Source organism: Triticum aestivum, chromosome 1A (genome assembly GCF_018294505.1).
Source record: "Triticum aestivum cultivar Chinese Spring chromosome 1A, IWGSC CS RefSeq v2.1, whole genome shotgun sequence".
In the NCBI taxonomy this organism is placed as follows: domain Eukaryota; kingdom Viridiplantae; phylum Streptophyta; class Magnoliopsida; order Poales; family Poaceae; genus Triticum; species Triticum aestivum.
Genome location: NC_057794.1, coordinates 383,564,224 through 383,636,312, shown reverse-complemented (window position 1 = coordinate 383,636,312; position 72,089 = coordinate 383,564,224). Strand labels below are relative to the sequence as shown.

General features: G+C 47.2%; 1 protein-coding gene across 1 annotated transcript; it reads right to left on the bottom strand.

The window, feature by feature from the left end:
- Positions 1–43,457: 43,457 nt before the first annotated feature.
- LOC123135403 (protein ALP1-like) lies at positions 43,458–46,912 on the bottom strand. The gene is made up of 5 exons (XM_044554503.1): positions 46,640–46,912; positions 45,821–46,333; positions 45,520–45,745; positions 45,086–45,448; positions 43,458–43,821 (listed from the first exon to the last, which is right to left on the bottom strand). Exons 2-5 carry the CDS (start codon positions 46,331–46,333, stop codon positions 43,793–43,795), a joined length of 1,131 nt encoding a protein of 376 aa, XP_044410438.1. The 5' UTR covers positions 46,640–46,912; the 3' UTR covers positions 43,458–43,792.
- Between the last annotated feature and the right edge of the window lie 25,177 nt (positions 46,913–72,089).

The window sequence follows — 72,089 nt, the reverse complement described above, 5'->3', positions numbered from 1 at the left end:
TCAAGATGGTCTAGCCAGAGCCACATATCAGTATGTAAAGGATGTACGGGTGAGTAAATCTGACGATTTATTGTATCAGTAGCCCCTGAGACTTGAAACAGTTAGCAGAACTGATTTAAGGATCATCTATAATGTGCAGGTTCTTACAGAGAAGAATACTAGGCTGTCCCAGGAGCTGGAGGAATGCAAGACCCAACTGGGGGCCACTCTTGCTACATTGCAGGAATAGAAAAAGCCTCCCGCAGGTAACATTTACTTTAAAGAATGGTGGTTACCATATAGTGTGCGGCGTGTCTGCAGATCTAACAATTGATTTTGCAGATGAGTCCGGAGAAAGTTCGGGGGACCAGCATGTTATGTGACAGCTAGAGGCTGGCAAACGCGTGCTGAGTAAGGTTGTGCTGGAGAAAAACAGTCTCCAAGATGCCAATGTTAAGCTGAACATTGAACTAAAAGACGTTCGGTGCCAGCTTGCGGACTCTGAGAAGGAGAATAAGCGGCTTTGGCGCGGCATTTTTAGTAAGTGCTTGAACGAATCCTACTAAAGGAGTTCGGCGAAGAAGTCGACTAACAACGTTATGTCTTTAGGTATGCTGACGGGTCGTCCCGCGGAGGAAATTCCCGGGTCTGCGGGTGATCTTCTGTCCGAGCTGTCACATCTGCACGAACAAGTTCGGCAGGTGATGCAAGGTGTTGCCCAGGCTTTGTGGCCATCTGCCTCCTTTCCAGAGGGCGCTGCAGAGCTTACGAAGAAGCTCAATGGAGCACGGCAACGCCTCTGATTATGGAAGATATCGGCCTGCCGACAGGGTGCCAGAGAGGCCTGGGCCATGGTGAAGACTCGATATACCAAGGCAGACCCAAATCACATGGCCGAGGTCGGACCTGTGGGGCCCGACGGAAAAGAGATCCCCGTTAGCTTAGTTTATGGGCAAGTAGAATTAGCCGCAAAGTATTCCCAACAGGATTGTAAGCTAGACCGCCTGTTGGATGGTATAGAAGAGGAGTTTAGTCAGTCTGCATGACTATGTAATTAAAGTGACATGTATAATGCCTTCTAGCCGGATTGTAGATCATTTGTCGTTGCGGACCTTTTCGCTTCAACCTCCAGGCCCGATAGTCCGGAGTGAATCCGAATACCCGCTCAGTTATATAAGAACTGGGGTATGCGTGGAGACCAGGCGTAGGGGTCATTAGTGCTTTATCATACAAGTGCCCAACTAGTTATGTTATATTACATGGGTAGTAAGAAACATCTTCCAGGGAGAATAGTTCCGTTAAGGGTTCCTTTCCCTGGGTAAGCATGCCCTAAAGTGCATGTCTGGACTGCGATAAGAAACGCAGAAAAAACATCTGGGGGAAGATATGGATAATAAATAAAAGTAATCTTTTGTTCACCGACCGAATATTCCCTTAAGAACGCTAGCTTTCGGCTTCACCCAGTCCGAGGTACACATTTGGCTGACCTGGCAGTAACAATCGCAGACGTGCTCCCCTTATGCCCTAGCCGAATTAACGGGAACGTAGGGAATAAATACAAGAGCCAGGCAACCCAGCTTGGCCAAAACTTAAGTCATATCGATGCAAATAATGGTGAAAAAAGGTACATGCGGAAGTGTAACACATGTGTTGGGCGTGAGGCCCAGGTAAATAATTTAAGCTTCTATGAAAGAAGCCCCCAGGTATGGATAGTGCGGCTAGCGCATCTATAATGTACAGGTGAGGCGCAAGGTAACCCTTGAAGGCCTAGTGAAATGATAAGAGAAAGAAAGAAAGGGAAACAAGATAGATGATGCATATGCAGAGAATGGACAAAGGGAGGTGACTAACATAGAGTCCGGTGCTAGGCGTAGAATCTTGGGAGCCTGGCCGCATTCCATGGGTTCGGCTCGAGTCGACTAGTCGATGCATCCCGCAGTCGGTACGCTCCACCGGTCAAAACTTGGTCAATAACGAAGGGACCTTCCCATTTGGGCTCGAGATTGTTCTTTTTCTTATCCGGCAGGCGTAGAACTAGTTCGCCAATGTTATAAGTTTTGGCCCGTACTTCTCTGCTTTGGTATCTGCGAGCCTGTTGCTGGTAAAATGCGGAACGGGCTTTGGCTACGTCACGCTCCTCCTCCTCGGTGTCCAGATTGTCCTGCCGATCGAGCTCGGCTTCTCTTTTTTCGTACATGCGCACTCGAGGTGAGTCATGAATGATGTCACAGGGCAAGACTGCCTCTGCGCCGTACACCATAAAAAACGGTGTATATCTGGTACTACGATTCGGCGTGGTCCATAGCCCCCAGAGTACAGAGTCGAGCTCCTCTACCCAGTGCGTGTCAGACTCCGTTAAGGAACGTACTAATCTGGGTTTAATGCTGCTCATTATAAGACCGTTTGCTCGCTCGACTTGACCGTTGGTTTGTGGGTGATAGACTGAAGCATAATCGAGCTTGATGCCCATTTTGCTGCACCAGAGTTTTACCTCGTCGACCGTGAAGTTCGTGCCGTTATCAGTGATGATGCTGTGGGGGACGCCGTAACGGTGTACAACCCCGGATATGAAATCTATCACCGGTCCGGATTTGGCTGTTTTAACCGGTTTGGCCTCTATCCATTTGGTGAATTTGTCTACCATGACCAATAAGTATTTTTTCTTGTGGGTTGCCCCTTTGAGGGGTCCAACCATGTCAAGCCCCCAGACCACAAAGGGCCATGTAATGGGGATTGTTTGGAGGGCGGTGGGTGGCATGTGGCTTTGGTTTGCAAAGAGCTGGCAACCGGCGCAACGTTGGACCAAGTCCTGTGCATCTGCCCGGGCCGTTGGCCAATAGAATCCTGTACGGAAGGCCTTTCTTACAAGATCCTGGGCTGCGGCATGATGGTCGCCGAGTCCGGCGTGAATTTCTGCCAAAAGATTCCGCCCTTCCTCTTTGGAGATGCACCTTTGAAGGACTCAGGTGGTACTTTTCTTGTACAATTCTTCCTCATGGACCCTGTAGGCCTTGGATCGCCGCACTATGCAGCGTGCCTCATTTTGGTCCTCCGGAAGTTCTTGTCTAGCTAGGTAGGCCAGGAATGGTTCTGTCCACGGGGCAATAATGGCCATTATTTCGTGGGCTGAAGGTGTTATTTCGGTGGCGGAGCCTCCGATTGTGTCAGAGAGTTCGGTATCGGGTATTTTGGCCGGTTCCGGGCTGTTGTTACCGGTGTCCCCTTCCCATGCTACGGATGGCTTGAAGAGCCTTTCTAGAAATATGTTGGGGGGGACCGCGTCGCATTTTGCACCGATGCGGGCGAGGATATCCGCCGCCTGATTGTTTTCCCGAGCCACATGGTGAAATTCGAGTCCCTCGAACCGAGCTGACATTTTTAGGACGACATTTCGATAAGCCGCCATTTTCGTATCCTTGGCGTCAAAATCTCCGTATATTTGGGATATTGCGAGGTTTGAATCCCCACGCACCTCCAGGCGTTGAATGCCCATGGAGACTGCCATCCAAAGACCATGCAACAGAGCTTCGTATTTGGCTGCATTGTTGGAATCTAAATACAATATTTTCAGTATGTACCGAATAGTATCTCCGGTTGGGGACGTCAGGACGACGCCAGCCCCTAGACCGGCCAGCATTTTAGAACCGTCGAAGTGCATGATCCAATTGGAGTATGCGCCGTACTCTTTAGGGAGTTCGGCCTCCGTCCATTTGGCGACGAAGTCGGCCAGTACTTGCGATTTAATGGCTCGGCGAGGTTTGTATGTTATGTCGAATGGGAGGAGCTCAATGGCCCATTTGGCAATCCGGCCCGTAGCATCGCGGTTGTTGATAATATCATTAAGTGGCACTTCCGAGGCTACTGTAATCGAACACTCTGGAAAGTAGTGTCGCAGTTTCCGCGATGCCATGAATATCGCATATGCTATTTTTTGGTAATGCGGGTACCGTGATTTCATGGAGTGAGGACGGTGGATACATAATATACCGGCTTCTAAAGAGGGAATTTGTGTCCGTCCGCTTCCCGTTCGACAACGAGCACCGCGCTTACAACTTGATGAGTTGCCGCGATGTACAACATCATTGGTTCGCCGATGTTTGGTGCGGCCAGGATCGGGTTGGTTGCCAGAATGGCCTTTATTTCTTCCAATCCGGCTGTGGCCGCGTCCGTCCACTCGAAGTGTTAGGTGTGCCAAAGGAGGCGATAAAGGGGTAAAGCCTTTTCTCCTAAGCGGGAGATAAAGCGGCTTAGAGCCGCCACACATCCAGTTAGCTTCTGGATTTGTTTGAGGTCTGTTGGGGTAGCCAACTATGAGAACGCTCGGATTTTGGCCGGATTAGCTTCAATACCTCTACTGGAGACAATGAATCCCAGGAGCTTTCCGGCTGGCACGCCGAAAACGCATTTTTCCGGATTGAGCTTGATGTCATATGTTCGGAGGTTGTTGAATGTGAGCCTCCAGTCGTCTATCAAAGAGTCGACGTGTTTGGTTTTGACAACCACATCGTCTACGTATGCCTCTACTATTTTGCCAATTTGTTTCTCCAGACATGTCTGAATCATGCGCTGATATGTTGCGCCCGCGTTTTTGAGCCCAAAAGGCATTGTGTTAAAACAAAAGGGACCGTATGGTGTGATGAATGCCGTTGCGGCTTGGTCAGACTCCGCCATCTTGATTTGGTGGTAACCGGAGTATGTGTCGAGGAAACACAATGACTCGTGTCCTGCAGTAGCATCAATGATTTGATCGATGCGTGGGAGGGGGAAGGGATCCTTTGGGCAAGCTTTATTGAGGTCTTTGAAGTCGACACAAAGGCGTCAGGATTTGTCCTTCTTTGGTACCATCACCAGGTTTGCTAGCCAGTCCGGGTGTTTTATTTCTTTGATAAATCCGGCCTCTAATAACTTAGCTAGTTCCTCTCCCATGGCCTGTCTCTTAGGTTCGGAGAAACGCCGAACAGCTTGCTTGACCGGCTTGAATCCCTTTAGGATATTGAGGCTATGCTCGGCCAGCCTGCGAGGGATTCCTGGCATGTCTGAGGGATGCCAGGCGAATATGTCCCAGTTTTCGGGCAGGAACTCTCGTAGTGCGGCGTCCATAGCGGGGCTTAGATGTGCCCCGATAGAGGGTGTTTTTGTAGGGTCCATTGGGTGGACTTGGAATTTGACTATTTCGTCCGCTGGTTTAAAAGAGGTGGACTTGGATCTCTTATCGAGTATCACGTCATCCCTGTCCACTGTGGATCGCAGCGTACTCAATTCCTCGGCCGAGAGGGCTTCGGATAATGCCTCGAGGGCCAATGCGACTGTTTTGTTTTCGGCACGGAGTGTTGTGTCCGGATCGCTGGCGAGAGTGATGATTCCGTTGGGCCCGGGCATTTTGAGCTTCATGTACTCGTAATGGGGTACGGCTTGGAAGATTGTGAATGCCTCCCGTCCTAAAAGAGCGTGATAACCACTACTGAACGGGGCCACTTGGAATGTAATTTCTTCGGACCTGTAATTATCTGGCGTGCCAAATACCACATCTAGTGTGATTTTCCCAGCACAACGTGCTTCCCGACTGGGGATGATTCCTCTAAAGGTTGTGCTGCTTCGCTCAATGCGGTTCCAGTCTATTTCCATCTTTTGAAGAGTTTCCTCATAGATGAGGTTTAGTCTGCTGCCGCCGTCCATGAGTACTTTGGTGAGTCGAAAGCCGTCCACGACCAGTGCGGCTAGTGCTCGGGCTGTTCAGAATTTGGGTTCATCACTGGCATTGAAGGTAATAGCCGTGTCACTCCATGGATTTGTTGCTGCTACGTGGCAGATTTCGGCCATGCTGCGGAGTGTTCGCTTGCGCCTATTATTTGACACAAAGGTCTCGAACACCGTTAACACCGTATTTTTGTCCACGGGATGGTGCTCTGTGGTATTTGGGAGAAGTAGATCCTCACCACTTTTGGCCACCTGCCGGAGTATCCAACATGCTCTAAGGCTGTGTGTTGGTATTGTATCCATTGTACTATGAATTTTGCAGTGTCCGTTGAGTCGTCCCTCCAGTACGGTTCCTTGCCTCATAGAGGGTTTTTGCTTTTTGGTAGTTAACCCGGGTGTATTGTGATAATGCACCCTTTTATTTTGGACTGGGTTTGTATTCATGGCCGAATTATCCCAAAAGTTTACTTCGGTTTTCCAGGCACTTTCCATCGCATAGTATTTTCGTACTATGGACGCCAAGTCAGCGAAGCGTGTTATCTCACGGCGACTTATGGCGTTAAGGACTCCCTTGTCCGTGCAATTATTGCAGAAAAATAGGATTGCGTCTTCCTCGCGACAGTCCTTAACTTTGTTCATCGCAAGGAGGAATCTATCCCAATAGTGATGTACTGTTTCCTGGGGCTCTTGCCTGATGTGGGAAAGATCGCTTATGTTTGGGTGGGTGGGTGGAATTGGACCCGAACCCTCACCTGATCTGGGATCCAGGAGCCGAGGAATTTCCAATTTTGAAAGTTCCGGTTCCGGGGTGTGACCCGATAATCCTGGCCCGCTGCATGACTCTAAGTTCAGGGATTGGATGTTATACTCCCGCGAACGGGCATCCGGCTCGGAGAGCTTGGGAATCCGGACATATTTGGTCCTTAGGATAGAGGAAAGGTCGCCGCATTGTTCCTCCACCACTTCAATATGATGGGTGACCTGGGGAGAGTTGATCTCTCTCAAATCGGGTTTAGGCCCAATCTGATCGTAGTCTATAGCGACTGCCAGGGCGGCGATGCGATCCAAGAGCTCATTTAGGGAAGAAAGCTCCATTGGATCTAACTGCTCGGCGAGTTCCAAGTTGACGTGAAGATTGCTTTTGATGACCCGAGAAGTCATCGTCGGCGCAACGGCCGAACAGGCGGTCATAAGAAAACCACCTAGCCGGAGAGTTTGGCCGACAGCCAAAGCTCCCTTAGCAACAGTGCCGTCTTTAAAGATGGGATGAGGCATCCTTCCTGATGACGATGGCACAACAGAACTCTCAATGAAAGCACCAATGTCGGTGTCAAAACCGGCGGATCTCGGGTAGGGGGTCCCGAACTGTGCGTCTAAGGCGGATGGTAACAGGAGGCAGGGGACACGATGTTTTACCCGGGTTCGGGCCCTCGTGATGGAGATAAAACCCTACGTCCTGCTTGATTAATATTGATGATATGGGTAGTACAAGAGTAGATCTACCACGAGATCAGAGAGGCTAAACCCTAGAAGCTAGCCTATGGTATGATTGTATGTTGTCCTACGGACTAAAACCCTCCGATTTATATAGACATTGGAGAGGGCTAGGGTTACACAGGGTTGGTTACAAAGTAGGAGATATACATATCCGTATTGCCTAGCTTGCCTTCTACGCCAAGTAGAGTCCCATCCGGACACGAGACGAAGTCTTCAATCTTGTATCTTCATAGTCCAACAGTCCGACCAAAGGATATAGTCCGGCTGTCCGGAGACCCCTTAATCTAGGACTCCCTCAAAGACCTTCACCAAGTCTACCAAGGCTGAGGTGGCGTGTCGCCAATCCCCTTGCCTTGCTCAGGCCAAGGCTCCTTTCACCCAGGCCTACGGCCACGGAGGCGGAGTCCAGCCCTCGCTCCAGCTCGAGCTCATCGTAGAGCTCGTCTTCCTCGGAGCTCTTGATGTCACGGAAGGCACTGAAGCTACCGGGGAGTTTGGTTCCCCTGCCTCAAAAGAGAAAACGAGAGTCTCCACCTCCCATGGAGTTCAACTTGAACTCCATGCTCCTCGCGGAAGAGTAAGGAGGAATTTTCCTTTCATGGATAACTTGTGCATGTCCAATTACTTTTGTTGACTGACCTCTTGTTCTTTGTTTGTTGTTGCCGGTCAAGGAGGTGGAGGAGGACACGGAGACCCTCATCCATCATTCCCGGAAGAGGCTCCAATTCCTACGGTCGCTGGAGGGCGTGGAGAGCTCGGCTTTAGTGGGGATGGATGCAGAAGACCCCATGTCGAGCCCCCAGTCTAGCCCTCGGCCTGGGAGCGGAGACTTGGCCCCGCCCGCAGGAGATGATGGAGACGGCCTCTCCGCCCCCAAGCAGAGGAGGAGGCGAGACGACGCATGGCGAGCCCCTCCTTGAAGGGCATGCTTCCTCTACCGCTCAAGCCGAAGAAACCGTCGTGGAGCCTTTCGCGGCTGAAACTGCATGGAAGGCTGCCGAGTCTACCCCGGCAGAGGACGAGGCTCATGACCCGACAACAGTTGTTGCCAGGGAAACAGGGACCCCTGCAAGGCAGACCTCCCAAGGTATCTTTCTTAACAATTCCTCTTTTCTTTCATGCTCTGATCGCTTCCACTGGTTTCTCCATTCGCTTCGAGACTTCCATTCCTTCGTTATTCACTGGCCCTTTCGTAAGTAGCCCCTCAAACTGAAGAACTAGATTTGTTGGAGGTGGTGGCTGACATAGGGAGGGCTGCCGTGGATGAAGCCATGGAGCTCGTAGCTGCTGAGGGGCAGGATCTCACTACCAGGGATGTTCAGGATTCCTTGGCGGTGATGGAGCGTTCTCCAGAGGATGCCCCGATAGGGGAAGTGGCCATCGAGATGAAGATCCCACTCCAAACCATGGGCCCACTCCCCTCCTCCGGGACCGTTGCTGAGGCCCCACCGTCCTCCTCGGACATGCTCGCCATGGTGTTGTTGCCACCTAAAGCTGGAGCCCCCGGCCTGTCCCTCACCATGGATGCAGAGCTCGATGAAGAACTCCAACGCCTCCTGGCTTCGCTCTACCAGGGGGCGGAGAGGCCCATGACTTGGGTTGTATCACAATGGATTTGTCCTTCATGGAGTCCATGGCAGTAGGCATGAAGGAAATGCAGGACCGACATAGTCAGAAGTGCTAGGAGCTCAAGGAACGGCGTGAGTCCGCTGGCAAGGTGGACCAGAAGCTGAAAGACAAGTGCTTGGAGCTGCGCGAATGGCATGGCAAGAAATTCAAGCTCCTGAGGCATCAAGAGACGCTCCTGATGACGAGGGAGGACATCATGGCTCGGGAGGCACGCCTGGTGAACCACAAGGCATCTAGACACCAGAGAACGAGAGATCTCCCTTCGTTAGGAGAAACTCGAAGCCGCCCTCCGGGCCAAGGACGAAAGTTTAGAAGCTCTAGCGCGGCAACGCACCAAAGAACTGGAAGACAAGGACGGAGCCGCCTTGGACACCCTTGCTGCCGATTCTGCTTCTGAACTGAAGAAGCTTACGGAAGATTTGGTTGTCGTGTCTACTGCCAAGACTGACCTCGATAGGCACGTGGCCAAGCTGAACGAGGACCTTGCCGGGAATGTCAAAGAGGTGGAGAAGCTCAAGGAAGAAGGACGGCAGGCGAAGACCCTCCTGGCTGATGTGCAGTCGCAGCTCTCTTCCAAGACCCAGAGCCTGGATGCAGCCAACGCCACCATCATAGACCTGAAGGCTAGGATCGGCACCTTGGAGAGGGTGACAGAGTCCATCGAGTCCCGTCAGCAGCTGCTGTCCAAAGATCTGGACACCGCCAAACGTCTTCGGAAGGATGTAGAGGATAAGCTGAAGAACCAGGTCGACATGAGCAACCTCTGGATCAAGAGCCTGATCGACATCGCCAATTGCCTTGGCACTCAAGCGGTGATGATGGGCATGGACGGCCTAGTTTACTCAGCCAGCGAGCAGGAGGTCCCGAGTGTCAAGCCGGGGCTCTTCTTCAACGAGCTGATCGACAAGCTGAAGGTGCATGAAGAGGGGAGGGTTGAGCGCTTCGCGACCGAGTCCCGGAAGCTTGCTCGCAACACCCTCTTCATGGTCTTGAGCAATATTGCCTGCCACCACCCAGAGCTCGATCTTGTCGACGGATTCAAGAAGTCGCTAGCCGGTGCTGACGTCGCAGCCACCGAGAAGAAAGCCGCTCCCCCCGCCAACAGGGTTCTTCGCATTTAAGCTATTCCTTCTGGCCACCGGACCAAGTACCGGGCCACTGTCATTTCTACCGGGCCCTGTAATGGAACATGATAAATATTTCGTGTTTAGTTATTCTATCTCTACTATTCATGCGGAACAGATATTTTTAGTTGGATCTTTAAATGCGCGTTTATCCCTTTGAGCCCTATATGCTTGTGTTCGTATGATCAATTCCTGTGTATGCTCTGGATGCCTGCCAATATCATATTGCCGTGATTTTCATAAGGGTCCGACCCTTAACATTCATCTTGGTGTGGATGCGTCTTGGCAAGTTTTTCCTAGGTAGCCCTCGATGAGGCCTCGCGACCTGCGAGCATGGCTCTGGACAGGACGATGGTGCAATCAAAGAAACTAACCAAGGTTCCATCGAATGAGGGGTTTCACTATACAAATGCTCACTAGGGTTTAAGATATAAACGACTGCCAAGACTTGGAATGCGTCAATAAGAGGTGATAATGCAAACTTAGCTTTCGTTTCGAGCCCCCCCTTTTTTTCTACTGTCCCGCACTCCTAGGCACGCCCACGACACTTGGAGGAGCAGAAGCTAATCAGGTGTTCTCTTCGTTCCCGGCAGGGACCGACACGTATTCCTTGCGGCTGGCGGGCGTCGGGGCACAGCGCCGGGCTCCTCTAGTCCTCTTCCCCTTTCTCCCCTTTCCTTTTAAGTCAGTCCAGTGGCTGCCATTGCGTGTACCATGCCAATGGAGGCAACCTTGCCGAAATATTCTTACCGGGGTATCTATTGACGGACTCATACTAGTGCTTCGCCTAGGATTACCCCTAATAGGAGAAATACTGGCCCGAGTGTTGTGCGGTAATCGTCAACATCGATGATGCAGAGGCTAAAGCAATTCAACTGCTGACAAAGAAAAAGGATGGCGAGGAGGGAGCCCATGCTCGCACGCCTTGCGCCCCTTCTCCGAACGGCGCCCTAACAATGTGTACGTCGTACGGGTCGCCATGACAGGCGTATTGCCATCAGCAGCAATCTTTTCTGTAGTTGTCGCCACGACGAGGCTTGGAGAGCGATAAAATGGTGCAGGGGTGCCCCCCCCCGCTTTGCTTCTGCGTCTTCATGGGCGCCACGGTTGATGGCACCGTCGAAGACGAAGATGGTGAGGAAGATGACGCGCTACGCATGATTTCAGGTTCGCGCAAGTGACCCTCCTACCTGGCATGCCAATGATGTCACGGGATATCCGTGGCCACCTATGGGATCGGGAGGCCCCTTGCCAGTTCGGCAGGGGGACGTCGCGTTGCCCAAAGAGCAGACCAGCGCACGGCAGCATGACGGAGAGCACACAAGCAATTTACCCAGGTTTGGGCCGCCGCGAGGCGTAAAACCCTACTCCTGCTTTGGTGGATTGATGGTGGAATGGAGGTGGTGAAGTATAGTGCACTTGCCCGGCAGGTGTTGCCTATGGGCAGTTGCGACTACGCGCGTAGGGGGGTGTGGGTTCATCAACTTTCCAACCCTTTCTACGATTGTCATGGGCCTCCTTTTGTAGATCAAGGGGTCACCACAATGGCAAAGTAGTCATTATGCACTGATATAATAGTAAATAGTGCTATCATACCTAACTCTACGGGCTGATATGGCGCATTAAATGCGTCGCTTAGTGTCACATCACTGGTTGCTCGGAAAGGCTTGCCGAGCTATCTTGCCAGCTCCGCGCATGTTCTCTTGACACATGCAGGATGGGTGTCATCTGTGGGTTCCTTCTGTAGGAAATGGCTGCCATGTGGCGAATGACTGCCACTTAATCACCTTGTGACTTGACACCGCACTGATGGATGACGTGGGTCGTGCTGGAGTGGTTGGTGAGGCGGTTTTGCCTCTGCGAGCCTCGGCAAGGCCCTGCCGGGGTGTCTTGGTCGTCTGCTTCTAGGGGTGGACTTGCCCCTTGCCGGGTTCGCCTGTCCAGCAAGGGAGGCCCTTCTCTTGGCGATATTTTGCTTCTCTGGCTTGGCCTTAGTCTCTTTGAGCTGCATGCTGGTTTTTCGAATCTTTTGATTCCTTGCACTCTGGCCAGGTCTTGGCTTGTCCGTGCATGAGTCAGGGGAAAATGCATACCCCCGTGCATTTTCCCCGACACTCCCTCACTAGAGCCGGGAAAAACTTGTTGTGGTAGATAGTCGGGAAGTCATTGTGCCAATGCCCTATAGGACTAGCGCAGCTGAACAACAACCATCAGCAATGAAGAGAAGCCTAGATCGGAAGGATCTAACCTAAAGACACACGAAATGTAGATGAATGAAGACCGGATCCGAGCAGATCCACCAAAGTCCACCACCGATGCAATCCTTCAAGATCTTCTAGAGACACACTTCCACATGCCCTAAGTGAGCCAGCATGCTACTGAAGTTAGATATCTCCAAAGCATTCGGGAACATCTCCTCGCTCCCTATATATGGATCTGTGATCCAAATAACTATTCTAATCCCAGCATTAGAATAGTGTTATCCTATATATATATATATATAAACTTGGGGGCTTGCTACCCAGGTTAAAGGGACCAAAGAGAGTCTGTTGCAAAAGCACAACTCAAAGATAGGTGCCCATTAAGCACATGTCAAAAATATTGCTTGGGGGCTCTTTGTTCTAAAGGACAAGAGTTTTTATGACCCTTGTAATAGGCTTAAAAGCCAGGCTTGGAAGCCAGGTGTATTCACCTAAAACCCCGGGTTATCATGCCCTTTTAAGTCTGCCACTCCGCCCAGGTAATCCTGGAATGACCCGCCGTACTTTTGACAAGTCAATCTCATACAGACCTTGAACTTATCAAAGTTAAAACGATGATTGGTTATGTGAGGTCCGGTTTATAAGGTTTGTATAAAGGTTTAACTCGGTGGTTGTGCGTCCCGTGAAAGCACTTGAGATTTAGGCTCGGCAGCCTATGAAAGCCTTGTTTTCTCGTTTGGTTTTATTTCAACAGATTTTTTGAGGTTTATCTAATGATGCTTATAATGCTTTAGGATTACAATTCACCGGTGTTTATTAACCCGGCCTAGTTTTTGACTATAAGTCGACCAATATATGATAAGAAAATATCTGGTGTTTATTAATGCGGCCTGGCTTTGCACTATAAGTCGCCAGCACATCATGATGTTAAAATTCCTTAGAAACATTATGCTATAAGGTTTGGGATATTACCTCTTCCGGTTTATGATATTATAAGCCGACCATATATAACAATGGAGAAAGAACATTGCATGTTCAAATTTTTGGGTTATTACCCTTACTGCATTGGTATGATAAGCTGGCAGCATAATCAAATACCAAAGGTATGATATATTGTAAATTATATATGGTTATAATTAAGGCCAACCCTGGTTATAAACTATGTTAGTTTCCAGTGATTATATATTGGGCATTATGACCCGTCCTGCGGTAAACCGTCAGGACACTTGTGATTTGTTTGTATACAGGAACATATTCAAATTGCTGATATTATAAGCACAAGTGGCAGACCTTCAATTGGCAGATCAACAGTGTCATGCAAAGCAAAATACGCGCGATGGCATAGCAGATCAAGAGTTTAAGCTAGCCTACTACAAGGCATCTGATGGCCCAACCAGATTAAGTGGTCATCAAAGTTATCAATACAACAAATTCTTCTGATAAGTACACCGGCTTATGGCTGGTGGGTTGAAGGCTTGGGATCTTCTGGCACCTCTTCCTCATCTTCACCTCCTTGCTTATCCATCAGCTGGAAGTTAGGCGTAGCCTAGTTGATACTAGTCAACACTCTAAACACAACTTCATCATCAATAAGATTTGATGGGTCAATGTCAGGGGCAAAGGTGTGCTTACGAGTCGGATGAATAAGATCTGTTGGTTCATGAACCTGCGCACCAATCTTCTTGTTGTCAGCGTCATAAACCACCTGGTTTGGGGATAAACTGGTTTCATCAGCTAGCTTACTTGCTAATGGGCGCATAGCTCTTGCTATTTCTGTAAAGTCATCAACACTGAAATCAGATCCATCTTCCTTGACACTGGGGCAGCTGTTAGCCAAATCTTTCGGGTCAAGATCGGCTTGCCATGCTTTGGCCCGGCTTAAAGCAGTTAAAGCACCAGCCCTAGCAGCTCCCCGTTTTAAGTCATCAATCCTTCTAGGAAGCATTGATAGTTGATTCAGAGTGTATTGGATAAGTGTTGAAGGAGACTTCTTATGCATTGTCGCAGCAATGGTTCGTTGGGCACCAGTATATAGCTGCTCTACAAGAGTGTAGACAGCTTTAAGCCGGATGCGCATATCTGAGCCCAACTTCGTGCTCCGAGAACCTGCATAAATGATGTTATGAGTAAGCTGGCAGTAGCTTTTAATATGATTCTTACAAGTACAAGGGGAGTCTGTTCTTACCAAAGATGGCTGCTGACATAAGGTTAATCTGCTGCTTTAAACCGGATAACTCCTCAGTTACCGGCTTAAGCGTAGCCTCAGCATCCTCAGTTCTCTTCAGCAGGGCTGACCTATCTATATCCCAACCTGCTTCTTTATCCTTAAAGCTTTCCTTCAATTTTTCCATGGCTGCTAATGCATTGGTCAACTCCGCCTAAGTTGTCTCAGCATAGCCAGTCCCAAGCCCGGGTAAAGGAGGAGGGTCGTGATAGCTTGGTGAGCCAACGTAAAAACTCATCCACTCTTATGGAGATGAAACCCTCTTAGCGACGCGCCACATCGGAACCCAGGTGTGGTGGAAAGTGGGCAAGGGCCGGGCCGTCACCCCCCAAGTGGCGCGCCGTATCTTGATCCGGATACGGTGGCAAGTGAGCGAGGATTGGGTCGTCGCATCCTTAGTGGCGCGCTACATCGGCGCCCGGGTGTAGTGGAAAATGAGCAAGGGTCTTCGCATTTGACTCGATGGGTGCGAAGGGTAAGGAAGCTAGCCGAGCCTAGGAGGATTCGCTTAGGTAGCTGGAACGTAGGGTCTCTGACAGGGAAGCTTCGGGAGCTAGTTGATGCAGCGGTGAGGAGAGGTGTTGATATCCTTTGCGTCTAAGAAACCAAATGGAGAGGACAGAAGGCGAAGGAGGTGGAGGATACCGGCTTCGAGCTGTGGTACACGGGGACGGCTGCAAACAGAAATGGCATAGGCATCTTGATCAACAAGAGCCTCAAGTATGGAGTGGTAGACGTCAAGAGACGTGGGGACCGGATTATCTTGGTCAAGCTGGTAGTTGAGGACTTGGTTCTCAATGTTATCAGCGCGTATGCCCCGCAAGTAGATCACAATGAGAACACCAAGAGGGAGTTCTGGGAAGGCCTGGAAGACATGGTTAGGAGTGTACCGATTGGTGAGAAGCTCTTCATAGGAGGAGACCTCAATGGCCACGTGGGTACATCTAACACAGGTTTTGAAGGGGCGCATGGGGGCTTTGGCCATGGCATCAGGAATCAAGAAGGAGAATATGCCTTAAGCTTTGCTCTAGCCTACAACATGATTGTAGCTAACACCCTCTTTAGAAAGAGAGAATCACATCTGGTGACTTTTAGTAGTGGCCAACACTCTAGCCAGATTGATTTCATCCTCTCGAGAAGAGAAGATAGGCGTGCGTGCCTAGACTGTAAGGTGATACCTGGGAGAGTGTTGTACCCCAGCATAAGCTGGTGGTTGCTGACTTCCGCTTTCGGATTCGTGTCCAGCGGGATAAGCGTGCCAAGGTCGCTAGAACGAAGTGGTGGAAGCTCAAGGGGGAGGTAGCTCAGGTGTTCAAGGAGAGGGTCATTTAAGGAGGGCCCTTGGGAGGAAGGAGGGGATGCGGACAATGTGTGGATGAAGATGGCGACTTGCATTCGTAAGGTGGCCTCGAAGGAGTTTGGAGTGTCCAGGGGAAGGAGAAGCGAAGATAAGGATACCTGGTGGTGGAATGATGATGTCCAGAAGGCGCTTAAAGAGAAGAAAGATTGCTTCAGACGCCTATACCTGGATAGGAGTGCAGACAACATAGAGAAGTACAAGATGGCGAAGAAGGCCGCAAAGCGAGCTGTTGGTGAAGCAAGGGGTCGGGCATATGAGGACCTCTACCAACGGTTAGGCACGAAGGAAGGTGAAAGGGACATCTATAAGATGGCTAAGATCCGGGAGAGGAAGACGAGGGATATTGGCCAAGTCAAATGCATCAAGGACGGAGCAGGCCAACTCTTGGTGAAGGACGAGGAGATTAAGCATAGATGGCGGGAGTACTTCGACAAGCTGTTCAATGGGGAGAATGAGAGTTCTACCATTGAACTGAATGACTCCTTTGATGAGACCAGCATGCGTTTTGTGCGGCGCATCCAGGAGTCTGAGGTGAAGGAGGCTTTAAAAAGGATGAAAGGAGGCAAGGCGATGGGCCCTGATTGTATCCCCATTGAGGTGTGGAAAGGTCTCGGGGACATAGCGATAGTATGGCTAACCAAGCTTTTCAACCTCATTTTTCGGGCAAACAAGATGCCAGAAGAATGGAGACGGAGTATATTAGTACCAATCTTCAAGAACAAGGGGGATGTTCAGAGTTGTACTAATTACCGTGGAATTAAGCTGATGAGCCATACAATGAAGCTATGGGAGAGAGTCATTGAGCACCGCTTAAGAAGAATGACAAGCGTGACCAAAAATCAGTTTGGTTTCATGCCTGGGAGGTCGACCATGGAAGCCATTTTCTTGGTACGACAACTTATGGAGAGATATAGGGAGCATAAGAAGGACTTGCATATGGTGTTCATTGACTTGGAGAAGGCCTATGATAAGATACCGCGGAATGTCATGTGGTGGGCCTTGGAGAAACACAAAGTCCCAGCAAAGTACATTACCCTCATCAAGGACATGTACAATAATGTTGTGACAAGTGTTCGAACAAGTGATGTCGACACCGATGACTTCCCGATTAAGATAGGACTGCATCAGGGGTCAGCTTTGAGCCCTTATCTTTTTGCATTGGTGATGGATGAGGTCACAAGGGGTATACAAGGAGATATCCCATGGTGTATGCTCTTTGCGGATGATGTGGTGCTAGTTGACGATAGTCGGACGGGGGTAAATAGGAAGTTAGAGTTATGGAGACAAACCTTGGAATCGAAAGGGTTTAGGCTTAGTAGAACTAAAACCGAGTACATGATGTGCGGTTTCAGTACTACTAGCTGTGAGGAGGAGGAGGTTAGCCTTGATGGCCAGGTGGTACCTCGGAAGGACACCTTTCGGTATTTGGGGTCAATGTTGCAGGAGGATGGGGGTATTGATGAAGATGTGAACCATCGAATCAAAGCCGGATGGATGAAGTGGCGCCAAGCTTCTGGCATTCTCTGTGACAAGAGAGTGCCACAAAAGCTAAAAGGCAAGTTCTACAGGACGGCGGTTCGACCCGCAATGTTGTATGGCGCGGAGTGTTGGCCGACTAAAAGGCGACATGTTCAACAGTTAGGTGTGGCGGAGATGCGTATGTTGAGATGGATGTGTGGCCACACGAGGAAGGATCGAGTCCGGAATGATGATATACGAGATAGAGTTGGGGTAGCACCAATTGAGGAGAAGCTTGTCCAACATCGTTTGAGATGGTTTGGGCATATTCAGCGCAGGCCTCCAGAAGCTCTAGTGCATAGCGGACGGCTAAAGCGTGCGGAGAATGTCAAGAGAGGGCGGGGTCGACCGATTTTGACATGGGAGGAGTCCGTTAAGAGAGACCTGAAGGATTGGAGTATCGACAAAGAGCTAGCTATGGACAGGGGTGCGTGGAAGCTTGCTATCCATGTGCCAGAGCCATGAGTTGGTTGCGAGATCTTATGGGTTTCACCTCTAGCCTACCCCAACTTGTTTGGGACTAAAGGCTTTGTTGTTGTTGTTGTTTGTTGTTGTTGTTGCTAATGCATTGGTCAGTTCATCTTTGGCTTTGGAGGTCTCTGCTTGTTGAGATTTGATATTTTCCCGAAGGTCAGTGACTTGGGATTCTTTACTGCTAAGATCAGCCTGCAAGAGGTAAACAATTTGTGAGAAAGCAATGAATTTGTACGAAGTCCCAAACATAATAACAAGTATTATACTTGGCACTTGGGGGCTAATGTCTATCACTTCTTCAAATACTACAAAGTCCCAAGCATAATACAAGTATTATCCTTGGCACTTGGGGGCTAATGCATATTGCTTTGTTTTCAGCCATATTTATGACCCGGATAAGTAATATCAGCCGGCCTATAAAGCTTGCAGATTGGGTTGTTGCTTTTCAACAAGCGATAAGTATTGACTTAACATAATTGTTAAGCCGACCCTTGGAGGCTACAGATGCAATGTTTATCTCTACTATTCAAAAGTCCCAGCTTAACATAATTGTTAAGTCGACCCTTGGGGGCTACATATGCAGAGTTAAAGTATTATAATCATCAGTTTGGCTATTGAGTTTATTTATACAACTATTAAAGTTTACCGCACATTCTGATCTGTCATGTCCAATAAACTTGGCGGCTGAGGGAAATATACTTATGTGAAAGGTATTGCAATGTTTAGCTCATAGCGCTCCTTCATTAAGTTTACTAAGCCGGCCTCGAAGTCATGGCTGGTATATAGGCGATTCAAATAGCTTGAATGGAGGTCCTAAGCATTGAAATGAGTATAGCTCTCCTATTGGAAATATGCCCTAGAGGCAATAATAAATTGGTTATTATTATATTTCCTTGTTCATGATAATCGTTTATTATCCATGCTAGAATTGTATTGATAGGAAACTCAGATACATGTGTGGATACATAGACAACACCATGTCCCTAGTAAGCCTCTAGTTGACTAGCTCGTTGATCAATAGATGGTTACGGTTTCCTGACCATGGACATTGGATGTCGTTGATAATGGGATCACATCATTGGGAGAATGATGTGATGGACAAGACCCAATCCTAAGCCTAGCACAAAGATCGTGTAGTTCGTATGCTAAAGCTTTTCTAATGTCAAGTATCATTTCCTTAGACCATGAGATTGTGCAACTCCCGGATACCATAGGAATACTTTGGGTGTGCCAAACGTCACAACGTAACTGGGTGGCTATAAAGGTACACTACAGGTATCTCCGAAAGTGTCTGTTGGGTTGGCACGAATCGAGACTGGGATTTGTCACTCCGTGTAAATGGAGAGGTATCTCTGGGCCCACTCGGTAGGACATCATCATAATGTGCACAATGTGATCAAGGAGTTGATCACGGGATGATGTGTTACGGTACGAGTAAAGAGACTTGCCGGTAACAAGATTGAACAAGATATCGGGATACCAATGATCGAATCTCGGGCAAGTATCATACCGCTAGACAAAGGGAATTGTATACGGGATTGATCGAATCCTCGACATCGTGGTTCATTCGATGAGATCATCGTGGAACATGTGGGAACCAACATGGATATCCAGATCCCTCTATTGGTTATTGATCGGAGAGTCATCTCGGTCATGTCTGCATGTCTCCCGAACCCGTAGGGTCTACACACTTAAGGTTCAGTGACGCTAGGGTTGTAGGGATATGTATATGCAGTAACCCGAATGTTGTTCGGAGTCCTGGATGAGATCCCAGACGTCACGAGGAGTTCCGGAATGGTCCGGAGGTAAAGAATTATATATAGGAAGTGCTATTTCGGCCATCGGGACAAGTTTCGGGGTCACCGGTATTGTACCGGGACCACCGGAAGGGTCCCGGGGGTCCACCGGGTGGGGCCACCTGTCCCAGGGGGCCACATGGGCTGTAGGGGTGTCCACCTTGGCCTACATGGGCCAAGGGCACCAGCCCCAAGAGGCCCATGCGCCTAGAGATAAGGAAGGAAGAGTCCTAAGAGGGGAAGGCACCTCCTAGGTGCCTTGGGGGGGAGGGACTCCTCCCTTGGCCGCCGCCCCCCTAGGAGATTGGATCTCCTAGGGCCGGCGCCCCCCTAGGCTCCCTATATATAGTGGGGAAAGGAGGGCCTCTCAACCTACGCCTTGGTGCCTCCCTCTCCCTCTCCAACACCTCCTCCTCCTCCTCCATAGAGCTTAGCGAAGCCCTGCCGGAGTACTGCAACTCCATCACCACCACGCCGTCGTGCTGCTGCTTGAGCCATCTCCATCAACCTCTCCTTCCCCCTTGCTGAATCAAGAAGGAGGAGACGTCGCTGCTCCGTACGTGTGTTGAACGCGGAGGTGCCGTCCGTTCGGCGCTAGGATCATCGGCGATTTGGATCACGACGAGTACGAATCCATCAACCCCGTTCTCTTGAACGCTTCCGCGCGCGATCTACAAGGGTATGTAGATCCACTCCTCCCTCGTTTCTAGATGACTCCATAGATAGATCTTGGTGACACGTAGGCAAATTTTGAATTTATGCTACGTTCCCCAAGAGTGGTATCAGAGCCAGGTTTATGCGTAGTTTCTATGCACGAGTAGAACACAAAGTAGTTGTGGGCGTTGATTTTGTTCAATATGCTTACCGTTACTAGTCCAATCTTGATTCGGTGGCATTGTGGGATGAAGCGGCCCGGACCGACCTTACACGTACTCTTACGTAAGACTGGTTCCATCGACTGACATGCACTAGTTGCATAAGGTGGCTAGCGGGTGTCTGTCTCTCCCACTTTAGTCGGATCGGATTCAATGAAAAGGGTCCTTATGAAGGGTAAATAGCAATTGGCATATCACGTTGTGGTTTTTGCGAAGGTAAGAAACGTTCTTGCTAGAAACCCATAGCAGCCACGTAAAACATGCAAACAACAATTAGAGGACGTCTAACTTGTTTTTGCAGGGTATGCTATGTGATGTGATATGGCCAAAAGGATGTGATGAATGATATATGTGATGTATGAGATTGATCATGTTCTTGTAATAGGAATCACGACTTGCATGTCGATGAGTATGACAACCGGCAGGAGCCATAGGAGTTGTCTTAATTTATTTATGACCTGCGTGTCAACATAAACGTCATGTAATTACTTTACTTTATTGCTAACCGTTAGTTGTAGTAGTAGAAGTAATAGTTGACGAGACAACTTCATGAAGACACGATGATAGAGATCATGATGATGGAGATCATGGTGTCATGCCGGTGACGATGATGATCATGTTGCCCCGAAGATGGAGATCAAGAGGAGCAAAGTGATGATGGCCATATCATGTCACTATTTGATTGCATGTGATGTTTATCATGTTTATGCATCTTGTTTACTTAGAACGACGGTAGTAAATAAGATGATCCCTCATTAAATTTCAAGAAAGTGTTCCCCCTAACTGTGCACCGTTGCGGAAGTTCGTTGTTTCGAAGCACCACGTGATGATCGGGTGTGATAGATTCTTGTGTTCGAATACAACGGGTGTTGATGAGCCTAGCATGTACAGACATGGCCTCGGAACACATGCAAACACTTAGGTTGACTTGACAAGCCTAGCATGTACAGACATGGCCTCGGAACACAGAAGACTAAAAGGTCGAACATGAGTCGTATAGAAGATACGATCAACATGAAGATGTTCACTGATGTTGACTAGTCCGTCTCACGTGATGATCGGACACGGCCTAGTTGACTCGGATCATGTAATCACTTAGATGACTAGAGGGATGTCTATCTGAGTGGGAGTTCATAAGATGAACTTAATTATCCTGAACATAGTCAAAAGGTCTTCGCAAATTATGTCGTAGCTCGCGCTTCAGTTCTACTGTTTAGTTATGTTCCTAGAGAAAATTTAGTTGAAAGTTGATAGTAGCAATTATGCAGACTAGGTCCGTAAACTGAGGATTGTCCTCATTGCTTCATAGAAGGCTTATGTCCTTAATGCACCGCTCAATGTGCTGAACCTCGAACATTGTCTGTGGATGTTGCGAACATCTGACATACACATTTTGATAACTACGTGATAGTTCAGTTAAATGGTTTAGAGTTGAGGCACCGAAGACGTTTTGAAACGTCGCGAAACATATGAGATGTTTCGAGGGCTGAAATTGGGATTTCAGGCTCGTGCCCACGTCAAGAGGTATAAGACCTCCGACGATTTTCTTAGCCTGCAGACTAAGGGAGAAAAGCTCAATTGTTGAGCTTGTGCTCAGATTGTCTGAGTACAACAATCATTTGAATCGAGTGGGAGTTGATCTTCCAGATGAGATAGTGATGTTTCTCCGAAGTCATCACCACCAAGCTGCTAGAGCTTCGTGATGAACTATAATATATCAGGGACATATATGATGATCCTTGAGATATTCGCGATGTTTGACACCACAAAAGTAGAAATCAAGAAGGAGCATCAATTGTTGATGGTTGGTGAAACCACTAGTTTCAAGAAGGGCAAGGGCATGAAGGGATACTTCATGAAACGGCAATTCAGTTGCTGCTCTAGTGAAGAAACCCAAGGTTGAACCCAAACCCGAGACTAAGTGCTTCTGTAATAAGGGGAACAGCCACTGGAGCAGAATTACCCTAGATACTTGGTAGATGAGAAGGCTGGCAAGGTCGATAGAAGTATATTGGATATACATTGTGTTGATGTGTACTTTACCAGTACTCCTAGTAGCACCAGGGTATTAGATACCGGTTCGGTTGCTAAGTGTTAGTAACTCGAAATAAAAGCTACGGAATAAACGGAGACTAGCTAAAGGTGAGCTGACGATATGTGTTGGAAGTGTTTCCAAGGTTGATATGATCAAGCATCGCACGCTCCCTCTACCATCGAGATTGGTATTAAAACCTAAATAATTGTTATTTGGTGTTTGCGTTGAGCATAGACATGATTGGATTATGTCTATCGTGATATAGTTATTCATTTAAGGAGAATAACGGTTACTCTGTTTATTTGAATAATACCTTCAATGGTCTTGCACCTAAAATGAATGGTTCATTGAATCTCGATCATAGTGATACACATGTTCATTTCAAAAGATATAAGATAGTAATGATAGTACCACCTACTTGTGGCACTGCCACGTAAGTCATATCGGTATAAAACGCATGAAGAAGCTCCATGTTGATGGATCTTTGGGCTCACTCATTTTTGAAAAGTTTGAGGCATGCGAACCATGTCTATTGGTATATATGCATGAAGAAACTCCATGCAAATGGACCGTTTGGACTCACTTGATTTTGAATCACTTGAGACATGCAAATCATACCACATGGGCAAGATGACTGAAAGCCTCGTTTTTTAAATGGAACTAGAAAGCAACTTGTTGGAAGTAATACATTTTGATGTGTGCAGTCCAATGAGTGCTGAGGCATGTAGTGGATATCGTTATGTTCTTGCTTCACAGATGATTTGAGTAGATGTTGAGTATATTTACTTGATGAATCATGAGTCTGAATTATTGAAAGGTTCAAGTAATTTCAGGGTGAAGTTGAAAGATCGTCGTGACAAGAGGATAAAATATCTATGATATGATCATAGAGATGAATATCTGAATTACGAGTTTGGCACAGAATTAAGACATTGTGGAAATTGTTTCACAACTAATACAGCCTGGAACACCATAGTGTGATGGTGTGTCCGAACATCATAACTGCACCCTATTGGATATGATGCATACCATGATGTCTCTTATCGAATTACCACGATAGTTTATGGGTTAGGCATTAGAGACAACCGCATTCACTTTAAATAGGGCACCACGTAATTCCGATGAGATGACACCGTATGAACTATGGTTTAGAGAAACCTAAGCTGTCATTTCTTAAAAGTTTGGGGCTGCGACGCTTATGTGAAAAAGTTTCAGGCTGATAAGCTCGAACCCAAAGCGGATAAATGCATCTTCATAGGACACCCAAAACAGTTGGGTATACCTCCTGTCTCAGATCCGAAAGCAATAAGGGATTGTTTCTAGAATCGGGTCCTTTCTCGAGGAAAAGTTTCTCTCGAAAGAATTGAGTGGGAGGATGGTGGAGACTTGATGAGGTTATTGAACCGTCTCTTCAACTAGTGTGTGACAGGGCACAGGGAGTTGTTCCTGTGGCACCTACACCATTTGAAGTGGAAGCTTATGATAGTGATCATGAAACTTCAGATCAAGTCACTACCAAACCTCGTGGGATGACAAGGATGCGTACTACTTCAGAGTGGTACGTAATCCTGTCTTGGAAGTCATGTTGCTAGACAACAATGAACCTACGAGCTATGGAGAAGCGATGGTGGGCCCGGATTCCGATAAATGGCTCGAGGCCATAAAATCCGAGAGAGGATCCATGTATGAAAACAAAGTGTAGACTTTGGCAGAACAGCTCGATGGTCGTAAGGCTGTTTAGTGCAGATGGATTTTAAAAGGAAGACGGACAATGATGGTAAATGTCACCATTAAGAAAGCTCGACTTGTCGTTAAGAAGTTTCCCGACAAGTTCAAGGAGTTGACTACGGTGAGACTTTCTCACTCGTAGCGATGCTAAGAGTCTGTTGGAATTATATTAGCGATTACTGCATTATTTATGAAATCTTGCAGATAGGATGTCAAAACATTGTTTCCTTGACGATTTTCTTGAGGAAAGGTTGTATGTGATACAACCGGAAGGTTTTGTCAATCCTGAAAGATGCTAATAAGTATGCAAAGCTCCAGCAATCCTTCTGAGGACTGGAGTAAGCATCTCGGAGTTGGAATGTATGCTTTGATGAGATGATCAAAGATTTTGGGTGTATACAAAGTTTATGAGAAACTTGTATTTCCAAAGAAGTGAGTGGGAGCACTATAGAATTTCTGATGAATATATGTTGTTGACATATTGTTGATCAGAAATGACGTAGAATTTCTGGAAAGCATATAGGGTTATTTGGAAAGTGTTTTTCAATGGAAAGCCTGGATTAAGCTACTTGAACATTGAGCATCAAGATCTATAAGGATAGATCAAAACGCTTAATGGTACTTTCAAATGAGCACATACCTTGACATGATCTTGAAGGTGTTCAAGATGGATCAGTCAAAGAAGGAGTTCTTGCCTGAGTTGTAAGGTATGAAGTTAAGACTTAAAGCTCGACCACGGCAGAAGAAAGAGGAAGGACGAAGGTCGTCCCCTATGCTTTGTCATAGGCTCTTACGGTATGCTATGCTGTGTACCGCACCTGAAATGTGCCTTGCCATGAGTCAGTCAAGGGGTACAAGAGTGATCCAAGAATGGATCACAGGACAACGGTCAAAGTTATCCTTAGTAACTAGTGGACTAAGGAATTTTCTCGATTATGGAGGTGGTAAAAGAGTTCGTCGTAAAGGGTTACGCCGATGCAAACTTTGACACTAATCCAGATTATTCTGAGTAGTAAACTGGATTCGTATAGTAGAACAGTTATTTGAATAGCTCCAAATGTAGCGTAGTAGTTGCATCTACAAGATGACATAGAAATTTGCGAAGTACATACGGATCTGAAAGATTCAGACCCGTTGACTATAACATCTCTCACAAGCATAACATGATCAAACCCAGAACTCATCGAGTGTTAATCACATGGTAATGTGAACTAGATTATTGACTCTAGTAAACTCTTTGGGTGTTAGTCACATGGGGATGTGACCTTGAGTGTTATCACATAGCGATGTGAACTGGATTATTGACTCTAGTGCAAGTGGGAGACTGTTGGAAATATGCCCTAGAGGCAATAATAAATTGGTTATTATTATATTTCCTTGTTCATGATAATCGTTTATTATCCATGCTAGAATTGTATTGATAGGAAACTCAGATACATGTGTGGATACATAGACAACACCATGTCCCTAGTAAGCCTCTAGTTGACTAGCTCGTTGATCAATAGATGGTTACGGTTTCCTGACCATGGACATTGGATGTCATTGATAACGGGATCACATCATTAGGAGAATGATGTGATGGACAAAGACCCAATCCTAAGCCTAGCACAAAGATCGTGTAGTTCGTATGCTAAAGCTTTTCTAATGTCAAGTATCATTTCCTTAGACCATGAGATTGTGCAACTCCCGGATACCGTAGGAATACTTTGGGTGTGCCAAACGTCACAACGTAACTGGGTGGCTATAAAGGTACACTACAGGTATCTCCGAAAGTGTCTATTGGGTTGGCACGAATCGAGACTGGGATTTGTCACTCCGTGTAAACGGAGAGGTATCTCTGGGCCCACTCGGTAGGACATCATCATAATGTGCACAATGTGATCAAGGAGTTGATCACGGGATGATGTGTTACGGAACGAGTAAAGAGACTTGCCGGTAACGAGATTGAACAAGGTATCGGGATACCGACGATCGAATCTCGGGCAAGTATCATACCGCTAGACAAAGGGAATTGTATACGGGATTGATTAAGTCCTTGACATCATGGTTCATCCGATGAGATCATCGTGGAACATGTGGGAGACAACATGGGTATCCAGATCCCGCTGTTGGTTATTGACCGGAGAGTCATCTCGGTCATGTCTGCATGTCTCCCGAACCCGTAGGGTCTACACACTTAAGGTTCGGTGACGCTAGGGTTGTAGGGATATGTATATGCAGTAACCCGAATGTTGTTCGGAGTCCCGGATGAGATCCCAGACGTCACGAGGAGTTCCAGAATGGTCCGGAGGTAAAGAATTATATATAGGAAGTGCTATTTCGGCCATCGGGACAAGTTTCGGGGTCACCGGTATTGTACCGGGACCATCGGAAGGGTCCCGGGGGTCCACCGGGTGGGGCCACCTGTCCCGGGGGGGCACATGGGCTGTAGGGGTGTGCACCTTGGCCTACATGGGCCAAGGGTACCAGCCCCAAGAGTCCCATGCGCCTAGAGATAAGGAAGGAAGAGTCCTAAGAGGGGAAGGCACCTCCTAGGTGCCTTGGGGGGGAGGGACTCCTCCCTTGGCCGCCGCCCCCCTAGGAGATTGGATCTCCTAGGGCCGGCGCCCCCCCTAGGCTCCCTATATATAGTGGGGAAAGGAGGGCCTCTCAACCTACGCCTTGGTGCCTCCCTCTCCCTCTCCAACACCTCCTCCTCCTCCATAGAGTTTAGCGAAGCCCTGTCGGAGTACTGCAACTCCATCACCACCACGCCGTCGTGCTGCTGCTGGAGCCATCTCCATCAACCTCTCCTTCCCCCTTGCTGGATCAAGAAGGAGGAGACGTTGATGCTCCGTACGTGTGTTAAACGCGGAGGTGCCGTCCGTTCGGTGCTAGGATCATCGGTGATTTGGATCACGACGAGTACGAATCCATCAACCCCATTCTCTTGAACGCTTCCGCGCGCGATCTACAAGGGTATGTAGATCCACTCCTCCCTCGTTGCTAGATGACTCCATAGATAGATCTTGGTGACACGTAGGAAAATTTTGAATTTATGCTACGTTCCCCAACATCTCCAAGTCTACTTTCCATTTGCCCTTATCTTCAGCGCTAAGTTCTTCCTTGGCATCATGCCCGGATAAGGTGGTAGGACGACCCGGAGTTGCGAAACCATGGCCAGCAATGATGACATCAGCATCTTTTTCTTCCACCAGTTTAACAGGACTGGATGTTTCAGCAGGACTTGGCGGGTTAGCCTCAGACGGGTTATCATTCATCAGGGTAATATTAGCATTATAATCCTGTGGCGGCAAATCATCAACAATGTTGTCAGAAATTGGTTGAGAAAGCTCTTGTTGTTGTTTCTCCGGCTCAGGTGGATTGGAGTCATCAACCGACTTATTTAACTTGGCCTTCTTGATGGGTTTAGCTTGGGCCCTGGAAAGTAAACAATGAATGAAAGTCAAGAGGGTGATCAAATAGGCAAGTTGGAATAGTTGGAAACAAACTTACCCAGGTACAGTTTTGAAAGCAGGAATCTGTGTTCCTATTGACTCGCCAGAAGAGGAACAGGAAGTCCCCTGATAGTTTGAATCAGACGGGTTAAGAGGTTGTCGAAAATAACCCGCCTTGGGGTAAAGTATGTGAGAAAGATATGAGACCTTTGGACGGCATTTGCGAGGCAGGACGTCTCGTAAGCCGGAAGAAGTGATCGCATTGCCACTATGCCGGGTCGTGCGGCAGATTTCATGTTGTTGTTTCTTCAAAAGAAAGTTTGGATCCAAGTAAGCTAGAGGGTGAGAAAATCTTACTTTCCAGCTTGCTTGACGGGCTTTCTGTGTTGGCAGAGATTCTGAGCCAAAAGAAAGAATAGTTACCTCAGCATCACCAGCCTGGCTAGCCTCTGCGTCCTCCTGATAATAGTTACTGTCAATAAGATGTATGAAAAAGGAGCCAAGTGAATCAAGTTCTACCTCTGACTCATGATTGTTATCATCATCATCAATGTTTAAATCGGCAGACTCGGTGGTTTTCTGTAAGTGCATCTAGTGCCACCCCTAGTTGGTTTTGGAGTATTGACGACAAACCTGGTTGAGGGACTAATGTGTTTGTGAGAATTACAGGATAACACAGGTAGTAGTCCCTCGTTGATTTGGTTTTCCTACCGGAGATGACCCCTAAAAATGTATGAAGACATTGAAGACAAAGGTGGTATGTGAAGATATTCACATTGAAGACTATGACAAGAGAAGACATCGCGTGAAGACTATGGAGCGCGAAGACTTAGTTGTTTCGTTGTTTCCTTTTCTTCTTTGTTGAGTCATAGGAACCACCGTACTGTAAAGTGGGGTCCCAGTGAACAAAGTCAGAGTGACTGAAGTGATGCTTAACCACAATCCTATGTCTTCGAGCGAAGACAATGTGAGCAAATCTTATCTAGAGATGGATAAGTCAGCTTTACTTGTAGCCCAAGTAAAGTTGCCGCATGTGTTTGAAATCTGACCGTTGGAACACGTGTCAGTTACTTAGTGACCCAGGGTCATTTCAGACAAATCAGTTCGGGTTGCCTAGTGGCTATAAATAGCCCACCCCCTACAACATAAATTGGTTGGCTGCTCAGAGTTAGTGCACGGCTTTTGTCGTTTGAGAGCAACCCACCTCGAAGCCTTTGAGAGAGAAATCCTTGCGAGGACAAAGCCCTAAACACCCAGAGCCAAAGAGTGTTAGGCATCACTGAAGTCTTCCTGTCTATGTGATCTGAAGACTTGTTACACTTGAGGACTGTGAATCCTCCAGCCGGTTAGGCGTCGTGTTCTGAGCATCCAAGAGTCATTGTGGATCGCCGGTGAATGAAGTCTGTGAAGGTTTGGAAGTCTACCTTGAAGACTTACCAGAGTGATTGGGCGAGGACTGGGTGTCCTTAGTTCAAGGGGAATAAGGTGAAGATATGGTCTTCTGAGTTAAATCTCAGCCTCCCTAACCAGACGTACAATTGTCACAACAACTGGAACTGGTCCAACAAATCATTGTCTTCAACGAGCAACTGGTTCTATACTTCCCATCTCTTTATTTACAGTTGGTCCTTGTGAAGTCATTGCCTGTTTGCATTATCTATTTGTCTTCACTGTGTGACTGCTTGTTCTGATTGGCTTCATACTGTCTTCCATCCTGATCCATACTACCTAGCTGCTATTAGTCTTTGTTCTTTCACTTCATTGAATACTTGACTATGGCTTGCCTAGTGTAGTCTACCTTCCACTGCATGTTAATAGGTTCATTTCTATCTATTGTCTTCGAAACTTCCATGTTTTGAAGACTTTCATAAAAATCGCATATTCACCCCCCTCTAGTCGATCACTAGCACTTTCAATTGGTATCAAAGCAAGGTACTCTCTTGTTCTATGTGATTCGGTTTAACCACCTAGAGTTTTAGCTATGTCGACTGCAGGGATAATCAAAGTCTCCGCTGTGTGCCCCATCTTCGATGGAACTGAATATCCCTACTGGAAGATTAAGATGCGCATGCATCTTGAAGCCATTGATGTCGACCTCTGGTATGTCGTCAAGAATGGCGTCCCCAAGGCTGGTGAAGGTGTCACCGCTGCTGATGTCAAGAAGTTTGTTCAACTGGATTCCACTACCAAGAACATCATCTGTGGTCATCTGACCAAAGGGCAGTATGTCCGTGTGAGTGCTTTGGAAACATCTAAGCTAGTCTGGGACTGGCTCTCCAAGGTCAACGAAGGCGTCTCAACCCAGAGAGATCAAAGGATCAGTGTCTCGCAACCTCTTCAACTGCTTCAAGAGAAACGACAATGAGAATGTTCAGCTCACGTTTGATCGCCTCACTGACATCACAAATGAGCTCCAAGCTCTCGGCGCTACTGAGATCACCAAGCATGAAATCGTCAAGACACTCCTGAGATCACTTGACAGCTCATTTGACACCCTAGCCCTGATGATTCAAGAACGCCCTGACTTCAAGAGACTCGATCCGTCTGACATACTTGAAAGGGTCAACAGACATGAGTTTCAGCTTTCTGAGAAAAGAGATATCTACGGTCCCAATTATGGCCGAACTCGTGCCTTGAAGGCAAAAGTTGTTTCCTCATCTGAAGAAGAATCTGACTGCAGTTCTGATGACCCTGAAGACATTGGAAGGGAGCTTGCTATGCTTGTGAAGAAGTTCCAAAAATTCACCAAGAAGAAAGGATTCAGAAAGTCTTCACGATCCAGCTCAAGGAATGATGAAGCTTCTGCTCATGACTACAAGAAGAGAACATGCCACAAGTGCAAGAATCCTGGTCACTACATCTCTGAGTGTCCGCAGTGGGACAATGAGAACAAGAAGAAGAAGAAGAGCAAGGAATATGATTTTGACGACAAGAAGAAGAAGAAATACTCAAAGTCTTCTTCCAAGTCTTCCCCAAAGTCTTCATCACACAAGAAGAGCTCATCTGGCAAGGCTCGTGCATTTGTTTCCAAGGAAATGGATTCAAAGGAGGAGTCTGCTTCTGAGGAGGCAGAGGTGGAGTCTGAGGAGGAGTCCGATTCTGGTGTTGCAAGTCTGGCTACAGCCTACGTTGCCAAGTCCATCTTCAACACTGAAGACAATGACTTCGTCACCGACGCCGATGCTAATGACAAAGACAAATCCGCTCCCACCTATTGCTTCATGGCACGCGGTGCCAAGGTAAACTCACGCAATACTCACTATCAAACATCCAGTGAAGATGACTCTGATTGTAATTCCAAACCCATCTACAAAACACTTGCCAAAATTGCAACTGAACAACAGAAAGCTATGGAACATATTCAAAAACTGTTAGACAAAAGCGATGACCTGTTGGACGCTAAAATGACTCGATCTCAGTCCTTAATTGAAGACATAAAAAATCTTCATGTTAAGTATGAGGAACTTGAAAGTCATCATGAAACGCTCTCAACAACTCATGAAAAACTTTCCTATGATTATGTTCAAAGGAAGCAAGAACTTGAGAAATTGAGAGCGGCTCATGAAGATCTTCAAAAGGAAAAGGAGTCACTTCGCGCAACAGATCAGTCCCGCTCAGGAAGGATTTCAACCACCATGTCTTAAATGCCTTGAGCGTGATAACGCTACTTCTGTTGCTGAATGTTCTACTGTTGCTACTATTGCAATATCTTCAACTGTTGATGTGGAAACTAACCCTCTGCTAAGGATGCCACTGGTATTGCTGAAAAAGGGATGTACAAAAGTCTCAAAGGGCATCAGACACTATGTGATGTCCTCAAAAGGCAGATTCTGAACCGAAGCCCTAGGAAAGAGGGTGTTGGGTTCGAAAGGAAAATGAATGTTGATGGCTCTTACTGGAAACCTGAGCAGTACCCCAAAACCACATGAGTTGCTACAAAGGAACCTTCAGTGGATCCATCCACCCTATCTGGCTTCACTTGTGCTAATCCCATCGTCATTGATGAATCCTTTGATGCAAACTATAAACTGTTTAAGAATCAGAATGGTGAAGTGTTTGCCAGGTATATTGGTACTAACTACAGGAATGGGCCACCTATGAAGAAAGTCTGGGTGCCGAAAAGATGTCTGGAGAATCTTCCTGTGAATGTCGTCATGACACCACAAGGGAAGAAGACAAACCCCAGACCACAGGCTTCATATGGTCCAAAGGCTTCATACAGATAGAGGACTCACCTGAGTTGCACTAACACAAATGTTTTGTAGGGAAACCATACTCAGGCCTATGAATATGAGCGTATTTCATCAAACCGCCATGTTCATAAGACCCAGAACTACTCTGCTTATTCTTATGAGTACTATTCTCCACCTGCAAAACTATTTGCTAGGGCTCCAAAGCCAAAGTTCTCAGATGCTTCACTTAGACTCATTGCTTTGAAGCCACCCTTGAAGATATGGGTGGCTAAGAAAGCTTAACTCTCTTTTGCAGGGAAAGGTCTCCAGCCGAAAATTAAATGCGTCTGAAGCTATTGCTGGGGACCTAAAACATCTTGTAGGGCGCAAGATCAAATGCCCAAATGGTATTATTATGTATTTTGTTCCTGAGTCGCTTGCTACTTGTCCTATCAGTCCTAACCTCAATCTAAGCTTTAATAATCCTCTTGCTCGTCAAATGTTTATGCTTCACAATGCTCTTCGTGAAGCCTATCCCCCTAACTGCACTATAGGGTATGACACCAGCTGCTTCAGAATGGATTATTGATAGTGGATGTACTAATCACATGACTGGCAAACGAAATCTTCTCATGGACTCAACCCTACGTCCATCTGACAAAAGTCACATCACATTTGTTGATACTAGTAAAGGCAAGGTATTGGGTCTAGCTAGAGTTATAATCTCAAAGGATCAGCACATGGATAAAGTGATGCTTGTTGAATCCCTTGGTTTCAACTTAATGTCTGTCTCAATGCTTTGCGATTTGAACATGATTGTGATATTTGGAAAATATCGTTGCCTTGTTCTAATGGAATCTGACAAGTCTCTAGTCTTTGAAGGGTATCAGAAAGATGATTTGTACATGGTAGATTTCTCAGCAGGACCACAGGTTGCTGTATGTCTTCTTGCAAAAGCTTCAGAATGCTGGCTCTGGCATCAGAGGCTAGGGCATGCTTGCATGAGGAACTTGCATACTCTTGCAAAGAAGAAGCACGTCATAGGCATCGAGGGCGTCGAAGTTCAAGAAGGATCACTTATGCGGTGTCTGCGAAGCTGGAAAGATGATGAGGGCCAAGCATCCCTCGAAGACAATCATGACAACGACTCAACCCTTCGAACTACTACACATGGACCTCTTCGGCCCTACTCACTACTCTACCTTACTACTACTGCTTGTCTCTATGGCTTTGTCATTGTTGATGATTATTCAAGATATACATGGGTGCATATAATCCTCTACAAGATGAAGTGCAGGATGTCTTCAAACGCTTTGCCAATCGAGCCATGAACAACTATGGTGTCAAGATCAAGCACATCAGAAGTGACAATGGCACTGAATTCAAGAACACCGACCTCGACACTTACCCCAATACATTGGGCATCACTCATGAGTTCTCAGCTCCGTACACGCCGCAGCAGAATGGCATCGTGGAACGCAAGAACAGAACACTCATTGAGATGGCTCGGACGATGCTCGATGAATACAAGACACCAAGAAAGTTCTGGCCTGAAGCTATTGATACTGCATGCCATGTCATCAACCATGTTTATCTTCACAAGCTTCTGAAGAAAACATCCTATGAACTCCTCACTGGTAAGAAGCCAAATGTCAGTTACTTCAGAGTATTTGGTGCTAGGTGCTGGATCAAGGATCCACATCACACTTCAAAATTTGCACCGAAAGCATATGAAGGTTTTATGCTTGGTTACAGAAAGGATTCGCACTCCTACAGAGTATTCAACCTCTTTCACTATAAAGTGGTTGAAACTGTGGATGTGCGATTCGATGAGACTAATGGCTCGCAAAGAGAGCACCTGCCAAATGTGCTAGATGAAATTCCACCCAGTGAATCCATCAAGCTTATGGGAACTGGAGAAATCATACCGTCTGAAGTACAGCCTGAAGAGGAACTTGTAATCTCTGCACCTAATCAACCTAAAGACAATGCTCAGCCTGAAGACAATTCTTCAAACAATGATAATGATCAGCAAGAGAAAAATCTTCGTCCAGTTCATCCTCGTGTTGCAAATGAAGTATAGATTGAGAAGATAATTGATAGCATCAATGCACCTGGTCCACTCACTCGTTCAAGGGCAACACAACTAGCAAATTTCTGTGGGCACTTTGCATTCGTCTCAATATCTGAACCCAAGAAAGTTGATGAAGCCTTCATGGAACCTAAATGGATTCAAGCTATGCAAGAAGAGCTTCAACAGTTCAAGCTGAATAATGTATGGGAACTGGTCAAGCGTCCTGATCCTCGTAAACACAATATCATAGGCACTAAATGGATATATCGCAACAAGCAAGATGAGCATGGTCAAGTTGTCAGAAACAAGGCTCGTCTCGTTGCTCAAGGGTACACTCAAGTTGAAGGAATTACCTTCGATGAAACATTTTCTCCTGTGGCTAGACTTGAAGCCATACGCATACTGCTAGCCTATGCAAATCATCATAACATCCTTCTGTATCAAATGGATGTGAAGAGCGCCTTTCTCAATGGCAAGATTGAAGAAGAAGTGTATGTTGCACAACCGCCTAGTTTTGAAGATCCAAAACATCCTGACATGGTTTACAAGCTCAACAAGGCACTGTATGGCCTCAAACAAGCCCCTCGTGCTTGGTATGACACACTCAAAGACTTCCTGAAGAGCAAAGGCTTCAAACCTGGTTCCCTGGATCCCACACTCTTCACGAAGACATATGATGGTGAACTGTTTGTGTGCCAAATATATGTGGATGACATTATCTTCGGCTGCACTAATCAGAAATACAGTGATGAGTTTGGATACATGATGCAAGAGCAATATCAGATGTCCATGATGGTTGAGCTGAAGTTCTTCCTTGGTCTTCAAATACGGCAGCAACGCAACGACATCTTCATATCTCAAGAGAAATACCTCAAAGATTGCCTGAAGAAGTTTGGAATGCAAGTGTCAGGACCCCGATTCCAAGTCACATCGATCTAGCTGGTAACACCTCATATCACTTTGCGGCCTCATGCACGGTATTCCCACGGGTGTCGCCTTACCATGGCCCAGGACTGTTTGCGCCTTTTGGCTCACGTATATGATACTGTCGCTAGCATCCATATGATAGAGAACCCGGGCCGACATGGCTAGTCGTGAACCCAAAGCGGCACTAACCTATGGGGATAGGCATACATGAATCACATAGAGCATGTCGGTCAGCAGCGCGTGAATCCGGGCTGTAGCACTGGGCCAACAGGACTTCGGGAACCCGGGCTGTAGCAGGCTAGGCAGGACTCCGGATGTCACCGCGTGACATTTCCCCGAAGGGATAGACACATGAACAAAGTGAAACACATGCCGGCTAGTCAAGTGCTTGAGCAGTAGTGCTGGGCTAGCAGGACTCCGGTGAACCGAGCTGTAGCAGACTACTATGGCTCATGAAGCACTAGACTACATTTCCCCATAAGAGAGGCTGCCAAGGATAAACAACTAGATTGCCGGATCCCACACATACCAAGCATTTCAATCATACACACAATATGCTCGATATGTGTAAATACAACATGGCATCACAACAAAACTCTACAACTCAAGTACTTTATTTAAAGGCCCCAAGGGGCCATACTTAACATGTTCATATAGGTAGGGGTCACATGACCCGACACTCAAGTCATACAAGCATACAAGCACATGCGGAAGCAAACTAGTCTGAGTACAGACACCGGAAAGAAAGAAGGCTTGATGAAGCCTATCTATCTACATAGGTCCCTCCATGGCTCGGAATCACCACCTAGGTGGCAAGTCACTCATCGACGTCGAGGTCTACGTAAAACCTGTCGGAAGCGGCGGTGTTGTCATCTAAAAACAGTAATTCAAGCAACATGAGTACAAAGGTACTCAGCAAGACTTACAACAGATCCTACTATACATGCTCATTCTCAAGAAGGTGGTGGGGTTATTGCAGCAAGCCAGCTTTGACTCTTGGCTAAGCTATCCTACGAGACACCACTTGTAAAATAGTTTTCACACACGAGTCCACTAATTACCAACACAATACTCCACCGTGGATCCTCCCTCGTCATCCTATGAGAGGGCCATCCTCGGTACTCACACTTATCTTGAGTCTTTTAGTAGTAACCATTAACTTGTCTATGTACTATATAGGCAACCAAGTAGTCCTTTACCGCGGACGCGGCTATTCGAATAGATGATGATAACCCTGCAGGGGTGTACTTCTTCATACACTCTCTCACCACTTATCGTCGTTTACACGACATGTACTCGGCAACCTTCAAGCGGAAGCCCAACGAGGGTGTCGGCCACGGCCTACCTAAACACTCAAGTCTCTAGTCCAGGTTTATCGCCTATCCAGGTTCCATCCGCAGGGAGTCCGGCCGAGGTTTCCACATACGACCCCAAATGATGTGTACAGGGTCCCGAGACGCCAAACGGGCGCCCGACATACCCGGCCACGGTGTATCTACCGCATCATAGCCCACCCCTAGGGTCAGCGCGACGCACGGCCGCTAACACATAACCTATAAACACGAGAAACTAGTTGCAACTCCTGGACAGAGGACTAGGGTGGTTAAGAAGCCGAGAGGGTCAATTAAGGATCCCAATGCATGGTAGTAATTGATTCTTAAATCACACATACAGATCTCAGTTCTTAAGGACGGCCTCAATGAAACAACCCACCATGTACTCCTACATGGCCTCTCATCGATACCTTTACCAAATCATGTCCAATACATCCCTCACATTACTGACTTAAGCATTTCACTCTAGCCCATCACCCAGATGAACCAGACCTGACACAACTCTAAGCATAGCAGGCATAGCAAGGTAGGAAACACATACATGGCTCAATCAACTCCTACACATGCTAGTGGGTTTCATCTAGTTACTGTGGCAATGTCAGGTCATGCAGAGGATAAGGGTTCAACTACCGCAGCACATAGCAGTTTGAAACATTGTTGTCTTAATGCAGTAAATGAGAGCAGGAGCAAGAACATGGGATTGTATCGATATGATTAATGGGGCTACTTGCCTGATGGAGTAGTAGTAGGGTACTGCCCTTCAGTTGGATAATCGAAGGTATCCTCGGAGGCAGAACCTACCACGAAAGACACCACAGAACACAATCATCACATGGCAATATGCAACAATATGATGCATGCTATGACAAGGCAATATGATGTGTCGTGGCTAATGCATTGTAAAACATGTTGGTTTGAGTCTATTTGAATCAAAGGTTCAAATGGAAGCTTATGTTATTAAGTCATATAAGTGCATTAGCTTGTTTCACCTAAACAGCAAGGTTAAAGTGTTTTGTCATGCATGAAACCATTACAGATGGAAAGATTGAATTTTTCTGATCAAATTTCATATATAAATCTTTGCATTTGGAGTTACAGATTAAAAGTTATGAATTTTTGAAGTTTGTAGTATTTTCTGGAATTTCCTATGTAAAAGTAATTCCAGAAAATAGTTGTTGCGTCAGCAGTGCGTCATGGTGACGTCAGCGGTCAACGGAGCCGGTCCAGGTCAAACCTGACCAGTGGGACCCCCGTGTCAGTGTAACTAACCTAACTAATTTTTAGTTAGCACTAAACCTAGCTTAATTAGCAAACGGGCCCCATCTGTCATGGACTCAGGGGGGAGTCAACCTGGGCCCACCCAGTCAATGGTCAACGGGGTCAAACCCGTCGGCATTTAGCTGCCGGCAAGGCCAGACGCAGCGGGGTAGTGCGGGTTTCGTGCTCCGGCGACCAAATGGATGGCGGAGGGCATCTACGGGACACGGGGAGCGAGCCACATCGTTTGGTGGCAGTGGTGGAGCTCGGGGTGGCCGGGAACGTCGCCGGTGATGACCTTGGCGGTCGCCGGAGTCGGGTGAAGTCGAACCTGAGGCTACGGGGCACGGTGAGGCGCGTGGAGTGGTGCTACAGACTCCTCGCGATGCGGTGAGAGTGTTGGTCACGGTGGGTGGCCGGAGTCACATCGGCGACGAGCTCGGCGGCGGCGCGTGCGGTGATGCTTCGTGTAGTCGCTATGGTGCTCGAGAGAGAGAACGGACATGATGGGGAGGTGCAGGAGCTCACGGCGATCACGTAGGAGCAGACGGCGGGGCCGGGGACGAACTGTTGCGGCGGTGACGTTGGAGGGGATCTGTGGCGGTGCTCGGTGAAGTCGAGCTCGAAGAGGACGAAGCAGGGCGCACGAGCGCTCGGGGCTCGGGCTGCTCGACGGAGACGACGGCGGCAAAGATGTTGGACACGGCAGCACGACACGGGGACGACAGCGGACGCGAGTTTCATGGTGGCGCGGGCGTGGCTGCGTCGGCCATGGTGCGGGAGAGCGAGGGAGAGAGGTAGGGGCAAGTGAGGTGTCCGCGGGGTCGGGACGGCGACGTGGGGCTCGCCCAGGTGTCCAGGGGCGTGGGCGGCAAGTAGGTGGCACCGTGGCGAGCTCGTGCTCGCCGGCGTCACCTCTCTGCCTGCCTGGCGAGGACGAAGCAGCTGGCTGGCATGGGCTAGCACAGCGCTGGGCCGCGAGGTGGGCCGGCTGGTGGGCTGTGGCTAGGTAAGTTCCCTCACTCTCTTTTAATTTCTGTTTTCTATTTTTTTTGTAACTGTGTGGCTTTATTTAAAATAGTTAGGCACTTCCAAAAATCCTGAAAATAATCAGGGGCTCTGTTTGAATTATTTCCAACAGCCCACACCTATTTCCAGAATTATTTGGGCATTTAAATTATTTTATAGCATTTAAATGCCCAAATGCAAATAGATAAATATTTAATCCAATAACCTTATGTGTCATAGAAAAATGTGAACCCATTTTGTCAGAGGTTCTAACCCAAGACAAAAAGGGTGGACTTTTTAGAAGGGCATTTCAGATTCATTGAAAAAGATTTTAGTAAACCCTAGTTGTTTCCAGGGGGTGCTGGGGGTTCTGTCATCCCCATTTCATTTTTTTGGAAAAGTAGACATGATGCAACACTCTAATGCATGAACTAGCTAGGGTGTGACAACTCACCCCCACTCAAAAGAATCCCGTCCCGAGATTTAGGATCCGTTGGAAAGAAGGTGGGGTACTCAAGTCGAAGACGATCCTCCCTTTCCCAAGTGGCTTCTTTCTCGGAATGGTGTGACCATTGAACCTTGAGAAACTTGATGTTATGGCGTCGAGTGGTACGCTCGGCTTGATCAAGGATACGAACGGGATATTCCCAATATGTGAGATTATCTTGGAGATCAAGCGTTTCGTGGTCCACTCCACGGATAGGATCCGCGAAGCAATGCCTGAGTTGAGAAACATGGAAGACATTGTGAATTCTGGAAAGATGCGGAGATAGTTCCAATTGGTAGGCAACTTCTCCTCGTTTGGCAAGAATGCGAAAGGGTCCAATGTAATGAGGAGCCAATTTGCCTTTGATACCGAAATGATGGGTTCCCTTCAAAGGAGTAACCCGAAGGTAAGCCTTCTCACCGACTTCATAAGTCATGAGCTTATGTTTGCAGTCATATTGGCTCTTTTGACGAGATTGGGCTGTTTTCAATTTCTCACGGATAACGCGAACCTGCTCTTCTGCTTCCTGAATCATATCCGGGCCAAAGAGTTGTCTTTCTCCGGTTTCTGACCAGTTAAGAGGTGTTCGTCATTTTCGTCCATAGAGAACTTCGAAAGGAGCTTTTCCCAAGCTAGCTTGATAACTATTTTTATAAGCGAACTCCGCGAATGGAAGGCATTTCTCCCAATCCATACCGAAAGAGATGACCGAAGCTCGGAGCATATCCTCCAGAATTTGATTAACTCATTCTACTTGACCACTTGATTGGGGGTGGAAGGCGGTGCTAAAGGAGAGATGAGTTCCCATGGCATTTTGGAAACTTCCCCAAAATCGAGAGGTGAAGAGACTTCCACGATATGCGTTAATTTCCAATGGGACACCATGAAGAAACACTATACGGGAGATGTACAAGTCAGCTAGCTGGCTAGCGGTTATACTCTCACGAACAGGTAGGAAGTGGGCTACTTTGGAAAGACGATCGACAACGACGAAGATAGCATTATTCCCCTTCTTGGTCCTGGGAAACCCGGTAATGAAATCCATACTGATTTTTTCCCATTTCCATTCAGGAATAGCCAAAGGTTGAAGGGTGCCAGCAGGCCGTTGATGCTCTGCTTTAACACGACGACAGGCGTCGCAATTAGCAATGTATTGAGCAATTTCTCTCTTCATCCTAGTCCACCAAAACCTCTGGTGTAGGTCTTGATACATTTTAGTACTACCAGGATGAATGGTGAGAGGGGATTCATGAGCTTCCTTAAGGATCAATTGCTGTAGTTGCTGTTTCTTGGGAACCACTAGGCGGTTCTCAAAGAAGACAACACCTTGATCGTTCACAGAGAAACATTTAGCAGCTCCGCTAGCAATGTTCTCCTTGATCCGAGATATCCCCTTGTCATAACGCTGGGTGGTTATGATCTGATCCATAAGGGTCGGTTTCACCATCAAGGTAGATAGGAATCCCTGAGGAACAATGTGAAGATTAAGCTTCCGAAATTCCTCATGGAGAAGTGGTTGACCTTGTTGTAACATTAGGTTGTCACAGTAGGATTTACGACTTAGTGCATCAGCCATAACATTGGCTTTTCCCGGGGTGTAAGTTATCCCTAAGTCGTAATCTGAGATCAACTCAACCCAACGTCTTTGCCTGAGATTCAAATCCGGCTGGGTGAAGATATATTTCAGACTTTGGTGATTAGTGAAGATCTCGCAATGATTACCAGAAGGTAATGTCGCCAAGTTTTAAGTGCATGAACTCCAGCTACAAGCTCTAGATCATGTGTGGGATAGTTTTCCTCGTGTGGGTGTAATTGACATGAAGCATAGGCAATTACCTGACGATCTTGCATGAGTATGCAACCTAGTCCTTGTCACCAGGCGTCGCAATAGACAATAAAGTCATTGGAGAAATCTGGTGGTACCAGTACGGGAGCAGATGCCAGGCATCTTCTCAGTTCCTGAAAGCTAAACTCGCACTGTGGGGTCCACTCGAACTTTTTATCTTTCTTGAGGAGTTCAGTTAGAGGTTTAGCAACCTTGGAGAAATTGTAGACGAAGCGGCGACAATAGCTCGCTAAGCCAAGGAAGCTCCGGACTTGCTTGACCGTTTCAGGTGGAGTCCAATCAAGGACGGCTTGAACTCGCTCGGGATTGAAAGCAATACCCTTACCAGAGATTACATGGCCTAGGTAGGTCACTTCTGGCAACCAAAATTCACATTTGGAGAATTTGGCATAAAGGCGATGCTCTCGAAGTTTCGTAAATTCCAGCCTTAGATGTTCGGCATGTTCTTCCTCATTCTTGGAGTAGATGAGTATATCATCGAGGTATACCATGATGAATTTATCCAAATACTCCATGAAGATCGAGTTCATTAACCGAGAGAAGGTGGCTGGGGCATTGGTTAAACCGAAGGACATGATGATGTACTCGTATTGGCCATAACGAGTAACAAAGGTCGTTTTAGGAATGTCCCCGTTTTTTATTTTGATTTGATGGTAGCCCAACCTCAAATCCATTTTCGAAAAGACTGAGGATCCAGCGAGCTGATCATACAGATCATTGATCCTGGGGAGCGGATACTTGTTCCTGATAGTGACCAAGTTGACAGGTCGGTAATCTACAACCATCTGATCCGTTCCATCCTTCTTCTTGACGAAGAGGACTGGGCAAGCCCAAGGAAAAGAACTAGGACGGATGAAACCCTTTTTCAAGGACTCATCGAGTTGTTTCTTAAGCTCAGCTAGTTCTAGGGGTGCCATCTTATAGGGTCTTCTAGGGATCGAAACGGTTCCTGGAACAAGGTCTATCATGAACTCGACATCCCTGTCAGGTGGAACACCTGGCAGTTCTTCTGGAAAGACATCCGAGAAGTCTCGGACTATCGGAATATCTTCAAGGTCTGGAAGGGGGTTGGCATTTAGGGAGTAAAGCTGGCGCTTGGCCACTCGAGTTAAGACATTGACTGTCTTGCCCGATGGGTGGGTGAGTTGAACAGTTCTAGTAGAGCAATCAATCTTAGCATAATGGGCTGACATCCAGTCCATACCCAAGATGATGTTTATGTCCGAGGACTTGAGAGCTATTAGTGATGCAAGGAAGACAAGTCTATTGACAAGAATTTCATTCCCATGGCTTACTCTAGAAGTTTGCCATCTAGAGCCACGGGTTTGAATTTCCATGGAAGTGGGCATGTCACAGAATATCGTGTTATGCAATCGAGCATAGCTCTCAGATATGAATGAATGAGATGCTCCAGTATCAAAAAGAACAGATGCCGGATGGCAATTAACAAGGAGCGTACCAAGAACGACGTTAGGATCATCACGAGTCTCCTCAGCTGAGACATAGTTGACATGGCCACATGCAGTGGTGGCTGGCTTGGCGTAGAATGTCTTTCTCGCTAGCTTACCACGGCCAACGGACTTTCCAGACTGGTTGGGGTTGTTGTTCTAGGGACACTCTCGACTGTAGTGACCCGGCTCTCCACACTTGAAACATGTCACAACATTGGAGCGTGGAGCAACATTAGCAGCGGGGCCACCATAGGTCTTAGGCAGTGCAAACTGTTGGTTGGGGCGAGGCACCTCAAAGGATGGCCTCGGGGTGAACCTGGGTGGCAGCACGGTGTTTGGAATCCACACCCGACGCTTCTGAGATCCAAAGCCGGAAGAAGAACCAAAATCACGGGAGTGCTTGCGGGAGGCGTCATAGTCACTCTGACCTGTCTCAGCACTGATGGCCTTATTGACCAGCTTCTGAAAGGAGGTGCAATCATGCAGACAAAGATCGCGGCGAAGCTCGAGGCTAAGTCCCTTGCGGAACTGTAACGCCCGGATAATTAAGCTACAGTAACCCTCTACTAATGATGCCACATCACCACGATTACAAATGTTAGTTTCACGATGATTCAAATCTCGTTCATATTCAAAATCAAAATCAAGTCAAACTATAAAAGTTTTCAAATAATTAAAACTAAAATGTTCTGGATGTGACAAATTACTGATAAGTAAGAATAGTGAAGAAACCACATTTTTATAAAATAATTAAATGCACAAAACTAATTAAAATAGTGGCTATAATATTTAATTAAATGCCTTTTGTATCTTATAAAATATTAAAATATTTAATTTTGGAGTAAAACCTTTTGTGGCAGTGATTTAAATGATAATAATAATTTAGAAATCAAACCTATATTTTGTAAGGCTAAAATAAAGAAAAAAATAAAAGAAACAGAAAAGAACAGAAAAGGAAGAAGAAGAAGAAAAGGCCCAACACCTACTGTGCCACACTGCCCCGCAGCCCCGCGCACACTGTAAGGGTGTGTTTGGTAGCTATTCCCACCCTAGCATAGTTGTTCCCCTTTGAGACATGCTTAGTCTAGACATGCTGAGTACATGCAACTGCAGCTGTTTGGTAGCAATGTATGTATTGATGCATGCTGAGCTGAGACTCTGTTTGGTAGCCTGCATCAGAGAAGACATGGTGTGCTGAGACGGTGTTTGGCAGACTGCATGAGGTAGGGTGCATGAACGGATATTTTGCCATATGATCGACGAGATAATTTAAACAATTCAAGCAATAAAACATTACCATGCCAACATAATCTGAATGATGATAATGTGAAGAAAAAAATTCAACAATTAACATAAGACATAATGACCATGAATTGTAGCAGTGCATGTTCATATTACATTAGACATAATAACCATAATTTCTAGTAATGCATCAGTAGATTCATAGTACATAACCTCATTCGACATAAACTTTATAATAGTCATTACAAAAGGGGTAGTCTCAACAAGCACCGACTAACACGAACTCAAAGAAGATCAGGATTGGCTTTCAAGATACGTTTGAACGATGCTTGACGGGCTTCATCATTCATCTTCACAAAGTTGAGGCCTTTTGCCTTATGTTCTGTGAGATAATCTAGAACAGCCAAGCGATCATTTTGCTCAAACATAATAAGGTCCATGACAGCCTTGTACAAGTCAGGGTGTGTTTCAGCATGGCAAGTGTTGTTGATAGCACTTGCAATCTCACGGATAGCATCAGTCATGTTACTGCACTGGATTGTGTCCTCCTCAGTCAAACCTGATGCCCTCTTTCTCTTCTTATTTGAAGTAGGTGAAGGGTCCTGAGTGGCACTAGCAGTTGGAAGTGCAGAGTTAGACCCAGGAAGGTGTTGCAATACCTCATCAGTTGTTCCATGCCCCTCCATAACATTGGGTTTATCTTTGTCTTCCACAACAATAGGCGTTCCCAATGGCACACCAGTGGCCATTGCATAATTCCCGGTGGCTTGCTTATTAGCAAAGCAATTTTCCATATAGTTGTAGTTCTCAAGTGGGGAATTAAGAAGTTCAGCATCTGTTGGATGATCCTACAACACCATTGTTTGAACATAAGTAATTAACAAAGACATCCTACAACATCATTTCAACTATAAAATCTATTCATTTTCGCAAAACTAACTCATTTCAACATCGTTTCAGCAATAAGACAACTCATTTCAGCAGGTAAACGGGGTTGATAGCATGCATACCTGAGTGTGGCCCAAATAGTGTTGTTCTTCTAGAAGTACCATCTTCTTGTCATCATCCCAAAGTGCCCCACTTAAACTCTTCAAATAAACAATCCTTGTCCACCTATTCCGCCACCTGTGGATATGATTGTGCACTTGAGTAATAGACACGTCATAACCAACCAAAGCAGATATAGACTTTGCAACTTTCAATTTTGCAGCCTCTTTGAATCCTTTATCAGTCTTGGCACCTCTTGCTGCCACCTCTGAAAGACCTTTCAACATCATTGCCGACATGGGCGGAGTCCAATTCATGACCTTGGGGGCCTTCTTGGGCAGAGCACCAACATGAGGAACCTCCAGCACCTCATCATCCATCTACAACATAAAAATTTCAGAAGTTAATAACACATCCCAGCACATAAAAATGATATTACAGCAGCTCAAAAACATATTTTAGCAGCTCAAAAATGTATTTCAGCACATAAAAAACAGATTCCAGCACCTAAAAATGACATTCCAACACCTATAAATGACGGTCTAGCACCTAAAAATGAATTCCAGCACATAAATAAAACAGTACATCATAAATACAACACCAAGTCACACATCAATTGTTTTACAACACCAAGACACACGATACATCAAATGTTTGCTGGCCCTCTATTCGCCCACATATGATTTGCAAATTCATCTCGCTTTTGAGCCCAAGAATTATTGTCATGGACAATATCATTGGGATCTTCATCATTGGGTTCCGGATCCCATGTTTCCTCGGGCGGGAAATATTCATCCTCACCATATTGAAGTACCCAATTGTGAAGAATTGCACAAGCTAGCACTACTTTGACTTGGGTCTTGTAACCATGGAATGGTTTATTGTAGACAAACTTCCAACGGTTTTTGTACGCGGCAAAAGCCCTCTCAACCGATGTCCTCAAAGAAGAGTGTCTTAAGTTGAACAACTCTTTGGCATTTTGAGGATGATTCCCTCGACCATACTCTTTCAAGTGGTACCTCGTGCCACGGTATGGTGCAAGAAAACCCGGCCTCACAGCATACCCCGCATCAAAAAGGAAGAATTTTCCTATGAACAAGCAACTATTAGCTATGGGTAGAAATATTAATATACTTAGGTAGTAGGCTCTAATTTATTACCTGTAGGAACTTTCAACCCATCTTCCCTCTCCAGTGCATTTGCAAGTATAAGGGCATCATGAGCTGACCCCTCCCAACCCGCAAGTACATAGGTAAACTTTAGATCAAAGTCTACCGCGGCCATCACATTTTGGGTAGTCCCCTCCTTTCTACCCCTAAAGGCAGCTGAGATACTTTTTGGGACTCTAGCAAGCAAATGAGTCCCATCTATTGCTCCAACACAATCCTAATTAATAAAGACAAATGGTTGTTATTCATAAGTCCCATCAATTGGTTGTCTTTGTTTGAATAAAACATTTACCTTAAAATATGGATTGAAGCGGGTGCTTTCTTGTATTTTACGATGGCAATGGTTGGAGGGAGGTCGAATCATCTCATCTCTCAACTCCCCAACAGCATAAAGCACTGCCTTGAAATACCTACTAATGACTTCGATAGATCTTCCGAAGATAGGTTGTAGTGTCCTATACCTTTGGTTATGGCCAACTACATAAAGAAACATGGCAACTTGTTCCTCGATAGAAGTATGTATGCTATCCAACAACAAATTTCTCTCTCTAAATATAGCACACAAACGGAAAAATGGAGCTTTTCTCATTCTGAGTTGATTTGAACAATTTATGTCACTAGAGTGATAAATGTATCTCAAATTTGACTCTCTAGATATGGCACGATCGGCCATGCTGCCCACGGTTATCCTTGGTGTTTGTTGCCTAGATCTTCTAAATATGACCATCATGTAAGCATACAATCCAGCCACTAGACCGGCTCCTCTCACAATTAGTTGCCTTTGTTTTCTTGCCAATTCATCCATCTATGACAATACAAATAACAGGAAACTTAGCACACGTTAATTTTTTTCAGCATGACAAGCAATGAAGAGAAGATAAATAGTTCAATAAATTCCTTCATGCATAAATTTTTGTCTTAACCATAGTACAATCTCTCTACAGAATATAGACAGTAAATACAATCATACTAGGCTGTGTTTTCTCTGTACAGCAACAAGGGCTCGGGCTCTTCCCTGTTCAAAGTTGGGAGCCGAGGCAGGAAGGACAGGGATAGGGGAAGGAAGAGAGGAGGAAGGCGGGTGAAGGGAAGAAAGGGGCGGATCTGCTACCTCTCCCGTGTCAGGATGTACTCCGGCGGCGGCGGCGAGTTGAGGCCGGCCAGGAGCAGGGGCAGGCTGGCGACGGGTGGCGGAACGGCCAGGCGCAGGGGCGACGCGTAGACGAGGTAGCGTGAGATGGGACCGGCGGCGGGCGGGAGATGGGACTGGCGGCGGGGTAGCGCGAGGGGACCGGCGGCGAGCGGGCGCTGGCGGCTAGGTTTGGATGGGGTCGCGCGAGGGGAGGAGGGGGTCGCGGGAGGGGAGGGCCGGGTTGGTCGTTCGAGGAAAAGTGGGTCGGGGGGAGATTTTTCTCCTGTGCGGCCTCAGCCTCGCTCGACCCGGCAGGCCTGTGTGGGGTGCTTCGATCGAGCATAGCGGAGAGCGTTTTTTGCATGAGATCGACATAGCCCAACAGAGCCCACCCACCCTACCAAACAGCGAAAAGTGGGTCGAACAGGGAACTTTCAGCCTCGTGCACCCTCCGTGCAGGCTACCAAACACACCCTAAGGGTGTGTTTGGTAGCATGCATGGACCTAGCCTAGTTGTTCTCCTCTCATACATGCTAAGTGTAGACATGCTGAGTCCATGCAGTTGTTGTTGTTTGGCAGCGATGTATGCGCTGAGACATGCTGAGTTGAGACTTTGTTTGGCAGCCTGCATGTGTTTAGACATGATGAACAATTTCGAATTTCGAACAATTGTTTTTGAATGATGAACAAAACTAGAAAAATATGAACACAAATTTAAACATATTTTGATTTTTTAAAAAAATTCTAAACATTTTTTGGAAAATTATAATATATTTTGAAATTCTAAACTTTTTTGAAAATTTGAACATATTTGAAATTCCGAGCTATTTTGAAAATTTAAACAAATTTTAATATTTTATAAAAAAATAAATAAAATTTGAATTTCTAATATTTTTTTCAAAATTCAAACAATTTTTGATTTTATTTTGAAATTCCGAACATTGTTGATTTTTTTAAAAAAAATGAAATTCTGAACATTTATTGAAAATTCAAATAAATTTTGAAATTATGAATTTTTTTTTGAAAATTTAAACAATTTTGAAATTCTAAACTTTTTCAAAAAATTAAAGAAATTTTGAAATTCTAAACTTTTTCAAAATTTTAAATTCTAAACATTTTTTGAAAATATAAACATATCTGGACGTGGTCTGGTGGGTGGGGACGAGTGTCAGGGCCACCATGGCTGCCTCCATGCACCCTGTCTGGGGTGCATGAGATGAGCATAGCTGAGGGCCCTTTTATGCATTAGATGAGCATAGCCCATGTGAGCTCATGCACCCTACCAAACAAGCAAAAGTGGGTCGGATTGGGAACTTTTGCCCTCATGCACCCTTCATGCACCCTACCAAACACACCCTAAGAGGCCTAACCCACCTCCACCTCTCCTACTAGGTCTCCCTACAGTGGGAGCAGGAGATCGTGGCGACCATACACGCCTCAACGGCCGCCGTTGTCGCCGTGCCGGGCATCCAGTACATCCCCAAGGGGGATAAGTTCGTCCCCTACCCCGTCAAAAAACCCTAGCCCCTCACATCTCCCTCGTCGCACCGCCTCTTTCTTCCCCCGCGACGACCCGAGCCGCCGTCGTCGTAGCCTTCATCGCCCGCGCGCTCTCCGTCGTCCTCGCGCCCCGCCGAGGTATCCAGTCACTCCGCAGTGCTCGACTACGTCCTCCACGCCAACGAATGCGACCCGGGAGCCATAACCATGTCAGGATCGGGTTGTCTTCCTCCTCTGCATCGCCGTCATCATCGCTGGAAAACGTCGCTGTCGAGCCCTCCCCGAGCTCGTTGTGCACCTCTACAGACCCCTGTGAGCTACCCGTCGACCCCCCTCCACTTCTACCTTGGTTACCCTCTGCTCCCGTCGCCGATTAATGTTGTACGCCGCCATGGCCTAGCTCACTGGTGCTCGCGCTCACCGCGACCGTACGCACTCATGGGCGCGCTCCTGCACGCTACGGCCGCCCTGCTCAGCCCTCCGCGCGCGACCCACCCTGCCCCCTGTCCACCGCGATCGGCGCATCCCCTCGCCGCGCGCCTCGCCCCACTTGTAGTCGCCGCAGCCGAGCGGCCCCGCGCCCGCAGCAGCTGGTGCTCCTGCGCCGCTACCACTGCTGCGCTACTGCTGTTACTAGTTGCCGCCGTCCGTTTCCCCTTATCCACTTGCTTGATTTGGCTGTCCCTCGCGCCGTCGCCGCAAGGCCGAGCTCCGGCCGCCGCCGGGCTCGTGCTTAGGCACCGCTCCAGCCATCCCCTGCCTCGGCCGCTTGCGCCATTAGATGCGCGGCTGCAAGCTGAACCCGTAGGCTCAAGCCACACCTCAAATGGCGGCCGGAGGCTCCCGTTTGATCCAGTGGCGGAGGCAGGGGGGACCAGCAGGGGCCCTGACCCCCCCTAACATTCCTGACTTAAGGCTAATATCCATCTTAGTAGTGCTTAATTGATGTATAAAATGATGTATTTTGATAGGCCGGCCCTCCCAGCAAGACATTAAAACACTCGGCCACCCTCATATGATTTTCCTGGCTCCGCCACTGGTTTGATCGTTGTCGCCGCCGCTGTGCACGGCCGCCGGCCGTCGTTCGTACGACCAACTCCGGCCTCTCGCCCGCTCTACCTACTGTGCTGCTGCTGCGTGTTGCTCGAAACTGCTACTGCTTCTTGATGCTGTGCTGCCGTTGCTGCTAATTACTACTGCTGCTACCCATGCTACTTCTGGTCTACTACAGCCGTTAGTTGCTGCTGATGGTGCTTGGCCATGGCCACCAGCACCGTTCGTGTGTGCTTGTGCGTGTGCTTCACGTACAACCACACAATGGCTAGCTAGTGCTACGCCATATGGGGGCCTAATTAGATTAAAAGCTAATCGCTGTTAGTGCTATCCTACTACTAATAGTCACCGATGTTGGCCCTGCCGCCTAAATAAAACAACTAAAATCATCTAATTAAAGTACAAGACAATGACACATGGGACCCACTTAGACTAATCATATGTTGACTAGTCAACCTTTGACTGGGTCAACCCAAACCCACTGTTCCCACTGTCATACACACATGCTAGAGTAGTACTAAGTGACAAGATTATTTATTGTTTTTTAATTTGAATTAATATACTCTAGAAAATGAATAAAACTTTGAAAATTAATATAAAATAATCTGTAGCTCGGATGAAATTACTTTATACATGAAAGTTGCTCAGAACGACAAGACGAATCCGATTACGCAGCCTGTTTGTGCGCCAAACATACCTAGCATAGCGAACACGCAACTTTCCACCTCCGGTTCATCTATCCGAAAACACGAAACACCGGGGATACTTTTTCGAATGTTTTCCCCCTTCATCGGTAACACCAAGTACCGCGTTAGGTCACCCCTAGCACTACGTATTGCCATGTTATGCTTTGTGATGATTTGATTGCTCTGTTATTTATTGTGTTCCCCTCCGTTACTTCTTTCCGGTAGACCCCGAGACCGCTGCCGGTACCCCTGTGATCGACTACATCGACGATGAACCCTTCTTGCCAGAGCAACCAGGCAAGCCCCCCCCCACCCTTTGATCACCAGATATCACCTATTCTACTCTCTACTGCTTGCATTAGAGTAGTGTAGCATGTTACTGTTATCCGTTAATCCTATTCTGATGCATAGCCTATCCTTGCTACTACTGTTGTTACCTTTACCTGCAATCCTACATGCTTAGTATAGGATGCTAGTATTCCATCTGTGGCCCTACATTCTTGTCCGCCTGCCTTGCTATACCATCGGGTCGTGATCACTCGGTAGGTGATCACGGGTATATACTTATATACTTTACATGATACCTGTGGTGACTAAAGTCGGGTCGGCTCGTAGGAGTACCCGCGAATGATTCACAGATCGGGTCCGAAAGGATGTTTCTCCCGACGGCCCTCTGAGTTGATCTTTATGGCGGAGCAACAGGGCAGGTTCAGACCACCTAGGATAAAGGTGGGCCTAGCCTTGGTCGGCTTCCGTGGTTATTTCAAAATAACACGCTTAATAAGATCTGGGTATTTGATCCGAGTCTGGCGACTGGCCTATATGCACTAACCAACTATGCGGGAATAGTTATGGGCACTCGACGTCGTGGTATCAGCCGAAGCCTTCTTGACGTCAGCGACTGAGCGGCGCGCGCCGGATTGGACTGGAACGTCTGCTCTTGTATTAGGGAGGCTAGGTCTGCTTACCGGCCGAGTTCGCAACGTGCAGGTGTGCAACGGGCGATGGGCCCAGATGCCTGCACCATAGGATTTAGACTGGCGTGCTGACCTCTCTATTGTGCCTAGGTAGGGCTGCGACGTGTGGATCTTCCTAGGCTGGGCATGACCCAGAAAAGTGTGTTCGGCTAAAGGGGATCGAGCGTGTTGGGAAATGTGGTGCACCCCTGCAGGGAAGTTAATCTATTCGAATAGCCATGATTTTCGGTAACAGGACGACTTGGAGTTGTACCTTGACCTTATGACAACTAGAACCAGATACTTAATAAAATTCACCCTTCCAAGTGCTAGATACAACCCGGTGATCGCTCTCTAACATGGCGATGAGGAGAGGATCGCCGGGTAGGATTATGCTATGCAATGCTACTTGGTGAACTTACCATCTACTCTCTTCTACGTGCTGCAAGATGGAGGTGGCCAGAAGCGTAGACTTCGATAGGACTAGCTATCACCCTCTTATTCCGGCATTCTGCAGTTCAGTCCACATATGCTACCCTTTTTCATTTGATACCAATGCATACATATGTAGTGTAGCTCCTTGCTTGTGAGTACTTTGGATGAGTACTCACGGTTGCTTTGCTCCCCCTTTCCCCCCTTTCTATACCCGATTGTTGTGACCAGACGATAGAGTCCAGGAGCCATACGCCACCGTCGACGACGACTCCTACTACACTGGAGGTGCCTACTACTACATGCAGGCCACTGACGACGACCAGGAGTAGTTTAGGAGGATCCCAGGCAGGAGGCCTGCGTCTCTTTCGATCTGTATCCCAGTTTGTGCTAGCCTTCTTAAGGAAAACTTGTTTAACTTATGTCTATACTCAGATATTGTTGCATCCCCTGACTCTTGTGCCTTCGAGCATCTGTATTCGAGCCTTTGAGGCCCCTGGCTTGTAATATAAAGCTTGTATTATTTTAAATTTGTGTGTAGAGCTGTGTTGTGATATCTTCCCGCAAGTCCTTGATCTTGATCGTACACATTTGCGTGTATGATTAGTTTACAGTCAAATCGGGGGCGTCACAAGTTGGTATCAAAGCCAACTGCCTGTAGGAATCCCCTTTCCAACTCCTTGTCCAAAGTTGAGTCTAGTAATTGCAAAAACGTTTACTAACATGGCTGTGTGGCTTACAGGCCCATGTCGCCATTGGGTGGTATTAGGATCTTTTACTCCTCGATCTTTACTCTGGGATTCTGATCTCTCTTTTATTTGGGTTAAATGATTTTTCTAAAAATCTAACTTTAGGTTCTCAAGAATACTTCTCCCGGAGAGCCCCTTCAGTCCAGATGATCGCCTGCTGCACCAGAAAATTTTGAAGATACTCTTTGATGTTTCCCCGAGACCATTGTGCCCTTCGCCGTTGCAATTCCATACCACCGATAAATCCCTATGGAAAGCTACATAAACTTGTCATCCATAACTTCATTTCCAATTTGATCTTGTTACAAGATACCCTGAAATGCTTCAGATATTCCGAGAATCCTTTGTGTCTGATACTTTGAAGCCCGTTTTCCTCATGAATACATGTATTATGTATGAATAATTCCTCACACTTACCGAGGATTCGTTCATCCCCAGTTTTTCAGGTGTTTCACAAAATTCTTCGAAATGTCATGCACTCTTCCGAAATCCTCAGTAGCCTATTGCTCTTGATCTTCTTTACCTGCTTGCATAATGGTTACCTCCATATGTCCAGCAATATTCATTAAAATACTTTGTGATCGACATTCTGATCCTGTTGACTCAATATGTGTGTGAATGCACACAATCATCAGTCATTCCCTGAAAATTATCCTTCAAGCTCAGACGTCATTTTAAACATTAGCTGGTTCTCAACCAATTAAATTGTCGTCGAATGTACCCCTAGGTCTATTCAACTTATCCATTCTTAATCAGAGCGTTTGCTTCTGATCCCTTGATTTGGAAATCATAATTCATTTGCACTTGAGCTTTGAATTAGTTAGTTGTTTTTATAATCTGATGTCTTTGCATTCTTTTTCCTTGTAATTGAGTACCGATACTCACATCATATTCCTTGTGGTCCGCGAGACCAATTGCTTGGTTTTTATCCGACAGTGTCTTTCATATTCAATAACCTTGAGAGTTTCTCCCCTGATACATAATGCCTGTGGTAAATTGTGTCTTCTACCTTTGGCAAGTTATATCCTATGCATTTGTCAACCATGCTCTGCTTCAAGCATGTGTTAATTGATCCTAAAGTTCAAGGTATATGTTCTAAGATGCCCCGATGGGTTGAACCAACGCCTTCCTTAATGTGCGAACCCGAAAAGTTTCACGGGTCATACTCCTCTGGTAATTCACCAGGTAGGTTTTGACACTGAAATCATTTTTGTTTAGAGCAGTGAATGAATGGTCATGCATTGGAGAAGTGGGAGTCGACCTTGAACTTGTGTTCATCCCCATGGAAACGATGTAGACCTTATCATTAAAGCTTCTCTTAAATTAATTATGCCATTGGTATATTCATATTATATCTAGGATCTGGTCTTTTGCAATCATGGTTCTGGCCATATTGATACTCCTTGATTCCTTTTCTCGGACAAGTTAAACCACTTGTCCACTTCAGATCAATGCACCCGTCCAACCTCTATTATGATCTACCTTCGAGTATTGCCCCGTGGTATCTCGATAATATCACAGAACCATATTACTTCTTATGAGTTCTTCAAGTATTATTTCTCACCGATTCCAATTTTCCCTAGGTTCTGAGTTGTTAGACACTCACAGACACCGATAGTGAATCAAGTCCGTAATCTGATTCATTAACTCTAAGTAATTTTTGTTGCTTATGAGTTTAATAATCCTTCAAGTCATTCCTAGCCTTCTCGGTTATATCATTCTCGTGCCGATTTTGACTATACTAACAGGTCCTTAATCCCGGAGCACAACTTTCGACGATGAGCTAAGCTTACATCGATCTTTCTCATCATATCATTTCATCTTGAACAGGAAGCTTGATTTCAAGTTTGTGTCGTACCCATGTTTTCAATAGCCATTCGCTTCATCATTCCCTTGACTTGATGTCGTCGCCGATCTATTACATCTTCATGGAGCCTCTCAACAAAATTTGACATGATCATCATCAACATTTTGACTCCTTCCAGGATATCGATCGAATTCATGATGATAAGTACCATCCTCGTCCCTTGGTAATTTGAGTTACCATCGACAACATATTTAACTTCCTTTCATCACAAACTTGTTCATGTTATGAATGCAACTTGCTATCCAGTTTGTATTATGTTCTACCTTGAAGTATTACTATCCTTTCTGTCAAGGATGTTGCAATGATTGCTCCACCTCTTGAAAATTCTTGATGCAGTGATACTTCTCGCCATCACCATTCTTTCTTGGTCCCCGTGTTGACTCCAACAAGTGAACGGTGTTGTTTGGATTCTTTCCTTCTAGCAACCCTATTGCTTTCAAGTTAATGGTTGGCCGTTCATTCTTAGACTATTGCTTATTGAATCACCATTCTGACATTGGTCGTGCAACCCAACCCATATTCCGGGCGCACCTTTCAACCAATGTTTAATTGTGTATGTTTTCCTCGAGCATACTTCATTACATCATTTGATCTGACAAATGCTATCTCCTTATCCACATAATTGAGGAGATCCATCTTTTTGGATACCTAGTTGAATTGTCGCTGAGTCCATCAGCCACCTCCTCATCCTCCCCTTGGTTTAATGATGAACTCTTGTTTCGAAGCCTTGCTTCCGTACGTTATTTCCCGAGAATCTTACAATGTCATCTCGACAATTTGTATTGCACCTTTCTTCTCAGGCATCCTGAGTCTGAGGTATCCTGACACCAATCAGATCTGAATCTCGGTCAGATATGATGGTTGGAACATATTTCCAAGAGTTATAGCAACGGTCTTTATGTGACCCGGTATGGTGATGTCGTGCCTAGCACACCTGGCCGGAGGCCCTATTGTTATAGATTCCTTTTCAGCAAGGTTATCCATTCTTCCATGAGGAAATGTTAAGACTTATTCTATAAGTTGTTTCCGATGGATCCTTTGTATCCAAAGTCTGACATTTGCTTGAAGACCATGTCAATGCTATCTCGAAGCATGTCTGTGGTACTCCGATTTTCAACAAGAACATTTGAAGCCCAATGCTAAGATGTTTCTTGCTCAATTATCCTAACACCGTTGTATGGGTAATGTCTTGAAATTTCTCTCCCCTTACCTAAAGGGTTTTCTAAATTATATCCTGACATGGATATCATGCTCTGCTTGTCCTTGGGAAGGATATATCCCTGAAATGTGTGTTTGAACACATTTTCTTTTTCATTGTTCTGTTTAATCTCATGATCACCTTTTCCTTTCCATTGTTTCGTTTAACCTTTTTGGTGATCTATATGATCTAAGCAGTAATATTCTTCTGCTTATGTAAACACCTTGGTGTACGACAGTGTCAGTAAGACCCTGTTGCTTTTGTTGATAGCATTCGGGTAACCATCGATGGACGAGAACTTTGCCTATTGGTCCGCCTCGTTCAAAGAGCAGGAAAATTGTTCTCTTCGTCCCTCGCCCTTGGTACCAATGGTTGTTGCCGACATAATCGGTAGTCTATCCTCTGACATGCCTTGCTTACATGATCATGCAAGACGTCATCCCCCTTCCTACTTTTAACCCACATGCTGGGCCCATAACCCACAGTTCCACAAGATCGAAACCTGACTCTCCTGTACACCCTGTTGCCAAAGTTATTCCTCACGCCTAGCCTCATATGTAATTCACGAGTCACCTTCCAAGAGATCATCAATTCTGGTACCAGGCACAATACTTATTTTCATTGCTTTGAGCCCCTTTCTCGCCCTGTTTCAGGCATCGAATGATTGCCTATCTGCTTGGAACCTCTTATTGTACCTTCGAACCTCACTCTCGATGTGTTTTATTTGTTCAACTCGAGAGGTACTCATATACTCATTCATGGGCTAATCCCAGATTATTACCCTTATAGCATTCTGTCGTTGCCGATCTGCCCTGTTACCTATTCGTAAGTACGATGAAGATCCCGAAGAAAGGATGTCGACTTCATCATGATGACCGGAAGCAAAGGAATGAAGACATCAACGTATTGGACCGGTCTCTTCGAGAAGAGCAACCAAAGATGAGAAGATTCGTTAGGATTTCGTAACCAGACCTTTCCCCCTAGTCCCCCTCTTAAATCTCGGGACGAGATTTCTTGTAGTGGAGGAGATTTGTGACGACCGGATAATTAAGCTACAGTAATCCCACACTAATGATGCCACGTCAACACGATCACTGTTGTTAACCTCGCGATGATTCGAAACCGTTTCAAATTCAAATTCAAATTAATGTCAACAATAGAAGTTTTCGAAAGTTAAAACAAAAATGTTCGGGAGGTGCCATATTTTGCTTAAGTAAATATGGTGTAATAAACACATTTTTATAAAGTGCCTAGATAATTTAAAATGATTTAAAACAGGAAAGAAAATAAATAAAAAGAAGAAGAAAAGGCCCAACACCTACTGTGCCACTGGCCCTAGTGCCACAGTGCCCCGCACCCCCGCACGCACTGTAAGAGGCCCAGCCCACCCCACCTCTCCTGCTAGCTCTCGCTACAGTGGGAGCAGGAGATCGTGGCGGCCATCCACGCCTCAACGGCCGCCGTTGTCGCCGTGTCGGGCATCCAGTGCATCCCCAGGGGGGATAAGTTCATCCCCTACCCCGTCGACAAACCCTAGCCCCTCACATCCCCCTCCTCGCGGCGCCTCTTTCTCCCCCCGGGACGACCCGAGCCGCCGTCGCCGTAGCCTTCGTCGCCCACGCGCTCTCCGTCGTCCTCGCGCCCCGTCGAGGTATCCAGCCGCTCCGCAGTGCTCGACTACGTCCTCCACGCCAACGAATGCGACCCGGGAGCCATCTCCGTGTCGGGATCGGGTTGTCTTCCTCCTCTGCATCGCCGTCATCATCGCCGGAAAACATCGCCGTCGAGCCCTCCCCGAGCTCGTTGTGCACCTCTACAGACCCCTGTGAGCTCCCCGTCGACCCCCCTCCGCTTCCCCCTCGGTTACCCTCTGCTCCCGTCGCCGATTAATGTCGTACGCCGCCATGGCCGAGCTCGCGCTCACCTCGACCGTACGCGCTCATGGGCGCGCTCCCGTACGCTACGGCCGCCCTGCTCAGCCCTCCGTGCGCGACCCACCCTGCCCCCTGCGCCCCCGCAGCTGCTGCTGCTCCTGCGCCGCTACCACTGCTGCGCTACTGCTGTTACTAGTTGCCGCCGTCCGTTTCCCCTTATCCACTTGCTTGATTTGGCCGTCCCTTGGCGCCGTCGCCGCAAGGCCGAGCTCCGGCTGCCGTCGGGCTCGTGCGTAGGCACCGCTCCAGCCATCCCCTGCCTCGGCCGCTTGCGCCATTAGATGCGCGGCTGCAAGCTGAACCCGTAGGTTCAAGCCACGCCTCAAATGGCCACCGGAGGCTCCCGTTTGGTCGTCGCCGCGCCGTGCACCGCCGCCGGCCGTCGTTCGTACGGCCAACTCTGGCCGCTCGCCCGCTCTGCCTACTGTGCTGCTGCTGCCTGCTGCTCGAAACTGCTACTGCTTCTTGATGCTGCTGCTCGAAACTGCTACTGCTAATTGATGCTGTGCTGCCGCTGCTGCTTGCTACTGCTGCTCTACTGCAGCCGTTAGTTGCTGCTGATGCTGCTTGGCCATGGCCACCAGCGCCGTTCGTGTGTGCTTGTGCGTGAGCTTCACGTACAGCCACACAATGGCTAGCTAGTGCTACGCCATATGGGGCCTAATTAGATTAAAAGCTAATCGCTGTTAGTGCTATCCTACTACTAATAGTCAGTGATGCTGGCCCTGCTGCCTAAATAAAACAACTAAAATCATCTAATTGATGTATAAGATAATGACACATGGGACCCACTTAGACTATTCATATGTTGATCAAACCTTTGACTGGATCAACCCAAACCGACTGGCCCCACTGGCATACTCATAGGCTAGTGTAACACTAGGTGACAAAAGTATTTACTGTTTTATTTTCGAATTAAATAAAATCTAGAAAACATTTAAACTTCAATAAATCATATAAAATAATCCGTAACTCGGATGAAAATACTTTGTATATGAAAGTTGCTTAGAACGACGAGACGAATCCGGATACGCAGCCCGTTTGTCCGCTACACATCCCTAACCTATCGAACTCGCAACTTTCCCCCTCCGGTTCCTCTGTCCGAAAACGCGAAACACCGGGAATACTTTCCCGGATGTTTCCCCCCCTTCACCGGTATCACCTCCTACTGCGTTAGGTCACCTTTAGCACCGCGTATTGCCATGCTACGCTTTGTGATACTTTGATTGCTCTGTTATTTATTGTGTTCCTCCTCCGTTACTTCTTTCCGGTAGACCCCGAGGCTGCCGACGACCCCCCAGTTCGACTACGGAGTTGACGACCCCTCTCTCTTGCCAGAGCAACCAGGCAAGCACCCCCTTGATCACCAGATATCGCCTATTCTCCTCTATACTGCTTGCATTAGAGTAGTGTAGCATGTTACTGCTTTCCGTTGATCCTATTCTGATGCATAGCCTGACATTGTTGCTACATCTGTTGATACCTTACCTGCAATCCTAAATGCTTAGTATAGGATGCTAGTTTATCATCATTGGCCCTACATTCTTGTCAGTCTGCCTTGCTATACTATTGGGCCGTGATCACTCGGGAGGTGATCACGGGTATATACTATACATACATACATACTATACAGATGGTGACTAAAGTCGGGTCAGCTCATTGAGTACCCGCAAGTGATTCTGATGAGGGGGCTAAAAGGACAGGTGGCTCCATCCCGGTAGAGGTGGGCCTGGGTTCCCGACGGCCCCCGACTATTACTTTGTGGCGGAGCGACAGGGCAGGTTGAGACCACCTAGGAGAGAGGTGGCCTGGCCCTGATCGGCGTTCGCGGATACTTAACACGCTTAACGAGATCTGGGTATTTGATCTGAGTCTGGCCATTTGGTCTATACGCACTAACCATCTACGCGGGAGTAGTTATGGGTATCCCGGCGTCGTGGTATCAGCCGAAGCCTTCTAGACGTCAGCGACTGAGCGGCGCGCGCCGGATTGGAACGTAAGCCTGCTCTTGTATTAAGGGGGCTAGTTCTGCTTTCGGCCGCCCTCGCAACGTGCAGGTGTGCAATGGGCGATGGGCCCAGACCCCTGCGCCATAGGAGTTAGACCGGCGTGCTGACCTCTCTGTTAGGCCTAGGTGGGGCTGCGACGTGTTGATGTTCCGAGGCCGGGCATGACCCAGGAAAGTGTGTCCGGCCAAATGGGATCAAGCGTGTTGGGTTATGTGGTGCACCCCTGCAGGGAAGTTTATCTATTCGAATAGCCGTGTCCCTTGGTAAAAGGACGACCCGGAGTTGTACCTTGACCTTATGACAACTAGAACCGGATACTTAATAAAACACACCCTTCCAAGTTCCAGATATAACCCGGTGATCGCTCTCTAACAGGGCGACGAGGAGAGGATCGCCGGGTAGGATTATGCTATGCGATGCTACTGGAGATGCTACTTGGATGCTACTTGGAGACTTCAATCTACTCTCTTCTACATGCTGCAAGATGGAGGCTGCCAGAAGCGTAGTCTTCGACAGGATTAGTTATCCCCCTCTTATTCTGGCATTCTGCAGTTCAGTCCACTGATATGGCCCTTTACACATATACACATGCATATGTAGTGTAGCTCCTTGCTTGCGAGTACTTTGGATGAGTACTCACGGTTGCTTTCTCCCCCCTTTTCCCCCTTTCCTTTCTTCCTGGTTGTCGCAACCAGATGCTGGAGTCCAGGAGCCAGACGCCATCGTCGACGAAGACTCCTACTACACCGGAGGTTCCTACTACTACGTGCAGCCCGTTGACGACGACCAGGAGTAGTTTAGGAGGATCCCAGGCAGGAGGCCTGCACCTCTTTCGATCTGTATCTCAATTTGTGCTAGCCATCTTATGGCAACTTGTTAACTTATGTCTGTACTCAGATATTGTTGCTTCTGCTGACTCGTCTATGATCGAGCACTTGTATTCGAGCCCTTGAGGCCCCTGGCTTGTAATATGATGCTTGTATGACTTATTTTATTTGTAAAGTTGTGTTGTGATATCTTCCCGTGAGTCCCTGATCTTGATCGTACACATTTGCGTGTATGATTAGTGTATGGTCAAATCGGGGGCGTCACAGGAACCTTGCCTGCTTCTTGGCGTCAGTAGATACCTCTTGAGGAGCATAACGTGCCAGATTTCCAAACTCACGACTGTATGAATCCACGGTCAGTCTTCCTTGGGTGAAATTACAGAATTCTTCTCGCTTACGATCCATGAGACCCTCCGGAATGTGATGCTCACGGAAAGCCTCACTGAATTCAGCCCAAGTAGTGATTTAGCCAGCCGTGCGCATAGCCTCAAAGTTTTCCCACCAAAGGCTAGCAGGGCCTTCGAGGTGATAGGCAGCGTAGGTAACCTTATCAGCTTCGGCTACGTTGGCAGAACGTAGCTTATGGGTGATGCTGCGAAGCCAATCATCCGCATCAAGGGGCTCGACGGAATGATTAAACTTTGGTGGGTACAACGTGATAAAGTCATTGATTGACACCAAGTCGTTCCTCTGATGATGTGCAGTGTTCTGCTCAATCCGCTCCAGCAAGCGGTTAGTCTCACGCTTGTTTCTTTCTGCCTCCAGCATAACTTCGGCCAGAGAAGGCGGGTGAGGCAGATTCTCATCCCTAGCTGCACTGGCTTCACCCTGCTCCAGGGCAGCAGGGTTGCTGTGGTTGTTGACCATCCTAGGAAAACAAGACAACGTTTTAGACAAGGATGGCACAAACTTGGCAAGGAAGTGCGAAATGTAATGGATAACATGGAATGCTGAGATGTTCATTGCACGACATGGTAATATAGAAACTGCCATATATATACCATCAGTCATACACATCGTACATAGTTTAGTACAAGCCCAGTCTAGAGTACAACTACGGTGAAAGACGTTACATCTCATCGGAGGCATTCCAAGCTCCTATACATTATTTCTCTACACCTCCGGAACATGATACACACCAAGTCGTATTCCACGGGTCACGCAGGACCGTGGAGGATACAACTATTACAATACTAGTGAAGCTACTACCAACTCAGACGTTTCTGTAGTAATCTTCATAGGGATCACCACCATGTCCTGGGAGCTGAACATGATCATCTGGAAACAGTTGGTCCTGTGGAGCTTGAGGTCCATAGGGACTCAGATGTGGCCTTCGTCCAACAAACGGTGGCAGACAGGGTCCATGGGGAGGGGTGATGCCTCCTACATCACGCCAGTCCATACAATCTGGCAACCCAGACCGCACGGGGTATAGGTCCCTCATGTCCATGTATCCAGCCTGCACGGCAGGTGCAAACCGTGTCAAAGTGGCCCAGTGGTCAGAACGAGAGTGGAAGAGCTCCATTCGCAAGGCACGATTTTCGTGGTCCTTGTCCTCGAGCATCTTGGCAGTGGTGCGGAGTAGTGAATCCTCATGTGTAGAGTCACAGTACAAAGCCTGATAGTACCCCTGTGCCCCAGGGAGTGAGGCTGGCATGTAGCGGAAATCAGTGTTCCGAAGAAAGGCAGTTCTGGCTCGAATGATAGTTATCATTGAGTAAGCTGCATCCTGCACAGACATCTCGATAGTAACCCCAACTCCATAAGAGCAGTGGAGGGGTTCAGTAGCTCCAGGATAAGAGGGGTATATCCTGACGGTACAAAGGTATTGGCTCTGATTGAAGTCTCGAAACTGCTCCTCGATGGTATACTCAGGATACCATCGATAGCCTATCTCGACCATCACCCGGACCAGCATGGACGTGTGACCAGGTACATCGAGGCACCGGGTCAGACGAACCACTTGATTCTATGAATGGGTGGCCATCTGAAAGCACGAAATAATGCAAAGGCATTAGTATTTTCTAGGAGGAATCGGACAGCATAACGGTTGTAAATGCTCAGAAAAAGATTTGAGACATTCACAACAGTTGGCAAAACCACTCAACAACATCATATCAAGGTTTTGGTTCAACCGACAACATACTAAAAGTAGTAGAAACTGAACTGAGGCTTGAAACCAACAATCCTATAAGTTACTACAGATTAGTAACACGTGAACCTGATAGAGAGAAGAGAGCCTAGTCCTTAACCCACGTAGAAAGAGAAGAGAATGACTCAGATCAGAGGGCATAAGGTAAAGGAGTAAAAGAGCCTTACGTTCCCTCCCACAATCAATCCCCCTACATATAACTAAAGCATTTCTAGACTCGACATCGGCCAGTTTGGCTCAACAAACCTACGGGCAGTCCGGCTCTGATGCCAATGCTGTCAGGACCCCGATTCCAAGTCACATCGATCTAGCCGATAACACCTCATATCACTTTGCGGCCTCACGCACGGTATTCCCACGGGTGTCGCCTTACCATGGCCCGGGACCATTTGCGCCTTTTGGCTCACGTATATGATAGTGTTGCTAGCATCCATATGACAGAGAACCCGGACCGACATGGCTAGTCGTGAACCCAAAGCGGCACTAACCTATGGGGACAGGCATACATGAATCACATCGAGCATGTCGGTCAGCAGCGTGTGAATCCGGACTGTAGCACTGGGCTAACAGGACTCCGGGAACCCGGGCTATAGCAGGCTAGGCAGGACTCCGGATGTCACCGCGTGACATTTTCCCAAAGGGACAGACACAGGAACGAAGTGAAACACATGCCGGCCAGTCAAGTGATTGAGCAGTAGTGTTGTGCTAGCAGGACTCTGGTGAACCGGGCTGTAGCGGACTACTATGGCTCATGAAGCACTAGACTACATTTCCCCATAAGAGAGGCTGCCAAGGATAAACAACTAGATTGTCGGATCCCACACATACCAAGCATTTCAATCATACACACAATATGCTCGATATGTGTAAATAAAACATGGCATCACAATAAAACTCTACAACTCAAGTACTTTATTTAAAGGCCCCGAGGGGCCATACTTAACATGTTCATACAGGTAGGGGTCACATGACCTGACAGTCAAGTCATACAAGCACATGCAGAAGCAAACTAGTCTGAGTACAGACACTAGAAAGAAAGAAGGCTTGACGAAGCCTTCTATCTACATAGGGCTATCCATGGCTCGGAATCACCACCTGGGTGGCAAGTCACTCATCAACGTCGAGGTTTACGTAAAACCCATCGGAAGGGGCGGTGTTGTCATCTGAAAACAGTAATTAAAGCAACATGAGTACAAAGGTACTCAACAAGACTTACAACAGATCCTACTATACATGCTCATTCTCAAGAAGGTGGTGGAGTTATTGCAGCAAGCCAGCTTTGACTCTTGGCTAAGCTATCCTACGAGACACCAGTTGTAAAATAGTTTTCGCACATGAGTCCACTAATCACCAACACAATACTCCATCGTGGATCCTCCCTCGCCATCCTACGAGAGGGCCATCCTCGGTACTCACACTTATCTTGAGTCTTTTAGTAGTAACCATCAACTTGTCTATGAACTGTATAGGCAACCAAGTAGACTTTACCGCGGGAGCGGCTATTCGAATAGATGATGTTAACCCTGCAGGGGTGTACTTCTGCATACACGCTCTCACCACTTATCATCATTTACACGACATGTACTCAGCAACCTTCAAGCGGAAGCCCAACGAGGGTGTCGGCCACGGCCTACCTAAACACTCAAGTCTCTAGTCCAGGTTTATCGCCTATCCAGGTTCCATCCACAGGGAGTCCGGCCGAGGTTTCCACATACGGCCCCGAACGATGTGTACAGGGCCCCGAGACGCCAAACGGGCGCCCGACATACCCGGCCACGGTGTATCTACTGCATCATAGCCCACCCCTAGGGTCAGCGCTATGCACGACCGCCAACACATAACCTATAAACACCAGAAACTAGTTGCAACTCCTGGACAGAGGACTAGGGTGGTTAAGAAGCCGAGAGGGTCAATTAAGGATCCAAATGCATGCTAGTAACTGGTTCTTAAATCACACATATAGATCTCAGTTCTTAAGGATGGCCTCAATGAAACAACCCACCATGTACTCCTACATGGCCTCTCATCGATACCTTTACCAAATCATGTTCAATACATCCCTCACATTACTGACTTAATCATTTCACTCTAGCCCATCACCCAGATGAACCAGACCTGACACAACTCTAAGAATAGCAGGCATAGCAAGGTAGGAAACACATACATGGATCAATCAACTCCTACACATGCTAGTGGGTTTCATCTAGTTACTGTGGCAATGACAGGTCATGCAGATGATAAGGGTTCAACTACCGCAGCACACAGCAGTTTGAAACGTTGTTGTCTTAATGCAGTAAATGCGAGCAGGAGTGAGAACATGGGATTGTATCGATATGATCAATGGGGCTGCTTGCCTGATGGAGTAGTAGTAGGGTACTACCCTTCAGTTGGATAATCGAAGGTATCCTCGGAGGCAGAACCTACCACGAAAGACACCACATAACACAATCATCACATGGCAATATGCAACAATATGATGGATGCTATGACATGGCAATATGACGTGTCCTGGCTAATGCATTGTAAAACATGTTGGTTTGAGTCTATTTGAATCAAAGGTTCAAATGGAAGCTTATGTTATTAAGTCATATAAGTGCATTAGCTTTTTTCACCTAAACAGCAAGGTTAAAGTGTTCTGTCATGCATGAAACCATTACAGATGGAAAGATTGAATTTTTCTGATCAAATTTCATATATAAATCTTTGTGTAAAAGTAATTCCAGAAAATAGTTATTGCGTCAGCAGTGCGTCATGGTGACGTCAGCGGTCAACGGAGCCGGTCCAGGTCAAACCTGACCAGTGGGACCCCCGTGTCAGTGTAACTAACCTAACTAATTTTTAGTTAGCACTAAACTAGCTTAATTAGCAGACGGGCCCCACCTGTCATGGACTCAGGGGGGAGTCAACCTGGGCCCACCCAGTCAATGGTCAACGGGGTCAAACACGTCGGCGTTTAGCCGCCGGCGAGGCCAGACGCGGCGGGGCAGTGCGGGTTTCGTGCTCCGGCGACCAAATGGACGGTGGAGGGCATCTACGGGATGTGGGGAGCGAGCCGCATCATTTGGTGGCAGTGGTGGAGCTCGGGGTGGCCGGGAACATCACCGGCGACGACCTTGGTGGTCGCCAGAGTCGGGTGAAGTCGAAACTGAGGCTACGGGGCACGACGAGGCGCGTGGAGTGGTGCTACAGACTCCTCGCGATGCGGTGAGAGTGTTGGTCACGGTGGTGTGGCCGGAGTCACGTCGGCGACGAGCTCGGCGGCGGCACATGCGGTGATGCTTCGTGCAGTCGCTACGGTGCTCGAGAGAGAGAACGGAGAGGATGGGGAGGTGCAGGAGCTCACGACGATCACGTAGGAGCAGACGGCGCGGCCGGGGGCGAACTGTTGCGGCAGTGACGTTGGAGGGGATCTATGACGGTGCTCGGTGAAGTCAAGCTCGAAGAGGACGAAGCAGGGCGCGTGAGCGCTCGAGGATCGAGCTGCTCGACGGAGATGACGACAGCAAAGCTGTTGGACACGGCAGCGCCGGCACGGGGACGACAGCGGACGCGAGTTTCACGGTGGCGCGGGCGCGGCTGCGTCGGCCATGGTGCGGGAGAGCGAGGGAGAGAGGCAGGGGGCGAGTGAGGTGTCCGCGGGGTCGGGGCGGTGACGTGGGGCTCGTCCAGGCGTCCAGGGGCGTGGGCGGCAAGTAGGTGGCGCCGTGGCGAGCTCATGCTCGCCGGCGTCACCTCTCTGCCTGCCTGGCGAGGACGAAGCAGCTGGCTGGCATGGGCCAGCACAGCGCTGGGCCGCCAAGTGGGCCGACTGGTGGGCTGCGTCCAGGTAAGTTCCCTCCCTCTCTTTTAATTTCTGTTTTCTATTTTTTCTGTAACTATGTGGCTTTATTTAAAATAGTTAGGCACTTCCAAAAATGCTAAAAATAATCAGGGGCTCTGTTTGAATTATTTCCAACAGCCCACACTTATTTCCAGAATTATTTGGGCATTTAAATTATTTTATAGCATTTAAATGCCCAAATGCAAATAGATAAAGATTCAATCCAATGAACTTATGTGTCCTAGAAAAATGTGAACCCATTTTGTCAGAGGTTCTAACCCAAGACAAAAAGGGTGGACTTTTTAGAAGGGCATTTCAGATTCATTGAAAAAGATTTTAGTAAACCCTAGTTATTTCCAGGGGGTGATGGGGGTTCTGTCATCCCCATTTCAATTTTCTGGAAAAGTAGACATGATGCAACACTCTAATGCATGAACTAGCTAGGGTGTGACAGCAAGACTGCAAAGGTTATACGACGCCAATGCCTACCAAGAGTCATCTGGATACTGACGCCAATGGTAAAGAGTTCAATCAAAAGGTATACCGCTCCATGATTGGTTCTTTGCTTTATTTATGTGCATCTAGGCCAGATATCATGCTTAGTGTTTGCATGTGTGCTCGATTCCAAGCGGCACCAAAGGAATCGCATCACTTAGCTGTCAAGCGAATTCTTCGATATTTGGCTTACACCCCAACACTAGGATTATGGTATCCAAAGGGCTCAGAGTTTGATCTAGTTGGATTCTCGGATGCTGATTATGCCGGTGACAAGGTGGATCACAAGTCTACATCAGGCACATGTCACTTTCTGGGACGATCACTTGTGTGTTGGTCTTCAAAGAAGCAGAACTGTGTATCTCTCTCCACTGCTGAATCTGAATACATTGCTGCTGGATCTTGCTGCGCTCAACTTCTCTGGATGAAGCAAACACTCAAAGACTATGGCATTCATCTGAAGCAAGTGCCACTCTACTGCGACAATGAAATCGCCATCAAGATTGCCAACAACCTAGTTCAGCACTCGAAGACAAAGCACATTCAGATCCGTCATCACTTTCTCAGAGATCATGTCATGAAGGAAGATATTGATATCATTCACGTCAACACTGAAGAGAAACTAGCAGATATCTTCACAAAGCCCTTGGACGAGAAAAGGTTTTGCAAGTTGCGGTGTGAGCTAAATATCTTGGAATCCTCAAATGTCCTGTGATCATGCACACATCCTAACACTTATGCATGTTGATGACTTAGATGTGCAACACACGAAGTAACGTATATCTTCAACTAATGAAGACATACACTCCAAGTGTGAATACATTAACACGGAATTTGACTTTAGAGCGCCACGATAATTGTGCGTCGTGTCTAGGTCTAATACTTCTTATACGGTGGGTAACGCCACCACCAAACTTTTGTTTGGAGCATTTTCTGTTGGCGTTATATTTGCAAAATCTTTGCATTTGGTTTGTATTCAATATTAACAAGGCTTCATGTTTATCTTCACTATATTGATTTGGTCTTATTCGGATATATTCATATATTTGTGCTCTGTCCTCTACAGCATTCACTTATAGCTATGTCTTCTCGTTGGATCTTTTGAACTAAGTGAATGTGATCGGACCCTAACCTTTCTATGCTCCCGTCTCAAATCTATCTATCCAAATCATATGCACTCTATTGAAACTGTCGAATGTCTTCGCTGCGTCCTTGTCAGCAGAAGATACAGAGACAAACATCAAATCTGTTTTAAATGCTCAATCCTTTTTGCCTGAAACCCGGAGAAGCGGGAACGACCACCCGACAATCCAGGCATACGTGGGAACATGGAACAACCTCCAATGAGTTACATGATCGCCACGTGTCCTTCAGATGTGAACCGCCAGGGGAACCTACGTAATAACGCTACGCCGTCCCTGTCCTTATAAATACACGCCACACCCCAGTCATTATCTCTTCTTCCACTTCTCTTTCTCGCACAAACCCTAGCGCCACCGCTAGCCCTCGACGACGCCGGTGATGAAGTGCTTAGCTGCCGCGACCTCACCAACGCCGGCCGCGGACATCGTCTTCTCCGCCGTCGCCGTAGGTGTCCTCTGTCGCCAAGTTAGGGCATCGAAGATCAAACTGCTCGGCCTCATCTCCTACTCCGTCTAGCAGTTCCTCAAGTGGTAAATAAAAACTCTTTTTACAATCCTTTTTGATCTGATAGGTTCATCCTTTTCAACCACAAATGGTTTCTGTTCCTACAAAGTTGGATCTATCCTGTTCTGCATCTCATAACATGCCTAGTATGTTCACTTATGCTTCACAAAGTAGTTTGATTCCTTAGTTGTACTTATTCATGGATTCGTACAAATCTGGAACCAACTCTCTACATATGAGTGAATGTATTCGCACTATGAGGTTAATGTCTTCTAAACTGATTTATATTCAAAATCTTCTAAGAATGCATATGACCTCTTCCCCTTCCCTCGCATCTCTAATGCTGTCACAGGTACATGTCCGTGGGAGAATCCCTTGGTTCTCATAGTCTGCATTCATTTGCAGAGTTCTTACAACATCACATAAATTCTCCTGAAGCCAGTTCCTGTCTGACCAACAGACAGAAGATTTTGACAGTGTTGAAGCCTTTCAGTCTGAACTTCATGGCAACAGAAAAATCAGTCAGGAAGGGCGGGAGACAACGCTGGGAAAACACTGCTAAGGACCTGCCACCGGATCTCTATGAGTTATACAAGTCAGATCCAGAAGAGACCCATGGAGAACGCTAGAACCGAATCCAATGGATTTGAAGACACTGGGCAGAGGAATGGTTCAAGTACAGATTTGTCACTGACGAATATGTTGAAAAGAATGCCATCAAGGGCCCATGTGAGATATTATATACAAAGGTCTTCAGCCCAAGTCGAAGTCTGAAGCTATTGCTCAAGGCTTCTACCCCTTCATGATTCGTGGACCTCAGCCTGCTAATGCCGACCCATCCTCTGTGTTATGGTGTCGTGAAGATAATCTCTTTAAGCACAACTTCTAGTTTGCCAAAACTTCTGCCAAAGAGAACAAGAAGTCACTAGGGTTAGACTTCAACCCTGGTCCCTCTACTCCTCGTGCCGATGGCACACGCGATGCTGAACCCAATATTGTTGGGCCCTTTTACAACTTAGAAGGACTCATCACTCACATTCAGGTTCAAGGGGCAGCCTTGGATCACTCTGCAGATGACGCTGATTCTGACGAAGCGCCTGCACCACCAAAGCGTGTGAAGCAAAAGAAACCAAAGGCTTCAAAGCCCTCCTCCGCACCAAAGGTTTCACGGGCGAAGCCTCTGGCCACTGCACCTCCTGAAGCCAGTGTGCATTTTGAAGATCTCTCTCACATCTCCAAGTCTGACAAGTTGAAGAAGCCCATGCAACCAACTGGTCAAGCATTGACCCCTGCTGCTGTTTTGAGAAATGAGAATGGCGCCAGTGATATGTCTAGCGACGACGATCTTGGCGATGATGCTCTTGTGCAGTTGATAAAGAGCAAGCAAGAGGCGGAAATCTTCAATGATCTTCCCCTCTTTGATGTGGAGATCCTATACAAGTTTATTGATGAGTGGTTTGACAGCCCAGACCTCAGTTTTGATGATCTTCAACTCCCAATTGGCCTCAGCGTCTCTTTCTATGGAGCCATTGCTCCTGAGCTGGCTCTTGCACAGAAGATTGTTGAGCTGAAGCACAAGATTGATTATGAAAAGGCTCAGTTCAAGAAGCACATGGCCAAGCTCAATGTTGAAGACATTCAAAACTTCAAGGTCATGATGCATGACCTCAAGGAGGCGTTCCACAAGAAATGAGAAGAAGCAAAAGGTTCTCGTGAGTACATGAAGAATCTTGCTGCCAGATGTGTTCAAGGCTACAATGAAGCTGAAAAGCACAAGGCTTTGGGGCGACCAGGCATCGACCCCAGAATGGCTGCCAAGAAGAAGAAGAAGCCTGCTGTGGCCCAACCAGAAGCATCAAGGCAGGAAGAACCTCACATTGTCTTCCCGGCCAGTATGACAGGCTCGAAGCCTAAGGTCCCCACAGTGGCTTTGGAACTCAAGAAAACAAGGGCAGCTAAAGCTGAAGCCCGCAAGCGCAAGACCATCCACACCACTGACGACGCTCCGCCAACCAAGAAGAGATAGACAAAGAAGAGAGACCAGGATGCTCCTACAGAACCCCTTGTTGTCGAGCCAATCTTAGTGGCTCGTCCTGCGTCTGAACATCGTGAGCGCCAATTGATCGTTCATGAGCCTGCTTCCACAGAGGCTCCAGTAGTTGAAGACATTCCAGCTGTTGACCCCACTGCAGCTGAAGACATTGGTCATCAAGACAATGTTGAAGATGATGAAGTCCTTCCTCAGATTGAACACAGTGTGGTATCATCGCCTATTCTCACGAACAACGAACTCATCGGCATTGGTTGTCCATTGACGCCAATTGCTCAGGATGACTCATGGGCTGATCACCCTCAAGAATCCCCCCGTGATGAAGAAACACCAGTTACTCCCCCAACCCAGGTCACCACTCTGGTGATTGACGATGAAGACCTTGAGGCCCAACCAACTCCATCTCCACAGGCGTCGCCAGCGTTTCGCAGGCTTCGCAAAGGATCAAGAACATATGTCACTTTGTCAAGTGTTCCAGAAGGAGAAGAGCGCCAATCCGTTTCCCGCGAAGTCTTTCTTGAAGCCTCTCCTACTGCGAACATCCCTGAATCTGAAGCCAAAGCGGCTGAAGATATTCTGGCTTCATCAGTCGATGACCAAGAAGAAGAACAAGAGAAGAAGAATGTGTTGCTACACCCCCGTCCAACCCTGAAGTTGTTCTCGAGGAGAACGTGTCCGACCCTCCAGCTCCTGAAGTGGAGGTTACCAATATTGAGGCGGCCACCAACCTCAACACTAAAGCCAATGATGTTGTCATGGCTGAAGCTACTGTGGCGCCTGAAGCTAATGTGGTGCCAGAAGTGAATGCACCTGAAGCCAATGCAGCACCCAAAGCAAATCCGCTGCCTAAAGCCAATGACTCTGCTCCTATACCACCTCCAAGGCCACATACCATCGAGCAAGCATATGATCGTGGTCAGCTTGTTACCGTCCGCTGGCCAATTCTGGTTCCTCCGCCTGCTCCCAGACCTCAATTTGACTATCCTGTGGAGCACATGCCTCAGGTCCAGAAGCCGAAGCCAAGGCTACCAAGGTTTCCAGGTACTGCAACTTCACCAGGATCTTTCAATACTGATGGCTTCATAGCACACAACACATTCTTTGATAGTGACAAGAACCCCTACAGAAGGCCAAGAATCTCCTCAGATCAATTCTGGAGTTATCAGCAACGCAGCTACTATTCTTGCATCTTATACAATCAGGGGCACATTTTCCCTCATATGCGTCTAGACTGCGAAGCCATTGCTAGATTGCCATGCCTTGAAGAAGCTCTTGACTGCTTCTGTGATGCGGGTCTGCTCAACTTTGTGACTGCCAAGGAACATTGGAATGAAGAACTTCTGCTTCAATTTTATGCTACCCTCAACATTCATGGATACAACAGGGATCCGAAGACTTGGATCCTTGAGTGGATGACGGGCGATGTCCATCATGAAGCTAAAGCCCAAGACATCATTGAGCTCACAGCCCTGCCCACTCCTGGTGAATATTATGAACTAGGTTGTCAGCAACACCAGAATGCTTTGGAGAGCATTTTTCAGAAGCCAGAGCCTAACATGAGCCAAATGCTGAGCATGATGAAGCCTCTGCCACGCGACGCTGACTACCCAACGGAATTATTTGTTGAAGACCTAGAGTATCTGCCCCGCACCATCTATCATATCATCAGGCAAACTCTATGGCATGTCAAAGGACATTCATCTGCAGCGAAGCTTGAAGGAGCAATGAAGACTTTTTCATCTGGTAGTTGGCTGCTTCTGGCTTCGACATCTTTGGTCTGAAGTTCTATGCTCCATGGGTAATGCGCCTCATCAAGATTCACTCTTCTATCAACTATCAGCCATCTGCACGCAATCACCTTATATTCTTGCCAGAGGTTGATCTGTCTGTCGAAGCCATTTACCCAAAGCTTGCAAAGGAGCCAATTTATCTTCACAATGTCGATCATCAAAGCTTCACCCAGCCCATTGAAGGAGTTCACGCTGTTTCTCGTGTTTACCCCTTGGCTAGCAATACACGTGCCCCTCGCACCCAAACTGAAGCCACTGCAAGTA

Coding starts and splice junctions, on each gene's coding strand:
- LOC123135403 (XM_044554503.1), bottom strand. CDS start 46,333: ATGGATGAATTGGCAAGAAAACAAAGGCAACTAATTGTGAGAGGAGCC. Junction 45,746..45,820: donor GCTTCAATCCATATTTTAAG/GTAAATGTTTTA, acceptor TTTATTAATTAG/GATTGTGTTGGAGCAATAGA. Junction 45,449..45,519: donor TGGGTTGAAAGTTCCTACAG/GTAATAAATTAG, acceptor GCTTGTTCATAG/GAAAATTCTTCCTTTTTGAT.